At 38.3% G+C, this 72,089-nt stretch overlaps 2 protein-coding genes across 2 annotated transcripts in view; both read right to left on the bottom strand.

Moving 5' to 3' along the window:
• The window catches only part of GFRAL (GDNF family receptor alpha like), a 25,393-nt gene extending 10,342 nt beyond the window's left edge, over positions 1 to 15,051 (bottom strand). The window contains exons 1-6 of the mRNA XM_062488549.1: positions 15,030 to 15,051; positions 11,690 to 11,824; positions 4,682 to 4,834; positions 2,821 to 3,258; positions 2,050 to 2,106; positions 1,090 to 1,414 (exon numbers count right to left, since the gene is read on the bottom strand). Of these exons, the coding sequence (XP_062344533.1) occupies positions 1,090 to 1,414; positions 2,050 to 2,106; positions 2,821 to 3,258; positions 4,682 to 4,834; positions 11,690 to 11,824; positions 15,030 to 15,051 (1,130 nt within the window). The remainder of the gene's footprint in view (positions 1 to 1,089; positions 1,415 to 2,049; positions 2,107 to 2,820; positions 3,259 to 4,681; positions 4,835 to 11,689; positions 11,825 to 15,029) is intronic.
• Positions 15,052 to 20,398: 5,347 nt separating this feature from the next.
• On the bottom strand, positions 20,399 to 52,663 carry HCRTR2 (hypocretin receptor 2). The gene is given in 10 exon segments (XM_062488548.1): positions 20,399 to 20,592; positions 21,826 to 22,026; positions 23,115 to 23,236; positions 24,638 to 24,858; positions 29,518 to 29,633; positions 36,824 to 37,067; positions 38,499 to 38,677; positions 52,115 to 52,302; positions 52,511 to 52,623; positions 52,625 to 52,663. Coding segments are annotated over 10 exon segments (1,617 nt in total).
• Positions 52,664 to 72,089: the final 19,426 nt, after the last annotated feature.

The raw sequence follows: 72,089 nt of genomic DNA, 5'->3' as shown, positions 1-72,089 counted from the left end.
CTGTTGCAATACTGGCTAGAAAATTTTTGTAAATATCTTCATTGCACAAGAAAAAGTTTCAAAGCAGATGCCACCTCTGTTCTAATGGAATTATTTGCATTCACCTCCTGATTTATGGATGTGACTAGCCATAATTCACAGACTAATTTTGCTAACTACATGCACTTATTGTCAGTGAAAGGAAACATTAATGTTCCCAAAATGATGGGGAATTCAGCTGTTATGACATTACATGTCTATACATGTACAGATACACATTTATAGCCCTTTGGCTGCTCTCACTGATATCAATATGAATAATCTGCACAAAACCAAAACCATCTCTTGGCCTCCTGGTTTATTGACTGAAAGTTAATTTGAGCACAACTTTGAGGTAAAATTAAACTTTAATCCACGAGGTGACTACACTGAAGAACAAAGTGGGTGAATTGACTGTCCTTAAAAGGGGACAATTAAGTTGAACTACAAATATGGGTAATTCTGCTGCATGTTTTAAAAATATAAAATGAAACTGTGAAAAGGCATTCTCCTTCATGAGCTTGGTGGTCTGTGCATTTTCAGGCCAGATTTTTGAAAGCTTTTTGCAACTATCCTTGAGATGAAGAGAGTAAGACCAAAGTTTTTTGAACAGGCCAAATTGGTTGCGTGGCTGTTGGGTACAAAGGGTCAGACTCTGCCCTAAAAAGGTAATTACTTTTACCAAATAAACTTTGTCTGGTCTGCTGCACAACTTGGGTAAATTACTGGAGGGCAAAGGTCCAGACAGACAGGTGTTATCTGAAGAAAGTGGTAATGAAAATTGCAATAGCATAGCTTGTCCAGCAGAAATGGTGTTAAGTGTCATGATACAGGCAGAAGAAAAGGCCACATTAGATTACAAACCTTTCTGAAAATCAATCATTTCAGTTTACTTGTGGGATTACTTCTGGAATTACCACAGTTGACACAAATATCTGTAAAGATGTCAAACACAGCAGATGCAGTGCAGAAAATAATTTTGTTATAGCTGAGATATATAGAGTTTAATAAAAATTGTTTTACCAAATCATTATTCAAAAGCACCTTAGTGGGCAAAATACTTCTACTCACCTGCACAATTCATTCTCTTCACACGCGTGGATTACATTCAGACACGATGGGGGTGGAACTGCAGTAACTGCACAGGACTTGCCATGGAGAAGTTCTTTGGCTCTGTGGCAGGATTCATCATGCTGGATACAGTCACAAAATATCATCATTTGGGCAACTTCAAAAGGCATGTTTTGATAGAAGAACCTTATGGCTGCTTGACATCCTTCCACATTGCACTTATTTACTGAGCAAACTTTAAGGTACAGGGACAACTGTTTGTTACACACTTCATCTTCAACACACTCCCTGTTCACATCCAAACAGCTTCTGTTTGTTGTGTACGCTAAAAAGAATAACAGTTTTTAAAATAAAATCTCAAGAAAATTTTTCTCAAGTGATGACTGGCAGGTAACTTGTCTACAGCATTCCCAGTAAATCAAGCTTGATTCCCAAAACTGTGATCCAGCTCTTGCAGCATCACTTCTTTTAAGCCTATTGGGTAACTTCATACTTCTTTCTTGCACTGCTTGGCCCTCACAAGCAGCACTTCTGAAACTGCTGAAATCTCCTGTGTGCAGTCTTATCCTAGGCTATTTAATAAGTAATGAAGAAGAGAATATAAATGGCATTTTTGTACAGGCAACATCAGTTTAGGTATTTCTGGACTGTGAAATAAACCTGCCAAAAATATCTAGAATATTCTAGACCCCAAAATGCTTGTGGGATAAAATTTGCTTTTGTAAATTTGACAGAATTATGATTGTTACCTGATTTACATTTACATTACTTGATTGTTGCCTGTTACATTTTTGGGTTTTTCTTTACCCAGTACCTTAACTGAAAATATGTTGGATCTATTAACTCTCTGCTCACCCATTTGAATTAAAAGTATTAATTTTAATCTGAAGGTACATTGTACACTGTCTAAAAACAGAGCTAAATTTATTTATTAGGATTCATAAGCAAATTCAGACTTACCTTGCTTGGAAAGAGCAGATAAACCCCATTGTAATTTTGTTTCCATATTAATATTGTCTAGAAGAAAAAGATACAGGTACAGGCATAAATTGCAAATGACATCTTATAATAACATCTTACCCTTTTAACTTTAAAGTATTGGCTGTCTTGCTGGCATAGTGCCAGGAATAGAAATAAGCAAGAATAAAACAAATTAGTTGGACCAAATAGAACCCACAAACAAATTCTAAACCCGCTATTACATATATTCATAAATTTTGGGGTCCAAGCACAGTTTATCAAAGGCTGCTGCTAACATTTTTTTACATAAGTATAGATCCTGTGAACTCAAAAAAGAGTTTTTTAGAGCTTCTCAGTGCATTATAAAGTCAGATTTCTAGTGAATAAATAAAAGCCAGAGGCCTTAATGTGTTTATCAGTGGAACACTTTTCAAGTTCAACTAACTGCTTGCTGTGACCTAAAGTCAAGGCTGGCAGACAATTCTTGCTATTAGAAAACTATTTTTATTGGTCTTATACTGTTTCTATTTGTTGTGAAAAACTAAAACCAACTGATTTAGATCAGCTTGTATCAAATTAACACATTGAAGGACACCGTATTTGCACCCAGGCTATAATTTTCTATCAGATTGTGAATTTATTTATAAATAAACCTTCTAAAATGATCTTGTTTTCAATGTCAAATTGCAAATGGGCAAAAAAACCCTTTTCATAGACAGTGCACACTACTGTTAGGTATGAAATCATTTGGACTGCTGGAATAGCACTAACCTGTGTTAGTGACCAGATTTTTCTCACCATCAACATCAACATTATAGTCATCATCATTGCCATCATTTTCACCAGCTCCTGAGGCTTGGCTCTCCAGAGAGTATTTTAAACAAGGGTTGTTAAATATTTCCTTCCAGATTTTAATGCACCTTGTCCGAAGTGGCTCTGAGCACGTGCACTTTCCCAGGACTGTTTTCCTCAGCTCTTTCCAGGCTGACAAACACTTTGCAGGCACGGGGAGGCTGCAGGTGTGTGCAGTTGCCTGGCACACCTGCTGGAAGCTCCTGAAGGCGGCGGAGCAGCGAGGCTCCTGTTGGCAGCGCCGCTTCGCCACGCTGCAGTCGATCTCCAGGTCCCCTGAGTGCCTTTGCTCTTCGGGGTTTCTGTGCTGCCAAATACTCAGTTCAGTGTCTGACCTTGAGAAAGACTCCAAATAGTCTGCAGAAATAGGTACAAACAGAGCTGTAAATCAAATGGCACAAAACCTCAGGAAAACGGTACTTGTCTTCACTCATTAGAATGAGTGAAACAGCCCTAGTTTAATTCTGAGCCGTGCATAAACACATAAAAATTTCAGAATCTTACAAACTAATGAATCTTCCTCATGTTTACTGTGTGCTGTCAGCTCAGTCCACTCAAACAGCTGCAAAAGAGTAGTAAAAAATCCTCACTAAAATTACTGCATAAAGACTTTAACTTCACATAATTTTAACCACCTACAGTTTGGACATATCATGGATTACCATCTCAAGCAAATGGATAATTTTTAAAGAGAGAATGATCATTCCAGAAGATGATTAATTCATTACCTAAAATAATAATTTAAGTTAGAGAGGGAGAATTACTCCTGAAAGTGCCTAGGAACACCATATGCTATCCTTTGTAGGTAAATTCAATGCTACTGTAAGTCCATCCAAACTTATTTCTCTAGTGGTGAGAAATGTAATCTCAGCAGGCAAAAAAATGCAACATTAAGTCATTTTGGTAGAAGCAAAAGCAACTGTTCCAATGACATCAACATCAGGTTTCAGATATCCATCCTTCTCTTTTGGGGCAAGGAGTTTGGGGCAGATCAAGATGCTATTATTCCCTCTGCAATAAGGCCATATATTCCAGTATGATGAATGCTGTGTGATGCCAGTAGGTTGTGATGGATCAGTGCCAGGAATCACTTTCAAACTCACTTTGCAGACTCTCCTTCACTGGATGATTTTACCTCTCTTGTGTCAGCTTTGCTAATCATTATGCCAGGAGACTTTGGACCAGAAACTGCAATTTCTTCATGTACTAAGTATTCCAAATTACAGAGATAGGCTTTCTGCAGGGATAAGAGTTCTCAGAAAAATAAAAAATAAATTCAGGGGAGCTGGGCCCATTGATTACAACAGAATTTTTAAAATATCTACTCTATATATTATGTATGGCTTTATGAAGGTGGTGACTGTTTCACACATCCAGTAGCCTCTCCTAGATGCAGTGAAGGCTCTCCTGCATCCCCATTCACTCATCCTCCCATTCAGAACGTACTAGATGTGTCTCTCTATACACACAACCCAGATCCAGTGGCTCTCAAATTTCTATGGGCAATGAGTAGCCCTCAACACACATTGTGTATTCATTCTTGTTTCCCAGTGGATTCAACAGGAGTTTTAGAAGCCATTTGAATTTCTCACATGCATTTTATTTGTGGCGTTTCTTTCATATGCATGCTGGAGCATGAATATCACAGAAAAGACAAAACTAATTTTTGGGGGGCATTTATCAGACTTGAGAATATGCAAAAAGAGTCAAATCCACTTAAAATGGTAGTTACAAAATTATTTGGTTTGTTCTTCATAATTACAGCTTTATGTTTAGTTACCTCTATTAATGTTGCACCATTTCCCAAGCAAAGTTGTGATGCTACAGGTATCATCTGTAGTGCAGACACAGTTTTTAAATTCTGGGTATTCATCAGCCAGGACCCGGATTATTCTATTACATCCAACAGTGTCTTCTGCCTTGCATCTATTACCTATAACTCACCATTAAAATTATAATTTCATTAATGTTTATGAATGCTCAAGGGATATGGTCACATAAAACAATTCAATTGAAGAACAAAAATAATATGCTTTTCCAAGAGAAGACAGTTTATCATATTTTACAAATTTTAAATAACATTCAAAGTAATATAATAAAGACGTGGATACAATATTGAATTCTTTTATTTGATCTGATCCATTGCCAGAATACCTGCTCTCATTTAAAAAGCACATAAAACCTTAAACTCACACCTTTTATTTTAGGCAGGTAAGGCACAGAGACCAAACAAAAAAGATGCCCAGGAGTGGAAGTGGCGCAGCCTGAACGGAGAGACTTAGCTTGGTCCTGTGTAGTAGAAATGAGGTGCCTGGTACAGGGACAGGAACACACAGTGCAGGCTTGAGGCCATGTGATGGAGTGAGAGACAGGACACAGAGGGCAGACCCAGCCCCATGATAATGGTGATGAGATCCCCAGGCTGAGGAGATGCCAGCTCTGGGTCAGATTCCCTCTCTCATGTGAGGATGGTGCAAGCCTACAAATGACATTTGGATAGTCTCTTGAACTGCTACTCTACAGAACAACTTCACTGCCCAAGTTTGAGAATGACAACAAATTTAAAGGAGCCCAAGAACAGCTTGAATTTTATAATTAAAATGAAGGAGAAGTTAACATAAACAATAAATGTGCAGAAACCTTAGTTTGCTGTTTCAAGTCAGTTTGTATGTGCACTTGGACTCAATGATAAAGACACTCACACGGGATGTCAGGTCATATTTTCCATGTATGTGTAGTAAAAATAAAGAGCATGCACTAGGTTGTGGCACAAAGGTAAATCAATCAACCGTCTGCTTTATGAGCAAAAAGCTTTTCAAAATTATTATTATTATTATTATTACTATTAATAATAATAATAATAATAATAATAATAATAATAATAATATTTTAGTGGGATCAAGTGCCTCCTCAGCAAATTTTCTGATGACACCAAGCTGTGTGGTGCAGTTGGCATGCTGGAGCGAAGGTATGCCCCTGACAGATTGGAGAAGTGGGCCAATGCAAAACTTATGATGCTCAATGAAGCAAAGTGCAAGGTCCTGCACCTGGGTCATGACAGTCCCAGACAGACCTGCAGGTTGGGCAGAGAAGGGATTGAGAGCAGCCCTGCAGAATAAGATTTGGGTGTGAAGGTTGAGGAAAAATCCATCATGAGCTGACAGTGAATGTTCCCTCAAAGCCAAGTGTGCCCTGGACTGCATCAAAAGCAGCATGGCCAGCAGGGTGAGGGAGGTGATTCTACACCTCTACTCTACTCTCATGAGACCTCACCTGGAGTGTTGCTTCCAGCTCTCATGTCCTCAGCATAAGAAGGCCATGGAACTGGAGAAGCAAGTCCAGACAAGGGCCAGGAAGTTGATAACAGGACTGGAGCTTTTCCTCTACAAGCACAGGCTGAGAAAATAGGGGCTGCTCAGCCTAGAGAAGAGAAGGTTGTGTGGAGACCCCACAACAACCTTCAGGTATCTGAAGGGGCCTAAGGGAAGCTGGAGAGGGACTTTTTGTCAGGAACTGTAGTGACAGAACAAGGAATAATAGGTACAAACTGAAAGAAGAGAAATTTAGGTTAGATTTCAGGAAGACATTTTTTACTGTGACAATGATGAGACACTGGAAGAGGTTGCCCAGGGAGGCTGTAAATGCCCCATCCCTGGCAATGTTCAAAGCCAAGTTGATAAGGACTTGAGCAGCCTGGTCTAGTGGGAGGTGTCCATGCCCATGGCAGGGGGTTGAGACTAGATGATCCCTAAGGTTCCTTCCAACCCTTAACATTCTATGATTCTGTGATTTATTATTGCTTAAGAAAGTTACATGTGAAGCAGTTTAATTTAATTTAGATAAATTTTATTTTGTGAAAGCCATGATCTACCTTGTCAAAACAGGTATGTGCTGGTCCCCAAACCAGCACATTTCCTCTCTTTACCTCATAGATATTGAATGTTTCACAATATGTAAGAGAAGCCGTCTGTGGCCCACAGGATCCAGCCAGGTCACAGGGCAGAATGAGGATTGGTTTTAGTTTACTGAGCACACAGGCTGATGTCTGCCCTGTGAATGGTGCTGTCCAGTTCCTGCCTTGCTGCTTCCCCACAGGGGTGGAGCAGTAAAAGACTCTGCACTCGGTAAAACTGCAAAGTGAGAACCAGCACCATGGCCAAGCTTTGATGTGACCAGAGTTTTAAAATCAACTTATATGTTGTTGACACTAATAGCAGTGGAAGGAAAAGGAAGCAAAGCTCTGAAAGAGGAAACAGTGTATTTTGCCTGTGCCTGAAATAATGAGAATCAGCCATTCCAGACTTCACATACCTGTGTAGTCTCCTTTTCTCAGTCTTTGCATTGCCCTTTCTCCAGTTGCTGACAAAGGAGTGTTTGGAGGGTATACCAAATAATACTCTACTAGAGGGGAATGTCACACACCAGCAAGAACTAAGGGTCCCAGTCTCTGCTCCCACTCCTCTTGCTTCAGCAGAGAAGGAAGTGATGGTGGCTGTATCTCTCCAACCTTATCTTCAACTTTTCTTCTGCTTTTTCAGAAGTAGATCATGACCCCTGACCCTTAGCCCTCACAGTTCCAGAAATCAAGGAACTCAGGAGATTTATCAAAGGTCGAAGACATAGGATACTCCCTGACCATAAAAATAGGATGGAAAGGATGTGGTGACATGGCCCATGAAGACAAGTGTGGGGATATTCTACTCTATATTTATGAACTAAGTAAGGGATAATAAAAGAATTTCAGGAAAACATATTCCATTAAAAAAATAGCAATAAAGATCAGGAGGGGCTGGTGGAAAAATTAGCTTACTCACAAAATTTATGACTGTCTTTTTCAAGGTTCAGAGGTGAAGTATGAGTAGACCTAGAATAAACCCCCATACCCCAGTATATCTTGTGCAGCACCCCAGCCTCACTTAGCTCACCTGCGTTCATGACACTGACAAGTCGTGGCCAGGAGTCAGGGGCTGTGTTCAGTGGCCCCCTGTGCTGTGAGCTCACTGTGCTGAGCCAGCACATCATGGCCAGGGCTAGGGGAGAGGTTGTGGGGCTACAAACATGCAAAGGGCATAGACAGAACCAGGAAGCACATTGGATTTATGGGTCTCCCTTGCATGACTTCTTGAAAACTGTGTAGAAATAACCTATTATCAGTATTGCTTTGTTTGTATATGGTATTGATTCAGCTGTGACCAACAGCGGAAAATATTTTATTACTGGGTTTCAATTATTGTTGCTTTACCAGAGATTAGTTCTAGGTAATATATTTTATCTTATACATATGCTTCTAAGGCATTTACAAAAAAATTGCTCTCTCAACCTAATGCTTGGCAGCTATTATTCATAATTTGATTTATTTATAGGTACATAATTCATGTACACAGGACCACAGATAGAAGCATGACAGAGTAGAAGCTGACACTCCCAGAGTGATTATCTCTGCTTTTGCTTAATCAGCTCTTCAGTCATCTCAGTGGGAATTGAATTTAAAGACTACAGGGGAAGGTCTGAGGTTTTCCTCTCTAGCACTGGTGAGACCACAGTTTGGATAGATCTCCAGAGATCTTTCCAACCTAAACGAGTCTGTTATTCTAAGAAAAGTAAAGTCATCCAAATCTAATTCAAAATGTGATTTCTTAAAATTTAAGTGATCTGCGTTTCTTTTTTATTTTGAAAACTTTTACTGTTTCTCATTCAGAAAAATTAAGAAAATTTATACTTACACTTAAATCAGAGTTCAGAAATGTCTTTTTTTTTTAATAAGACTGAAATAACAGAAGGAAAATAAACAAATAACCAATCCCACAAACAAACCATAAAAGCCCAAACCTTAAAGTCTTAATTCTGCAGCGATGAAATTATTTTGATTTTTTTTCAAAATGAAAAATCTTATTTTAAATATTTTATTTTATTTTTATTATACTTATTTTTATAATAAATAAATAAATATAACATTTCCTTTTTTTCTATCCTGACCTGGAAGCTGATTCCTAGACATTTTCATACTCTGTTCTTTCTTTCCACCATATTTTGGCCACACAGTTGAAAGAATGCTTGGACTCTGAAGTCTATAAACTGAGACTCTGGAAATGCTGCTGGAGTACTGGGGAAGCAGTGATGGAAAATTTGACCGGAAAATGAGTGACTTAGGCAGTAGTCTGGAGAGCGGTCCCAGACTTGCACTGAAGAGCAAAAGATGGAAGTCTTGATAATGTACACATTTAACTTTGAGGTTACAGTCTGATGGACTCAGTTATTGAACTTGTACACCAAAGGAGTTTAATTATAATTAAACATAAAGAAGCATAAAGAAGCTAACAAAACAAATATTTACCCCATTGTCTATTGCCTCCAACTAACACTTTTGTACTCAAAGGACATTTTCCATTCCTACAGCTCATCCATGAAGTTTCTAGACTTGCACATGACAGACACTATAATGTTATTCTTACTAATGATGCTGCTGGTAGGTTTTCTATCACAGTTTCTGTGGTCTGTCTGAGAGGCACCATCAGCTGTCTGACTGGATTTACATGCTCTGGGATCACAGTACCTAATAAGCACATTTAGTATAATTTGTCCTAGACCCGACACAATATTTGAGTGCTCTGCAATGCTGGAGAGTCCTTGCCAAAAGCTATTATCCTAAGGAAACATACAGATGCAAATCCAAACAAGCAATCACAAGAATAATTATTTCTGGAAGGTTTCTCTGGCCCAGTTGCAAATAGCATTAATATCAGTGAATATGTACATAGGACAATAAGAGAGAGAAATGTAATATTACTGGACAATATCATACATCCAAAGGGGGGGCACAGAAGTAATCATGCTGGTCCACTTCATCTGGCTGCAGGGGATGAAGATTAACAGGCTACAGCACAAATATATCTTTGTGGCAAGTAGTCCTGTGCTAATGTGTTCATGAATGATGTAAGAAAAGAAAATTCAGCTAGTTCTGTTTTGGATCTAGAGATCTCATCTTTAGGTCACTTGAGCCAGAAAGTACTGCATGTTCCATTTTTTTTTTTCTAAACAGTAACCATATCTTTTAAAACTGTTTCATATCACATAAAATATTTAACAGATCAATAGAACATGGGCTGAAGTCCAGCTGCTTTGGGGACTGTTGTAACTGTTATATTATCATGCATTTTTCATTTATTTCATCTGTTCTTAAAAGTGTTCAGCCATTCTATGCAAAGCAGATAAGTATCTGAGAAAGGACACACTAAGAAAGACCACTCGGAGAATTTTCTACTAATTATTTTAAGTATTGTCTTGTGACTTGGGACACTTGGGACATCAAATACATGCAATAGATCATTCATTCATTCATTCATTCAGGTAGCTCACGTCACAGGTGAATGCTTTAACAATGGCTTATTGACCATGAAGCCAAGCAATTTCTACTGCCTGGCCTCCCCCACAGGTCAGACTGGGTCCTGATATCAAGATAGAGGAAGATTCACATTGTCAACTCTGCTGCAGCTGAGGCTCTGAACAGATCATGGCATCACGACATGGCTTGTTCTGCTCAAATAATGTCATTATAAGAAGGGAGATTTCCTCAGAGATGTAGATACTTCTGATTCACCACCACACAATGCCCCATGAAAGGTGAACTCAATCAGAAAACAGTCCCTGGCCCTTAGCATTTGTTAGTGATGATGTAGTGACAGATCACTTGACACTTATCAATCAACAAAGGTGTTGTTACTAGCTTGGTCTAATGACACTACCAGATTATAGTGCCACTCTTCTCCCTTCCATATTCACAGCAATCCACCTGGAAAGTGGATTCTCAGCATTTAACAGCAAGGTCTTTGAAGGATTTAAGGAAAGAGCTGGTGAAAGACACCCAAAATTTGTTCAAGAAGACAATAAGCCTTCAGAGATAGGAACATTTTCATTTGAACAACTGCAGAAAGTAGGATGTATTTCAGGTCAAACTTATAATACCTAGTCTTTCCCTACTTAAATCATAGATTATTTGGAAGTGAAGCACCAACTATTGGAAATGCAAGAAACATAGAAAGAGACTAATTGTTTGCCTTCATTTACATGAAAACATGTTTAACAATTCAAGGAGGCCTAGTCATGTCATAATCTGCACTTTATAATACTACCACGCCCGTAAGTGAATCACAGTGACCTGTTGGTACTTTTCACTGAATAAATACAGTGTGCCCCCCTACAATACAATTTTCTTTGAGGCATTCCTTCTTTTATTTGTTTCTTATTCTATTACAGTAATTAAAAATTACTCTAAGCAACTACTACATTGTTTTGGGCATTGTGTGAGATTATAGAACCACAGAATGGTTTAGATTGGAAGAGACCTTTAACCCCTCTGCCACTGGCACGGAAATCTTTCACTAGACCCATCCAACCTTGCTTTGAACACTGCCAGGGAGGGGGCAGATCAACTCCTCCAAATGGTATCAAACAAAGTTGGAACTTCTTTTCCAGTTGCATGCAGACTTTACTCAACAGGATCCCACAAGAGTTGAATTTCTGCTGAATTCAGACTTCCTGAGTTGGTTCAGGCTCTGACTTTGTTCATAGTGCAGAAATTTCATTTATCACTTTCTTGAAGAGACAGTGTGACTGTTATTAAAGTTGCACTGGACATGGTAAAGGATTTCAGAAGCTGACTGTCTTTAGCCATGATTTTTCTCTTTGAAATCTCACCGACTTAATTTAGTTACCACAGCAAAATTGTAATAAACTACTATGCAAACTCAGAGCAATTAAAAATTGAGCTTTGTACAGCATACAGAATTACCTGAAATATTGCAGGCATCTTCAACTACATTCCAGACACTCTCACATCCATTTCCAGCATTAATACATTGCTCCCTCAAGTGCAGACAGTCACTAGTCTGGACAGTAGATATACATGTGAAGTAAATGAACAACACTGTAAAAACAGAATATAATGGCTATTTAATGCAGTACATATGATACTGACCCTTTTCCTTTACACATAAATTTTAAAAATATAATTTACTACAGTTTTCTATAGATTCAAATTTGTTATCAAATTAATTTTTAGCAGAAAAAAGCTTTTCCTCAGTTTTTAAATTGGAAAATTAAATTTAAGTGTTCAAAGTTTCAATGTGGCAAATTTTGTATTGGTTTTACTCCAGCATTATAACAGCAACCATAGCTGTATATGACATCAGTGCGCAGATATATAGAAATTGCTGCAGTTCTGAGATCCATAATAAATTACAGAAAGGAAGACAGTAAAAAATCCAGAGGAAACAGCATTTTATTCACATGAAATCTCACCAAGCTAGTCTGTTTAGGAATTCCTTTTAATAGAGTGTGTGAAAGGGATTTGACAACTACACAATTCTCGGATAATAAACATGATTTTATCTTATAAATACAGTACTCTTCACCCTCTTTATTTTTACTTCACAGAAGCATCATTTCTAGAAAGCAACCCCCACATTTATGTCTTTATCTGTTTTCCTAAGGGCATTGAGCCTGTTAATTACATTAAAAAGTTCTGGAGGTTTCAAGTTAAAGAAATTTAAAGCAGCATTGCCTGCGATTTATCAGTAGAAAATTAAATTGCCTTGTTAAGAAAGGATAAATCAGCTGGAGTTTAGCTCTTTTATTAACATTCCCATGACAAGACAACCTCTAATTTGTAACCATGTATCTTTATTTTCTATAAAATTAAGTTTCAGTCACTGCTTTCAGGCATTATCAAACTACCTGCTAAAAACCTGATGTTTTTTAGTTGTTGAAGGACACAAAATCTTTCTGACAAAATACTGTTTTCTCTCCCTCATGTTCAGGTAAATTCATATGGAATTTGAGTGGTTTCCAGCACTGTTTAATCCCTTAAACATCATGTGCAAAAGGCATGAAATATTGCTTCAGGATTTGTCCAGACCCTGTCTAAAGAAATTAAATTTTCCCAATGATGCACTTTAGAATAAGAAATTATACATCAAATATCCCTCTCGATAACCTTAAAGAGCCACTACTGTTTGGAGGTGATGCCATCCCTCCTGCAAATTATTTACCAGTGATATAATAATGCTGCTGGAGGGAACACATCTTGGATGCATGTCGATAAATATGAAGCAACATTTAATACTTCATAATTGACAGATGCAACAGCAACTAGTGTGCCTATGAGACAAAGAAGATGCCACATGTGCTTATTATAGCTGGTGCTAATCCTTCCTCAGTTGTGCATATGAACCTGGCAGCTCTCAGGTCTATGCAGGGCTGGGGGTGATTTCAGTGAGTTCCAGCCTGAAACACTCCTAGGCTGTGTCTGCTCATCAGCCTTGAAGACACATTGATAGAAACAGCTCCTACCTCTTGACATTGAGGAATGTGCAGCTGGCCCTGCCCATAGGGACAATTTTGGCTTATTATGACAACAGTTTAATTCTAGGACTGTCTCCAAAAAGTCTTTCTTAATGTGAAATCACTCACTATTTATTCAGATGACAGAGAAAAAAAAGTTCTCAAATACCTTACAGGTGAAAATGACTGCATATATAAAACAATACAAAATTACATACCCACAAATTTATTTAGAAAATGTATTTTGCTGGATGACCATTCATCTATTTTGTAGGTTCTGACACAACAGAAGATTTACTCATCTCACTAGGATTCACAGCACAAAGTCTCTGTACTCTCTTCCTCAAGTTGAGACAGTTTTCAGTGGCTGAGACAGTCAGAAACAGGACTGATTGCACAGATTTCCTGCTACTTTTTAGGGAGTATATCACACTACAGCTCATTTTGAACCTACCTGGAAACTGGCCATGAAATAGGAGGCGATGCTTTTGCAAAAGAAAGAGGTGAGTAGCATAATCTATGATTGAAGGCACTTCAGCCTAAGAAGCCTTGTTTAGGTCTAATGACACATTATGGATGGGTCTTTGTTTCCTCAGCAGTACAGAGGGGGTACATTGCCAGAAGCCTACATGAAACAAACTGTCCCACATGATTTTAGAATCCAGGGCACTGCAGCTTATGCAGTTCCTTAAACTGACAGTTATTACTTTATTTGCTCACTTAACTTATTTATTCTAGCGTTTGGAAGTTCTGCATAGGAGAGTTCAGGGCATCTAGGAGTTAGTTTGTAGCTAAAACTTTTAAAGGGATCCATATTGACAAGAAGATACACATTTAAATTTCTACAGATGTCTGTATTTTATTCAAAGACCTATTGATTCACTGGGTAGGTGTAAATTTCTCTGTTCTCTGTAGAATTTGGTGTCTATAGTCAAAAGGAGGGGGGAAATGAACAATTTAGCACCTTCATTTTGCAGACTGGGAACTGAGGAATGGAGGAATTAAATTTCCCAATTCTGTAGTCCTAAAAAAGGTAAATAAGTAATAATGTTTACTGGGAAACCAAAGACTGGGAATACAATGGTAAGAGCAGTGAGATAACAAACTATGTAGGCAAAATGACAAACTGAATATACTTTGGATATAGTTGAAAAATAATAAAGGATAACATTATTCTAACAAAACCTGGGACAGAACTGCCTACGGAATACTTTTAGTACAGAAATATAAGTTTAGAGTAGTGGGGTATTAAAGAGAGAAGCAGCATGCATACAGCATGTAATGAGTAGAAAGCAAGAATAACAAAAATTAAAACACGCTTATCTCATCCTATTCTCCTGTACCAAATCTTTCCGTAGCAGCTTTGTTGATTTTCCCTTTTTCTCCTCTCAAACCCAAAGGGAAGTGTCAGCAGCAGCCCTGTGCATAGCGCTGGCAGCACCCAGCGCTCCCCAGCCAGCAAACAAGTGGCTGCTCGTCCCAGCCGGGATGTCCCCGCTATTTCCATCCTTCCCTCCGCTCCCATCCTTCCCACCTCCCTACTCCAGCCCTTCCCTAGCCCTGCCCCAGCCCTGCCCCAGCCCTGCCCCAGCCCTGCCCCAGCCCTGCCCCAGCCCTGCCGGGCTCCCCGAGCCGTGGGGCCGAGCCGCCGCTGCCAACCCCCGGTGCCCCGCGCCCCGCCTGGAGACCCGCAGGAGAAGGAGCCCTGGGGAGGGAGGGAGGGGGGAACGGAGGTACAAAGGTGGGCGAGGTGAGGGTCCGGAGCTGCCCGAGCATCCCCCCGCACTTACCGGGGCCGAGGAGCGCGGCCATGGCGGCCGCAGGTGCCGGAGCGGCGCCGCCCCTTCAGCACCGCACCGGGGACAGCGCCCGCCGGCCCCGCCCGCCGCTCCGGGCGGCTCTGCCTCTGTCCCTACCTCTGTCCCTGCCTCTGTCCCTGTCCCTGCCTCTGTCCCTGTCCCTGCCTCTGTCCCTACCTCTGTCCCTGCCTCTGTCCCTGTCCCTGCCTCTGTCCCTGCCTCTGTCCCTGTCCCTGCCTCTGTCCCAGTCCCTGCCTCTGTCCCTGCCTCTGTCCCTGTCCCTGCCTCTGTCCCTGTCCCTACCTCTGTCCCTGCCTCTGTCCCTGTCCCTGCCTCTGCCTCTGCCCCTGCCTCTGTCTCTGCCTCTGTCCTTTGCCTCTGTCCCTGTCCCTGCCTCTGTCCCTACCTCTGTCCCTGTCCCTGCCTCTGTCCCTGCCTCTGCCTCTGCCCTCTGCCTCTGTCCCTGTCCCTGCCTCTGTCCCTGTCCCTGCCTCTGTCCCTGCCTCTGTCCCTGTCCCTGCCTCTGTCCCTGTCTCTGCCTCTGTCCCTGCCTCTGCCTCTGCCCTCTGCCTCTGTCCCTGTCCCTGCCTCTGTCCCTGTCCCTGCCTCTGCCCTCTGCCCAGCCCTGTGGACAGGGGCAGTGAATGAAGCCTCTCACCCCCGGGGGCAGCCTTTGCTGTCGCTGTCACACCCTCTGCTTACATTTCTTCTCTTGCCACAGTTTCTGAGGCGGACTGCGTCCGGATGAGTTCTTCAGCATCTTCCACGGGATTTGGCGCTCCCTCTGCACTGAGTTCTCGTTTCATCTCCAGAGAAACTAACAGAGCAGGTCTTCGGCTGCTGCCTAGAAACTCTTTGGAAAATGCCTGTTGCTATGTCCTATCACCTTCTGTAAGCACTTTTCAACCCATTTCAGAAGTGAATTTGTTTGTTTTCATCTCAGATGTGGAATACAATCTTGGCCAGTTAAGGAGAGAGACCTATGGAATATGTTGGACGGCAGACCAGGGGAACAAATAATTCATCTGTTATCTAGACCCAGACCAGATTATGAGTGTAACCTCAGGTGTTCCACTAAAATACCTCAAAAAAGTTTGCCACACAAAAGTCAGCAGCTGACTTGGTACTTAACAATGAAGCAGCCAACCATAAAGGATGCAATCATACACCTGCTGGCTTCAGTGTGTGCTCTTTACTTCTGCAGTGGAAGGAGGAAGAAGCAACAGATCCCTACTGATTTCTCCATGCTACTCATGAATCTTGTTTTCACAAATAGCCTATCCCATACAGAACATTTTAAAATGTATTTAGTCCTTAAATGCCTAAACAAAAAGATGTCGTAAAACTTCCATCTTAGCTATCAGAGAGATAGATATAGTGGTTGAAATCCTATCCCTACTGACAAAGCAAAACTTGACCCAAAGTCCAGATTTCAATTATTTTTCTTAGCTCAGGAAAGATCAATCTTGCATGTAATTTCTCATATTTTTAAACACAGATTTTTTTAGCTTAGCTTTTTAAACTGCATTATTTTGTAAGCTCTTAATGACAAAATTATTTAAATATTTGTTTGTGGGTTTTTTAAACTGTTCAATAATTAATATATTACTTCACCCAATATATACAACAGCCAAAGAAAAACCTATCTGTCAAGTAGAAAGTACAGCCTCAGAGATTAATATAATTTTAGATGTTAGACAAATTCTGGGTCAGAAAGCTAAAATTGCCTTTACCTTAAACCACTGTAATATGCAGCAGTAGGTTATGATACGTCATAGAGTAAGGGCTGAGTTAAATTAATGCTTGGTGTATTCTCCATCCAGGCATCCATATAAAGCAATCTCCAGGTTAATAACACATATTGGTTTCGATAATAGCAGAGAATTAGATGGTTCTCTCTATGCAGTCCACAAGAAAAGGAAAAACATTGTGTTTTTGGAGGTGGAGACAGGGAGATATCATCTTGCATTCATTGTGACTGCAAGGCACAAGCTTATCACCGCAGTGACAACAGTTAAGGAGAAACAGGTCAGGATATCAAACCTCCAATTCTGTGAAATATGTTGAGAGACAAAGCATCTGAATGATGGTGGCACAATAACTTACATCTGCAGGAACAAATATGCTGTGATTTAAACCCCATGTTTAATGCTGCTGTGGACAAGAAGAACTAATGCCTTGAGAACTCAGTGTCTCCATTTCTCTCCATTTCAATAGTGGAAATATTAGAATAGCAAAGCAGCTAGGGGTTACAAAACCCAACTAAGGCTCAGCTTTCAAATAACTTTCAGTATTTATATGCTGCATAAGAAATGTTCATTCATTAAACCCTCTCTTCTCACAGCTATTTCTATCTCCATTGCTGGCTATTGCTCACTATTGGGTTTATTTCTCCCAGTGATTATTTTAATTTACAAAGTAATTTCTTGAATTTTGTGAAACTAAAGAAATAAAAACATAGGAATATTTTAATAAAAATTTATTTTTGAATGAATGATATCTTCATAAAAAGAACCAAATATTTATCTTGATAACTGTATTTCACCAATATTTAGCTTCATAACCATAATCTCTGGCAAAAAATAGTTAACTCTCTCTAGGTATCCTTAGAATTTCAAATTTAATGTAACATCTGATTATATAATTTGTGTCTGAAAGATATGCTGTTTACTCAATAGAAATTGTCCAGAGAAAACCCAGAATCATTTGCTAATGAATGTCTCATATTTTATTTATCTTCTCCACATAAAATGTACTGCTAAGTTAAAGCTGTGGTTAAAAGAAATTCCTAGAAATGTTGGAACATTTTGATTCTGGACATCTATGTGAAAATAAGAAAAGATAAAAAAGAGAACAATTTCTCTTACAAAGACAAAATTAAGGCCAGAACCTCCTTTTCTAACATGGCACAGAACACCTCCAGGCTCCTAAAGCTGCCATTGACCTTTAGTGATGCTCTTGCCTCAGAACTAACTTAGCTAACTCAATTTATGCCCCTGGCATTAAGGTAGCAACAATAAGAATACAAATTGTGTCAGCAGGTGGTATTCATCCCCTCTTTATAAAGATGCTAATTAGGATTTTTCCATGAGCATCCCTAACACCAATACATTAGTTCTTTGTTTGCTGGCTCAGGCTAGGAGCACTGTACCCTTTTTCCTCTCTGTTCATCTCACAGGGATCTGGGCAACACACCTGACAAGGCATAACAATTTTGCTGGCCTTCTACAGTGACCCATGATCTTCTATGTTTGAAAAGTATACATACTACCCTCTTATGCTCTTCAGGTTTTCTTAAATAACCATTGCTTTCTACATTCTTTCCCTTTCTTCAAGAAAAAGCTAAAAATACTTTTTCTGAAATAAAAATTTAGCTTTACCAAATTTGGGCATAGTAGACATTTTTCTACCGTGGGCTGAGATATTTTATGTCTCAAATAAATGATAATTATTTTGCAGCTGGGTTGCTACACTAGATTTTAATTTTTTGACTATTTATTTGCTACACTAGCTAAAAAAGAAAAAAAAGCAGCTTAGAGAACTTCTTAAAATTCTGTTTTCCCATATCTGTACTGTTTTAAATTTCAGCAGTTGTCAATTCAATAATTTCAAATTATATGGAAAAAATTATATTTGTTCAGCACTCTTTAACAATTCTGCCTTTTTAATGGTTGAAGAGCAAAAATAGCCTTCTCATGGTAAAGGAATTGGAATAGCTATGAAATCAAATCCTGCTGTGCTTCCCACAGTTATTTGGGTTTTGTTTTCTTAGAAGACACAAGGCAAAATAATTTCTTGATATAACATTGACATTATAGCCATACTTAAAAAATAAGCTTACACATAGGAATATTGAAATTCCTATTATTTTATTTGATATTTGAACATTCTGTCCATTTAGGTATTTTTCTTTACTATTCTTTAATCAAAAAAAGAGTAGTCTTTTTCTCTTTAAATAGAAAACTTTAATATACAAATGAATGCAAATCTCTTTCTCTCTCTTAACATCAATATAAACTAGGAGGAATTGCAACAATGTCATGTCAAACAGCTGTTGGGGAAGGCTAAAGCATAAAGTGATTGAGCACTTCATAAAACTATAGTTGCCATGACAGATAGTACATTGCATGACATTAGGTCCAAGGAAAACTTAGAAAAAATATTTACAAAAGGTAATCAAATAACACCTGGTTGATGAATAACTCTCTTCATAAAAACATTTGAATACACAAGACTGTCTTCTTTCTATACCAAATCTTTTTTAATGAAAAAAAGTCCTCCCTCTCACCTTACCCTTTATTTTTAAAAATCTGGACTGAAACACAAGTATAGTGCCACAGGGAAATTGTATCTCAGGTTCTGATAATTAGCCTTTCTCTAACCAATAGACCACATTCTTCTAGAAGACTAAGTCTCCAGTGATGTACCATCTTCATCCTTTAAGGAGCAAAATGCAATACATAGTAGGAAGCTCCAGGCCAGAGAGATTATCCCAAAAATATAGATTTGTAAATTGATTGTATCTTTAGTATTAAATGGCAGATGAGAGAGAAGTCATGAAAACAAAACACAACTAATGTTTCCTATGTTAAAAATTTTCAGAGATCTTCTGGAGCAACACTTGTATGTTATGTACTAAAACAAGCTACAAAAGTTAAAATGTCCTGTCATTCAGCGGTGCTGACACTTGTTATTCCTATTGGCCTGAGTAGGAAATTTGAGCCTATAGCACCTTTGAGCATCACATAGGTTTTATTTAAATGATTACTTTTTAGGCACTCAAATCAGAAAAAAAAAAAAAAGGCTGTTAGAGTGTAATCTTATGAGAATGTCTGACTTTCAGCACTTTGGATTCACACTTTAGAAGCATATCTGTACTTAGAAATGTGGACTCTCCCCAAGTCAATCTGAAGTGAAAATTCCATAATAAACATATAATTTACTACAAGTGGATTTGCAGAAAAAGAAGTGCAAAGTAATGCCAGAATATCACTAGTGCATAAGTAAGCATTCCTTGTGCATGAGTCAATCATTTTATTGAAAGAGGATATAAATAAATGATGTTTGAGCCTTTCAAATACTTAGATTTCTTTATATGATACCTTTTAGAATATTTCACAGCATCTAAAATATATAAAAATAAATATCTACAACATTTACAAAGTATGATACAATCCAATCTTTAAAAAGAATTGTAAAGACATGTTCTTTAGCTCATACTGAGGTAAGTAGGTTTCTGTAAGACTGAGAAGAAAGAGGATAGGCAGTTATTTTGAAGGAATCCCTTTGTCCAGTTGTAGTCTATACCACAGTTTAAAGCATGTGACAGTCTCTGGCAGTTGTAGTGTGTTGATCCAAAGTCATCCTTGCTGTAACTCCATTGAAGTAAGTTTAGTTATGCTAGGGACACATTTATCCCACTCTGCATTCTCTGTTTTAACAGTGTCTTCTGCAGAAACCCTCATGGCTTCATCTATATTTGAAGTCATGTTCATCCCAGGTATGTGGAGATGCAGTTCTGCTGACTTCAATGGGCAGAGCATAGCTGGGATATCTGTAGATAAAATAAAGATTTTTAGATCATTTCACTGCTTGTGTCAGGGGGCTGGCTAACTCACTTTCTGATTCTCTCTCTCAAAAGACTATGCATGTGATAATCTATTAATAAAATGGTATTCCAGAAAATGTTTCAAATTGCATTTGAAAATTTTAAGTGAAAGATTATTGACTGAAGATGAAGGGCATTTCTGATGCAAAAATCTTGGTTTTTTTTTTTAACTTTTTAACACTTTCATGTGCTTTACTACTTAATTAATATGCACTGTTTAGTCAATTGCCCTGTGCTTCCTTATCCAGATGCCTCTCTGACTAGCAGAGCACCACAGCTTCCTGTTTACAAGTCAGTCATGGAATCATTGATAGTTTGGGTTTGAAGAGACATTTAAAGACCATCTAATCTAACTCCCCTGCCACGAGCAGAGAATAGAGAGAAGAGAAAGATGATAAATGAGAAACAAAGGATAAAACATAATTTGTAGACACACTGTCATATGGGTTTCATATTTGTAACTTTGCTTGTGCCACACATAAAGGAATGGCAGTACTACAGAATACAGGAGAAAACCCCATTCCTTCTGCATTAAGTGAAAAGTGGCTTCCCAGCTGATCCTGAACATATGCAATAGCCTACCTAAAATGAAAAAGAATGGATCATTTTGGAAAATAAATTAATATGGATTTCCTATTTGATCAGCCTAACTCACATCAGAATGCATGCTAAGCAGATAATTTGAAATAGTTAAGGACATTATGGTAGTTCAATCTCTACGTCCAATTTTGGCTAAAATATTTGTTATAAAATATACCACAACTTCAGATAATTAGATCAGAGTAGAATACAGCTATTTATAAACACTATCCAATGACAGGGAAAATAATTTTCATACTTTCAGGTATTTGTTCTTTATTTACTTAGGAGTCTAAAAGTAGTTATCCAAAGAAAATATTTGTATAAAATATGACTGCTTTATTCCCTCCCTATTTGCAACATGACTTTTTAAATAAATGTGATGAAATTTTCCTTCCTCATTATATGATCAAAGTTATGGCATATTCTTTAAAAATGTTTATTTTAATTTTCTTTTCTTACAGTCAGTTCTTAATTTTAAACACCCTTCTCTCTTTGTGCTCAGATCCCAATACTGATGGATGCACAATTAGAATTTACTTCTATGGGATCAAAAGGCATAGGGACCAGTATACTAACAGGGGGTAACAGATGCAGTACCATTTGATGGAATTGTGTTTATGTTGGTCAATACAACGTGTTCTGAAAGTTTTGAAACGTTATCAAAATTGCTGATCTGGGTGGTCAAGGATTTCCGACTCTCTGTACTGGCACGACCTCTGGTGAACCGTTCGTCATGGTGGCTGCGAATGCCAAAGATGCAACAGGAAAATGCTGCTTTAAATTCTTCTCTAAATTTCCCTGTCAACCACAAAAATGACTCATGAAAAAATTGTACTATAAACCGCATTTCATCAAACTTTATAGATTCGGATATAAAGGAGTTATCTAAAGCAAAATTAATGTGAACCACCCAGATGGTCTTCTAATGCAGAGGTAGAAAATCACAGTTTAATCATCTTGGAGAAAGACAGAAAAAAGACAACCTTTCTAAGAAGACATGCGAGATGTGATGTGAAGACTGAGTTATAATTGGCTAGACAGAACGGACAAACTAGAATGATTAATGAAACCACCTCATAGATAGTCTGCTGATTAATTACATATGTAACAAAAAAAATTGAGCACATACAGCTCAGCCTTGAATGACTGAATCCTTACTTGATATATGAAATGAGACAGCATGGTTAATTTGTGTTTTATAATTAGATTTGAAAGAAGAAATAGTGTTTGACAGTCTCATGCTTTTGGGGCTCAGAGGAAATTGTTCAGATAATTTTAATACTACACACCACAAAAAATTACAGCAGACTAATATGTAGTGAGGATCAATAGAATTTTGCCTCCCTGTATTTAGCTGCAATACTACCAGTTCAGTTCCTGATTCTGCTCTCCGAGCCAAATCACACATATACAAACTAAGACAAATCTATGCTAGTAAGTAAACAACATCCTAGCTGGTTCTTTGAAGTTGGCACAGTCTGGTCTTGCAAGTACTGTTGAAGATTCACAGCCTCCAAATCCCAATGCTTGAATATAACATGTCAGCTGGGGACAGCCCCTGGACTGTGCTCCCTGCCAGAGGGCATCCAGAGAGTGTTTAGAGGAATGGTAATTGCTTCAGGTCAAAGTCATGCCAGGAACTTCTCTACCACATGAATGTCATGGACAGTCACACTCTAGCACTTGGACTCAGGCCCTGGCACACTCTGGGTTACTTATTGGTAGACAGCCTGAAGGTACTGGGATGCTTCAGGCAACTTCTTCTAGGAAGAGATCTAGCACCCACTGAATGAACTGAGCTGAAACTACAAGTCCATTAATTTTTTCTATGGCTCATTATATTAAAATTATACATTAAACTTGAATTCTAGGTAACTGTAACTTACCACTGAGGAAGTTATAAATAATAGGATTGGCTGCACTGTTTGCATATACAAGCCAGTGTGAGAATGTGAACCAGGCATATACAGTTTCTCTGTCATCAGCATGATTAAACATCCCCAAAACCCTACAGAAAGAGAAAAGCAAACCTGAAAGATGGCAAAATCAGCATTCATTTAAAAATATTTCACAACTCCTAGCCTAATTTTATCTCTGATGACCTATTTGCAGAAACACAGAAAGGCTGATTCAGCAGTGTTCTATTACTTGAGAGAATGAAATCCTCTCCCCAGCCCTCAGGCTCCTGTCTTGGTGGTTTAGCACAAATGAGACTTTACTATGGTGAAGATGCACAACTTTTCTGACAAGTAACTAAAGTCTATGGTGTCAGATAAGCCAAGAAAAGACAGGAAAAGTTGCTTTTGGTGTACCCATATCATGGAGCTTCCTGGCTCCCCAATACACTCTCTAGGCCACTCTCCAAATATCTCTGTAATTGAAAAGGCATTGAACTAGCCCCAAACCTGAGGCTGTCATAGCAGCTTGTGTCCTGCAGGGAAATCTGCATTGCCCAGACTATTTACATATTACTTCTGCCATTGAAATGAAAATCTAACTCTGGGTCTACTCTACCATTGTTGTTGAGGCAGCCTGTGTATTTCCTCTGTTTCAGGTTGTAGGTGGCCTGAACCATCTTCTGGAAATAGTTTTCTCTATATATTTTCTAGGAAGGGACTTGGGAATGAAAAGTATTTAAATTAGGCCTCAGGAAAGGGCCAGAATTGAGTGGGATGTATTTAAACCTTGAAGAAATCCTTTAAAAACTAAATGTTCAGATAACACTCCAGTTAAAAAAAGCACCAATAACATGCTCCTTATCTTTTAGGATATTCAGATATTCTGCTACATGCCATAAGTTATTGGTATTCCAGAGTGCCCATGAGGTGTAACTTTACCAAAGCCACTGTACAGAAGTACAGTAAGGTTGTACAAAAACCAAGAGTGTACAGAATTACATATGAAATGTGCAGAGAGAAAAAGAAAAAAAAAGTTGAAATTCAGCTTCATAGGACCAACCGAAGGGGTAGCCTAAGGCCTCAAACTGTACATGGGTAGCTTGGGTTTAAAATCAGCATTTCACAGCCAAGCCACAACACTGCACTCTGCTGCTAACCTTCAGCTGCTGCTTTAGGTGACTGCATGTCCAAGGGGCATTTACAGCAAACAAACTGTAATCCCATGTAAATGATGAGGTTTAATGAGGATAGGTTAGATCATTTTCATGAGGAAGATCTTGTTAATAAGAGTTCCACAGTCTGGCCTCTAGTTTAAGTACTATGGATAGGTTGAATATATAAAATATATAATATTTTCTTGCAATTGTATGCTTATTTTTCACTTCTTTATCACACAACAAATAAACTAATTCTTCAAAAGTATCTGTCAGAATAAAAGGAATCTTGTAACAGAGGATTGTTTTTAGACAGAAAGCTTTAACCAAGTGTTTGTATTTTGGGATAAACTTTACCTTTTCAAGACATTGAGGATGCTAATTGGTAGATAGCAAAGTGCAAAAACCAGAAGGACAACCATTAGCATACGTGCCGTTTTCCTTCTTGCACGAATCTGTTTTATTTCAGCTGCCACAGCACTAATCTTTGACTTTGTTGATTGTCCCAACCCTCGGGGTTGTGCTGAGGGCTGCTGAGGCTTCCATTTCTTCTGAACAACAGAAGAAGTTCCTGGGATCTAAGGCAGACAAAACAAGGGGCATTTTTAAAATCTATTTTTTTTCCGCAGATACAAGAAAAATAGACCCCTTGACATACACTATGTAAGCTGACAGAGATAAAAAGGAATTTTTAATTAAATGAAGTGACTTAGCTGCAGGAAACAGGCTGAATTTCAGACACAGTAGAGGGACTGCATAAAAAATTATGCTTTATACACAGATATCAACTGATGTCCTGAAGAGCAAATTCACTTAAAAGTAAATTTTCTTTATCTTCCACATACTTTACCTTGTTTGTGTCTTCAGACTATCAAAATGACCAACCCTATTGCTGCAACTATATTGCTATAAAATTCTACATTGAATGTTTTGTTGTATAGCAGAGTGTTTTTTCCCATTAATATGCTGCTAATATAAGATACTGAGAAGTTTTTCAGTACTGGAAAACAAGGATTTAAAGTCTGCATAGCTTTAAGAGCCATAAAACTTCTATACATGCAACCTAGATGACAGTGAAGTAGCTAAAGAAATAATCACAGCTGAAGTGTGGATCTCTCTGCAAAGTTCTTCAAAACTGAGAGAAATAATGGAAAAATATCAAGAAACAAGAAGTATTATATTGGTTAAAGACATGTTGCAATGAGTATATATAGGACCATGCTATTAAAAAAAACAAAGGTTTTTGTTTTCTGTGCCCTCACATAAGACAAGCCAAGAAAACAATTTTGCTTCAGTTCTTCTAAATTACTTCCTGCCTGCAGCAAAATGTGAAAGACTGCAGATGTCAAGGGCTTTCTCAGAGAACTCAATTGCAATTACATTTATAGTATTTTCAATGTCATAAAGTGCAAAAACCTTTTGGCTAGAAATACAGTTTTATTTATATGTGGTACAATTGTGTATAGGGTGACTAATCTCATGTGAAATATTTCAATTCCAAAATTATCTGGAAAGGTCACAATGCCTATTGTAACTTTTTCTTTTTTTAATAGGGCGTATCCAGACAATCTGACCAAAAAAATGATGAAATTTAAAAACATTTATTTAAGAAATGTAAAAGTAAGCTAAAAAGCATGCACATTCAGAATTTTTCTAGAAAACTTACTATGTTGGGGTTTTGGTCAGGTTTTGTGGGGTTTTTGGTTTTGGTCTATTTACTTACTTGTTGGTGGGGGTGGGTGGGGCCTTGTGTGTGAATATCTTCCTTGCACAGACAAGCCCTTAGTTCAGTATTTGTGAGCATCACCAAACATGATTAATACCTACTGGAATATTTTGGCAAAGTTGCCATGTAATGGACAGGAAATCTATGAAGCAAAATTTGGGATAAGCTATTACTTTTAGTTTTTACTAATGCATCCATGGATTTGAAATAACTCAGCCCCTTGCACTTCATCTGTGGGTTCCCACGCACACATCTGAAATCAGAACTTACCAGCTTCACAATTGCATGTCTGTCCTATTGCAAGGGATTTTCCCTACTTGCAGAGAAGTGATAGAATGAGAGGAAATGGTCTCAAGTTAAGCCAGGGGCGGTTTAGACAGGATAGAAGGAAAATTTTCTTCATAGAAAGGGCTGCCAAGCCTTGGAACAAGCTGCCCAGGCAAGTGGTTGAGCCACCACTCCTGGAGATATTTAAAAGATAAGTAGATGTGGCACTTAGAGACATGGTTTAGTGGTGGACTTGGCAGTGCTAGGTCTCTGGTTGGATTCAATGACCTTAAGGGCCTTTGTCAAGACAAATGTTTCTATGCACATACAAGTATACACAAGTGTACACATGGAAGCATAATGAATATATTTGCTTGTCAGTAGTGAGTCAGTCACAGAGATAATTTTTAAGCATTTGTAATTCCAATGTTTTAGAAAAGCCTATTAGCTGTGAATAAACAAATGCTAAAATTTAGTGTTACTTTCTTAAGCACCTTTTGTCTATCCCCTCAGATAGTTATCAAGGGATTTATAACCAAAGAAAATCTCTCCAACGTAGTATCAACTTGCAAAGATTGAAAGGGTATATTTCAACTACCAAAAAGAAAATGGATAAAGTTCCTAATTATTAATACAAATGGGCTTTAGCGTCAATGCATTTGGACATCAAAAAATTGAAGCATACTTGGAATTTGATATTACAAATTGTGTATCAACACTGTCATCATAAGTCCATTCAGTTCTACTTGTTCAGAAGCAGTCTTTAATCTACTTAAAATTCACACAAGGACATAGACTTCTAAATCACTACTTCCTTGCTAATAATTTTAAAAAATACTCAAAATTTCCATTATTTCTTGCATAATTGTTCTTGTCCTTTTAAAGCTGAATCATTAATTCAAAGATCTGCTTGATTTATACAATCAGAAATTTTAAGAGCTATTACACAAAGTATGGTAACAATAATTTGTAAATCAATCTTCTATTTTTCATCTGAATATTTGCATGCACAGCACATTACATTTTAAAAAAAGAATGTTTCGAAAAAATGTAGGGCATAGAAAGCATCTACTGTTTCTTGTGTTTTTTCTATCACGTACATCTAAAAAGCTTATTGTACCTTGCAATAAGATCACGACATTTAACTGAATTTCTGGTAAAGAGCGTGATTTTTTAAATTGAAACTGTTACCAAAGAATACATTTACAGCACTGCATTCATTTGTGCTACATGACTGATTACAGCACACCTGCTGCACTTAGAAAAGTGCCTGATGCCTGCAGCCAAGTCATAGTTGATAATAGATGTGCCGTGGTTTTAATTTCACTTAGTGCAGCCTCTAATACATAGTGCTATCATCTATGCCAGGCAGAGAGGCAGCTGCAATTTGGCACCACTGATAGCACTAAGCCTGTGCAGAATTTCTCTTAAGCCTGTGCAGAATTTCTCTTTTTGCCACTGAAAAATAAAGGATCATCCTAACCTGGTCAGCATGCAAAACGAATAGGGAGAAGAAACATTGTGAAGAACAAATAGACCCAGCTAAAACAACTGGGGAGTGGAGACGGGGGGAACCCGAATAAAAAGGACTTGCTTTCAGTCATTCAACTTCTGCTCTACATCTGAGCCAGCAATTTCAACTACTTGTAGGTTAAGAACAAGTGCTTTGCACTAACTTAGTTAATGAAGAGCTTGAGAGGGTAGGCAGATTGTAAAGAAGATAAAGAAGAGAAGGTTGAGAAGGATTATGGTGATAAAGTCATTGGGTGATACAGAACACATTCAGGAAGGCAGAGCATATTACAAATATGTTTAGACTGAACTTAATAACAAAACTAAGCAAGACAACCTTTGTTCTGGAGAAGAGTCCCCTCAAACTGCAAAGGTGAAATTTTATCTACAAGCTATCTTGTTATTTAATCTTATCAACCTAAGAAATTAAAAGCAGAAATAATAATTTAAAGCTGATGAGCATGATAAACAGCAATTCTGGTTTAACCTAATCTGATCAGAAGTGACAATAATTGCTGTTATTATTTATGGGCGATAACGAAAAGCCTTTAAGTGTATTTAGTATTTCCTGCATATGAGTTACTTGCGAGAGACATATTCTTTCAGTGTAACATTTGGTTTTTTAAATTTTTTCGTAAGTATATTTAGAAATCTAAAGTCTATTTGTGATTTCTCTGATGAATCAATTTGAACTCATGGGTTTGACTCAATGACCTTGGAGGTCTCTTCCAACCCAGTCATTCTGTGTGTATGAACTGCATGAAAAATGCTCCTGATGGGGCAGGTATTATCCTCTGCCCAGGAAAATTGCATGGTATCACATCCTGGTGAGAGAGAAGTGATTCATGCCCATATGTTGATGGAAATGAGAGGGAATATCTTGTATTATTTCTTCAACAGGATGAGTTTATTGTCCTTTACAGAATGACAGAGCAGCTGGTGGTGGACTACAGCTATAGATAAATCCTGGACAAAGCAGAAGACAGCAGAGAGCATCATAGACTAGTGCATGACAAATTACAGTCCACACAAACAAATTAATTTTAAAGATTCCTGAAAAAAAAACTACATCTTTTTTGCCACTTAAATTCAAATGTTCTTTGTCTGTTTTTCTCCTTGGTGGGTTTGTTTTGTTTAGTATTCTTGCTTTCTTTCCTATATTTTTTAATTGAAACTTGAAAAAAACAGATGTTCACATTAGAAATTGTGTCAATTATTTGTTATCAATTCACATCAAATGTTATTGATAACAGCCAGCTTCACTTCAGGCAATTCCAGTCTCCCAGTACTGACAGTTGGACCTTCTAGTTTACATATCATTCAGAGTGGACCTGCCATCAACCTGAGTAAGAAAAATAAAAATAAAACTAACTAAATGAGAAGGTCAATCAAACTTTGACTGCTACAGGAGATTTTAGCAGTATAAATAAGGTCACCCAAGGTATTTTGGTAAGCATTTCAGATACAGTGAGGGAGATCTTTCTTCTGCCTAAAATCCATTTTTCTGTTGCCTTTTGCTTTCTTTCTGCCCTTCACAGACACGAAAAAGCAGTTTTCTTTCTGACTGCCTTTATTTTTCAACACATCTCAATGCCTACCCAAGGTGGCTGCATATCTGCCTGGATGTAAAAATCAAAGTCCTAAGTGACGACATGGAGTTTATAAAGAAAGAGGTTGTACATGGGAATCTGCACAAAGTTGCAAGAGCAAGTAAACAGAGACAGTGACTTACCTGGCGACACCACAGCTTTCGGAATATTTGCAAATAGGCCAACACCATAAGACACAGTGGTGCCATGTATGTCACCAGAAAAAAGCACATGTGATACATTTTGGGGTAAACCTCAGCTGGAAAGAGAATTCAAAGAGGAAAATTGCATTTAAATGTACATAAATTTCAAAATCTTCTCAAGAAAGTTTATTCATATATAAGCATAATAAGAAGATGTACCAAATGATATTATGGTCAAGATTGCTTTTTTAAGCACTTCTAGATACATTCTATTAGAAACATGCTTTTTATCTCAAGCATCTCCTATATCACAGTACTGATTTCTTATCATATTATTACTTTACGCATGGAGCCTTAAGAAATTTTACTTTTTGTTAAAACAATGATGGATTAATTTCCTTATCTAAGAATGAAATGTTATCTAGAAGTGAAAATTTTTCTTATCTAAAAATAGGTAAGTAATAATCCTCATCCTTCACATATTGAAAAGTTGTGTAACTGTCTTTAGTTTTAATTCTGCAAAGGTTACTATCCCTGAGTAAATTGCACAATTCCTCACCTACCAAGGCTGCAACTGCAAACCACAGCACTCAGGACACTGATGGGAGGAGAGACACATTTCATAAATCACTCTTTGGTGGCAGAATATATGTGATTAAGACTAAGTAATTAATTATTATGATTAAATGTTAAAAATAGAATCAATACATTCAAGTACTTTAAACCTAGGAAACCTCCAAGATGGTTTTTGACTCAGCTTTAACAATAATGGGTTTGATACTGTTGTGTTCTAGTTTCCCATATATCTCTTTTCAAAGGACAACTTATGACTGCTATTTGCTTAGAGAAAACATCTTAAAAGTGCTGTGAGTGTATTGAATTTTAAGAATGCTGCATCTTAAGCTCCAACAATAATTATAGCAGAATATTCTCTTTTGTAATGTTAAACGTCGTTTGCTATTACTGATTATTGGTATTAATTACAACTTAACATCTATGGATGGTCTCAGAAAAGGAATGAAGTTTTGAAGAGTAACAACACATAGCATGAAGAGAAGAGAAAGAATAGAAATAGAAGAGAAACTGCATGAACCATTAAACTGCAAGGTAATCCTAAGCTTTGCATCTCAGATAGAGAAAAGAAGGAAAGTTTATGATAATTTCCAGAATTTCCAAATGTTTCAGGATGATAAGATCTGCAAGTGAAATTCTGTATTGATGAGTGTTTTAATTAAAAAAAAAAAATGAAGAAAAAAAGGAGAGAAAAAAAGAAAAAAAAAGTTGCATGAGATCAAAACTTTGGTGCAAAACTATTTTTTGCCTGTTAAAATGACTGATACTATCGACCCTATCAAAGAAGAGCATGCCAGGAGAATCTCAGACAAAGATGTACAAAGACTTGCCCCATTACTCTCACAGCAGGAAGGAGAACACTGTCATGTAAATTCCAGGCTCACTCTCAGATGCAGACTCAGTAACTCACACTTGTCATTGGACCTGAAAGTGCCAGCTAGTTCACCAGTCAGAAAACCTTCAGTATCAAGGAGATGGAAAGCTGCTATATCAAAATGAAGTCAAGGTTCATTCCCAGCAAAGGCAACAGAATTGCTGCCATTTGATAGTTTTCATGGATCAGGGTTTGAAAAATTCAGATGAGTAGTATTTGACTTCTTACTTGCTCTAAGATCCTGTGGCAAAAAAGCTTATCAACTCCTAAAAAGCAGCTGCAGCTACTAGCTCTTATCAATGTCCCTGTGGGAGCCAGACCATTTGGGAAGGATTTTTTTATAATTGGCATTAACTTGAGATTACATGTTGATTGACGATCTCAAACTTGCTTTTGCATTCCAGAAAATGCAGCCTCACAAGCAGTCCTGCTAGCCAGGGAAGTATTGACATGCATACTTCACAGGTGGAGAGATGAAGGAGAAACTGGAGTAACATGACTTACTGGGATCACAGGAGGTCAGAATTGAAAGTACATTCTTTCTGCTCAGGAGGAGGTGCCACCTGCCTCATCAATGCTCTGCCGGCAGCCGGGCCCCTTTCAGGTAGAAGGACGGTACATATTTAAAAGGCCATCTGGAGTTTATGACTTCCAATTTAGCATTCCAAGTAAAGCAAAACATTAAATGAGCCTAGCTATCTACAAAGAACTGAGGACCAGGTTGGAGGAAGATCCTAACACTTGCCTTTGAAGTTTAGCCACCTGGAAAGTGCCAGCTGCTAAACATCAAAGGAAACCTGTCCCTCCTCCACCCAGGGCAAAGCCCTTTGCAGAACTTTTCCCTAAGAAGCATGACTCTGTTTAGCTTCTCAAGCCAAAGAAAAGCTTTAAAGCTGTTTGATAATCACAGCAGCGAGAAGGAGGAGGACTGGATAAGGATACTATTCATTTATCAAATAAGTGAGTTCCAGGCTTCTTGAATGCAAACATCAATCAGTCTGTGGTCCTGCCTGACTCGGATGGCTGAAACTCCTGCTGCCAAACAGAAAAGGGGAAAAATTCCTTGCCTTCTATGGTCATGTATGGACTTGAGGACAGGGGGAGATTGTTAGCTGGGGTAACCACCTCTTTAAGAATAAAACAATGACTTTCATGTCTCTGGCTGTTTTTCTATTGAAAAAAAAAAGAGAATAATACATAAAGCTAACAGGTGGCCACAGGGGTTGGACTGGGTTCAGATCAGCATTCTTACTCTGCTTCATTCATACACTCTAGTTACCTCACCCGATAAAGGATCAGTATGTTAAGACAAGCTTTCATCTGTCTACTGCAGGGGTTATTAAATACATTTTAAAATTTTCTAAAGCTTCCCTCTCCACATGGTCTTCCAGTCCCAGCCTGAAATTGGTAGATTGAAACTACAGGTTGTGGATTTTTGTCAAAATTTTACTATATTTGTGTAAATACAAATACATATATGTATGTGTATGCACATACATATGTAATCAGACTGAAATAAACAGACTCAAAAAGTTTTGATATGTCTAGCAAATGGAATAGTCCCTTTAGCCACAGTGCTTAACAAAATTGGTACTCCTGACAGCTTCCTTAAGAACAGGGAAAATAGGACTATCAAGTTTTTTGAGCATCAGTAGAGTTCTTGGGTTCTCTACTCTCAGAAAGATACCTATGAGGTTTTGGAGCTGCCAACATCAAGAAGCAATGCAACTAAAAGTGTACATCTTTAAAATAAAGTTTGATAATTAGGAATGTTAGGAAATGGGTTCCCATAGCACAAAAAAAAAAATCAACCATATAATGCAGTGCTTCCAAAACTAAGTTCCTATGTCACAGTACTTATGGTTAGCTAATACTAAATTACATCCCGAAACCAAATGTATGGTGCTTGAGTTATCAACTTATAATAACACTCATCTTAATTTTAATATTAGAAATATTCTGACTTCCTTCTACATTGAAATATTCCACGAGTTTTTCATTAAATTCTGAACATTTTGATAAACAGGATTCACAAATCTTCTTGGAGTACTGCAATTTCCAGCTATTTGTTTTCCAGAATTAAGACAATGTGGTTTTGTACTATTGTATGAATAGTCTAAGAGGGAATGGAACACAAAGTCTTCCCTTTGTTTCCATTCAACCACACAGTTTTGGGAAAGGATTATCTCCATATTCTTTTTATCATTTGCAAAGGGCTTGGCTAATGCACTTTGGCCAACACTCTCTTCTTGAACAGCTCTAAGTACTTAGCTGACTTGGACCCATGGTGAACTCCTTTTAATATGCATTTCTTTTATTTTGGCACTTTATCATCAAATTCAGCACAGCAATTACAGACTTTTATAGAACTGTGGCCAACTCTGCCTCCTTAAGTGAGCCTGCATAGGTCACATGTTGAATCCTTCTGCATTCCCAAATAAAATATTGTTATTAGACAGTACTCAAGATGAAAAACCCTCAGCCTAGAATTGGCAATGAATTTTACATTCAGGAATGCCAGAAGCAATTATAAAGAAATTGAGCCCTATTTTAGACTGAACTATTGCTCCATGTGCAGGCACTGGCAGCTTTCCAACAGCATGCTCAAATCTTATTAGTCAGGGTGGCGACTATTTGTTCACCATTAAGGAGCCCAAATGTCACAGCACTCCTCAGACCTTCCCTCCAGACACTCATCAGACTTTATAGTCTCCAGCAGCTGGTCCTATGTAGGGTACAGTGTCTCCTGCTTTGGCATCTCTGACATCTTCCTGGACATGGCTTCCAGTTATCCTTCCATCGCACCTCATGTTCCAATGGCCCTGGGGACCTAGTATTACAACAGACTTCCAAAACACTTTGGGAAGTGTTATTAAACATCCTCTTTTTGCAGTCCCGACCTTTAGCATTCACAGTTTAACATCCTCAGAACATATGGTTTACATGATACTCTGCAAAGATTTTAACAGATGTGCTGTAATTTTAGACAGCATTAATTGTATGCAGTTCTAAACAAAGCAATAAACACCCAAATACAACCCCTTCCTCCAAACTGACTCTCCTATAGGACCTTCTTAGGGTCTCTTGAGTGTGTGCAACATCTACATCTCCACTTTCTCTTTGCAAATATAGGTTATTTGTAGCAGCATGAATTTCCTTCTCCTTCAACATCCTGCTAGTTAGCTCTTTCTTTGACACTCTATATTAGAATAGTCAAAAAAGGCAAAACAAAATCCAACAAAAATGTAACTATTTCCTTTAAAAATATTAGCCTTTGATTTCTTCTTCCAGCCTTAAGGCTCACAACTCTTTTCAAACCACATCCTTGTTACCCATTTATTTTGTTCTTATTTTGGGGTCCTTTGTGATTTCAAACCATATTTTTCAGTAGAAAAACTGCATATGCTGTGCTTTGATCTAACTCAGAGTCCTTAGACATTTTCAATAGAATGGAAATTATTTTTTAATGACACTCTATTCTCTATATTCTGAAAAGTATGTGTATATATATTATATTTATATATATTCCTCATTGATAAAATATGGTTAACTCTACTTTTGCTAAGCAATTCAATGATTTTGAGAAATCTGCTTCTTGCAATTTAATGCATATGAAGATTCTTCTTTTAAGTTACTATGATAAGCTATTATTAGAATATGGTGACTTTTTCAAAGGATATTTGCAATACACCAGCAGAATAACTAGCAATGATGTTGCATTGCCATTAGAAGAATTATTCATTAAAAAGGCAGCAATAGGGTTGTTATCTTTCAGTGGAGTGAAAAGCTTCCCATTTCAGAAAACTTTTTAGTATAAAATTATTATTTTCATGCTCAATATAAATAATTTAAAATTTTTGGAGTGCTTTCACTCCCTTTCTGAAGTTAGACACAAAATAATTTATTCTATACATGAGTACTTGCCTTTATTATAATCCCCTCTGTCCAAGCACCCACCTGAAGGCTCACATCAGAACCTGAGGACCGGTACATTCAAATTTACACAAATACACTCCATAGGAGTAGAGTCTTGCAAGCACATGGGAGTTTGGGTTGGTTGTTTCTTCTTGGCTTGTTTATTCTTTTTTGTATAGTGGGTGCTTCACCTCAGGCTGCAACTACTCCAGCATAACTGAACAAGAGACACTTGAAAATAGTTCTAAGCCTACTACAGACTCTGTAGTTCAAATGCAACACTTTCCCATTGAGAATCAAAAAGTGGCTAATAAGGATCTGGAAATTCTGAGATTACATTCCCTGATGAAATGCTCTCTTGACTTCCTAATTAATTAACCACATCATTTTCTAGGCTGAGATTAAAAGAATCTGTGCTGCAGAGCTAACCCTGAGGTGATGAAGGAATGAATAACTGGTTCTGCGCCAAAATGAGTGCACAAAAATTGTACCTGGAATGAATGCTGTGAAAGAAAATAGTCATATGACTATTGCAGTATCCTGCAGTGGAAGGGACACAAAATTTTTCACAGATGAAGAAAGAACACTAAAAGTAAAGAGCAGATTTGTCCTCTCCAATGAAACACCAAGAACAATACTCACAACTTTTAACAGAGGCTGCCTCTCAGCTACAAACTTAGAGCACACCGTTGTCAGCAATGAGTACCAGTGAGTTAGTGGCCACCTCTGCCCCCTTGCCTTGTCCCAGAGGACTAACTGGGATGGAGACAAAGAACAGGGAATGCAATACCAGTGTCCTGTCATTAATCCTCTGGTGGCTCTGTGAAAGCCATTGGTAAAGAAGGAACTTCCAGAACAGCACATAGAAGACCCCTCAGCAGTTCAGGCTGTTTAAGCTAATTTATCATGATAATTAAGTACAGGTGGTCCAGTTGTATTTTATCATAATTGTTCACAGGACTAGAACCTTCTTCTGTAGAGACAGCTCTGGGAGAATATCTGCTTGTGTTTTAGCCGGACTCAAGGCTATTAAACAGGAACCTTTTAGTTACATGTTTTGGCAAACTTGGCTTTATTCTCATGTGTGTGAATAATGGTATTACTGATGGCCATTCTATCCCGTGTCAGAGTCACAGCATGTAACTCATGCACTCTGTTAGCACTGGAGATCTGCCAAGGCCCACCGGAGTTGAGCCCTCACCATTCGGGTGGGTGGCTCACAACACTTGCTGTGAACAAAGACACAACAGAAGTAGTTACTCCCTGGCAATCCTTACTGTTTCTTACAGCTCCATTCCAGTAGATAACATGTTAGATTCAAAGTTCATCTGGAAGGACAGGGTTACACTTCCTGTATAGACTAATTTGTAACTGATTACTTTCACAAAGCTATTTAAATTATTTTGTCCATGATAAATTTCAAATTTTAGATAAACTCACTACCCTATATTGATGACATCTGTGTGAATTCTACAATGACATGTAAATTGCCTAGAACTCTCAGGAGATACCAATAAACACTTGTCAAATGCCAACAATTAGCAAAATATCAGGTAAACAGAAAATCTGTTCTTGCACAGTTACTTCTTAAGGCTAAATACTGAAGTCTTTGTAAACCTGCAATGTCCATCAGTCATGGAATTATATAAGCATAAGCATTGAAGGGTGGGAACATTTCTATCCTCTGTGAAGCATTAACACGGTCAAGACACTAGTCAGCCTCATTCATTTAAACTTCATTTAAAATGTACTTTAAGCCTTAACAGCACAAAAGATTCACAGAAATTTCACAGAATTTGAAAAATGATAGTTCCAGGAAAGCTTATATAATCAAGGACATTTTGTGTTGTGTTTATACAACCTGACTTCATATTAACATCTCCTGATATTTTGATTACTTTGTAGCGGCACAAACTCAGTATGTATGGTCAATGACAGACTCACCTCCCCAGTGCTCATCACACACTGTGAACAAGGTGGTTTTATTGGCTAATCCTGGGAACACACTGCTGCACTCCATAACAATAGCCTGAGGAATCATTATGATGCAGGACACAATCCAGATAATTATAATGCTGTTCCTGGCTCGCTTGGCTGTGCTTTTAAACATCAAAGGGTGACAAATTGCATACCATCGATCCAAAGCAATGCAGCTGAGTGTTAGGACAGACACAGAGACTGAAACTGTCTAAAGAAAAAGGAATATTACATAAATGTAAATGTAAGGCTTTTTCCCAGAGTTTCCCAAAAATTATTTATCATACTTTCCCCCCAGAGTTTTAAAAATTACTTATACTTTGAACATGGTTAGTTCTTTATCTGCAATTGTTAAATAGACTCCCAGAAAGACAGACTTCTTTTAAAATCACTTATTCCAGAATTACAACCGATATCCTCATATGCTGTACTCCTGCTAGAATCCACAAGACAATTCACACATTAAGATGCTAACTAAACTGATTAGGCATTGCAAAATCAAATTTTGAAATAGAAAATTTAATGAACTGAGAATTTGCAAAACTTAATCTGAAAAAGCTTTTAAAACATTAGACAGTGAATTTTAATTTTTTTCTTTGTAAAAAAATTTGTTTGTTGGTTTCTATGTTATATTAGCATACCAGAGTCATCATTTTGCTTTTTTATTTTTATGAGAACAATGAAACTCAGGATCTCATTAAAAAGTCCTTTACAACTTAAGGCAGACTAAGACATTTTACTTCTTTTTCAATAAAGGAAATAACCTATCACTTCAGTTTTAGTCTTTCAATCTGTATGCTAATGATCACTCTTCAGATTTTTTTTCACTAGAATGGAGGTTTTGAAAAACAAAATTGTGATTTTGATTGTATCAAGTAGAGCTCATAGCTTCCAGAGAATTTTGCCTTTGACAACGTGGCTCTTTGGCCATAGAGGTATCTTCTGAAAATATAAATTGTGCTGGAGGCACAGAGCTGATGATCTGCATATAATCTGAGTACTGTTTAATTCTTCTGAATTTTAATGACTACAAAGCCAAGTACTTGTCATTACAGTTTTCCCAGTTAGTTCATCCATACTCCTATTCTTAGAAAAGATATTTGTCAATCATTTTGATGCAAATGATTTCAAAACTAGTTAAGTCCACGGGTAAATGACTAGAAGCAATTATTGCTTAAGGCAGACAACCTGATCAACTCCCAGTGAATCTGGATACCTTGAAACAAAATCAGTAAGCACAAAAAAAGCCCATACTGCCTTCAGAAGTTGGATTCTCTGTTCTGGACACTTGTGCAGCTTTTCAGATCCACACAGAGAGAATATTAATGATTTTATTTCTATTTACAGATATTTTTATTGCTTTACATCCCTTCTGAATCATTAATAAAGGTCACAAAAAGTGAAGAGCATCAGAAAAATGTCCCAAAAATGTATTGCCAAAGTCCAGCAATCAGATGGATGAAAACCAGTCTTTATTATGCACAATCACATTCAAGAGGAACAGTCTTTTATGCCTCAGCATGTACTCTGAGATACCTACTCAGTGTCAGACTTTCATTGGATTAGAAGTATTAGGAAGATGTTATTGTTATATCCAGTTTTCATAACAGGGGTAATGTGTACACAAACAGAAAAATCATACCTGTAAGTAGGGAATCACTTTGCAGAGGGTCTGCCCAAAGAACCACGTTTCGGTGATGTCCACAACTAAAGTTGCTGGAAGACAAGTAATCGTGACCAGAATGTCAGCCAGAGAAAGATTCACAATGAAATAGTTGGTAACGGTCCTCATGTGATGATTCTTCCACACTGCAAGGCAAACTGAATTTGGAAAGACAAGTTAGCAAGATGGAAATTACTTAGGAAATGCTTTAAGAGGAAAACATTTGTCTTTGTGGAATTAAGGAAATTTTTGTGTCCTTTGTTTAATACAGAATATCTGAATATGCAATTCAGTGCAAGAACCAGGTGTTTTTTTTTAGAGTGGATAAAAGAGTATACATGGAGAGAGATTCTTGATACACAAAAATAGCTTTCCACAGACTGCAGCGTGGGAAATAATCCAATATACAAAGCATCTTACTTCTCTGCTACTTAATCTTCACTAACTGCTCCTACAACTTCCATCATTTCTCTTTCAAGCCATTGGATCTGGTCTACAGCAATACACATATACACCTGTAAAAGTTTATCTGTTTCCTTATGATAGCATGATGCTTAAATCAACACAGAATCTACAACACAGAATCTTGTAAACGGTATAAATATAATGTTATAAAATATTTTGCTGGATTTAATATATCTATTGCATCTGCAGAGAGTCTGTAACAATTTTCTGGGTAACTGTGATATGAATTAAGTTAATAAAAATTATTTTTGCTGTATTAATTTTTGATTATGATCAAAAGCAGCATGTAGAAGGCACTTTATAAGATGTGCCTTTAAAGCTTGTTTTGTATATTTTATGTCTCTCTTTTTCAAACTGAAAAACTTCTAGAAATTAGGCAAATCAGTCCTTAAAATCATTACACTAAATTCATAAGCTGCTAAATTAAAAATGCCATAATTAAGTCTGAGAAAGTAGCAGAAATGTAATGTTAAAAATAATTTTTGAAGTCAAACCCCGAGTGACTGGAGCAATCAAAAGTTTTTGAATTATTCAGATTTTTAAATTCATTCAGCCCAAGGTCTTTAAGAACTGATGCACAAAATTTTCCAGAAACACCACAGTACTTCTTGTAAGACAAGAATACAATTCATTGTACATCAAAGGGTCTTCCCTGCAAACAATTATTCATCCATCATGCACATCTAGGTGAGTCTCCTAATCTGTCAGGATACAGCACAATGCTTAATTTAGATATATTAAACAGATCAGAGAATATTTTAAAAAATTGAGCTGAAAAGGTCCTCAAGAAGTTGCCCAAAGCTTAAATGGAATCTGACAAGAGTTAAGCCACTCTCTTACAGTCATTAAACTAGCTAAAACAGCTGGAAAAAAAACCATACAGACTTTAAGGCACATAAGCTCTTGAGATCAGATGCTTCTTTAGATCCTAAGAAGGATGATGTGCCTGAAAGCTGCTGTCTATCTTTCAGCTGTATCAGTTGATCTAATAAAATATATTACTTCATTCCACAAATCTTGTCTTATGTCTTTAGAGCAACAGAACTACAGCAGGACTACAACTAAGCAACTGTCGGCAAGTTTACATTTGAAAATGTGTTATATTTGAAGATACCACACATCTCTTAAGTGTGTTGCACTGTTTAATTATCTACCCTACCAAAAAAAAAAAAAATCTTCTCATGTCTCATCTATTATTATTTTGCTGCTACTTGTATAACTTTTTTCCTGCACATAGGCAGGAATGAGGAAGATTTTTTTTTTCCTGCAGCAATGCTTCACACATGTAAGGATTTTTGTTCCATATTTCCTCAAAACTTCAGAGCTTGTTATCTTTTACTCTCAGTCATTTCTAGATCTTCTGCAAACATCCTTGCTGCTGCTCTCTGGACACTTTCAGACTGAACTGAACCCTTCTGGTGAGAGTCCAGTGACCAAAACTGGCAGAACACTCTTTCAAGATCTTATAACAGCAGTGGCAGGAGATGAGATTGCAGTACTTCTTCATGAGGGCTATGCTTAGACACTTAGACTAGGACACAAAGGGAGAGGATAGGTGGCCTTCAGCTTCTCTAAGACCAGGTGATTTTATTAACTGTCTTCTTAAGATATAGGGTTCCAAGGTTCATCTAAAACTTCTGTTGTGATTCCACATATGTTCATCATGTATTTTAATGTGTTGCAGAGATAGCTTTGGATTCTGTAGCTTATATAAATTTAATTTTTGCTATACATGCATCATATTTTCATAAATGGAAATTAAAACCTCTTTACAAAGATCTTCACTGCTCTTGCACTGGTTTTGAAGAGGATGAAGTATACATTTCTTCTATTATTTTCTTCCTGAATACAGAATTTCAGGGTTTCTTAGTTTTGGCCTCAGATATCTAAAAGGCAAGACTTATAAATTAAAGGCTTAAAGGAAACATCATATTAATTGTATTTTCTTCCCATTTGGAAGATTTAACCTACCTACCAAAGTAATTGTTTCTACAGCAATGCATGATAATTACAACATAACTCATCAGAGCTTTATCACTGTCGCTCGTGCATGGGGTTACCACAGTTATAGTCTGATAGTGCAGAGGCAGCACTTAACAGAGAAGTAATACACTGCTGCCCCTCTGGAATATTGTCTGCAGTTGGAAGTGCAATGCTGTGGGGAAAAATATTGAAAAAACACAGAGCTTTTGATAATTTAATACTTATATCTAAACATTTGAAGATTTGGACATGTACTTATGGCTAATTCTTTATCTTAGGTGCAATTCATATTGAGAGTATAGTCCTGTCTTTTACCTGGGCAAAATTTGATATTAATGTGGCAATGTTTTTGTGTACTTCTTATTTATTTTAGCAACAGTTAGAAATTGAATACATAAAAAGTTGTTCAAAAGTTCAGAATTTGGCTACTTTTTTCTTATATTATGGTCGCAACAGTCCCGTGTTCTACCCAATTCAGACAAGTGTATCATTTACAGCCATGGATGTCAGTGCCTAAAGCTGACCGGGCCTATTCCCATTCCTGTGCTGGTCCATGCAAAAAAGACCTGAACATAAACATTATTTCTGGTAAAACAAAGCCATTAAATTGACAAATATGAGGTCAATCTCACTGGCAGCCAGCTGTATCAGAAATCAATTCATAGCATTCTGCACGTTGAGTTCAAAGCTGTCTATTGGTATGAGCAAATGAAACCTTGTGATACCCCAGAGATGTAAGAATTACTACCATTTTAATCTCTGACACAGAGAAAGTGAAGTGCAGAACAGAAGTTGTTAAAGGCTGTACAATAAATCAGACACAGAATGAGAAACTTGGACTCCTAATTCCCTGCCGTGTACTAAACCTTCCAGATCACACTGGCTTAACACAGATGGAATGTAGATGAACTTCAGTATTTGCTGTTCCTCAAAGTAATATAAAAGAGTGTGCCTCTTTCTACTCTTGGTGTAGCAGTGTTCAGGAAAGCCAAGGTACAGAAACTACCCCTGAACTTCATTGAATTCTAATCCATGGGAGTAGGCACCTGGAAGGTGAAAAAGCCCAATATATTGCAAGCATAGAAATGCAAGATAATTTGTTAGTTTATATTTGTCTGCTTATGCTTGTGTATTTCCCCTTTTGACCTCTTCTCCTCAGCGTAAAACATTTCCCACTGTTTTTATGGCACATAGTACAAGAACACGTAGTTGGCTTTAAGTTTACATAATTATTTAAATGCCACCATTTTAATTAAATATCCTAGAAAACCATTCCATTAATATATTAAAAAAAATTAAAAAGAGAGATTGTGAAGAAAAGCCTCTGAAGTATTTTAAAAACAAGTCAGCTTTCTCTGCCCTCATTGCCCTCTGCTGTTTGCAGTACTGTTTTCAACCTGCCACAAGTATTGGTTATGCTTTCTTTCAGTGCAAGGCTAAAAAACTGTGAGGATCTGCTACGAGTTATTTGAATAGGACAGAATGACAAAAAGTCCTAAATTACATAGTTCAATACATTCCTTCCAGGCTCACTCTTTCTGAGTTTACTAGAGTCCAAGGTTACTCAGTAGTTTTGGATAATAGCTTCATTGACAGTGTTCTAGCAGCTCATCAAGAAAGACTCTCTAGCCTGTGCTCAAAACCTGCTATTTTATAGGCGTGAAAAATAGTTTGACTATGCCACTGAAGATTGTGCAGCTAATTAAGTGTCAGAACAAAAGAACTTTATATACTCTCTACTTGCACTCCTTTTATTACACATTTTCATCCCAGGCAGTTTTACAGAGAGGCACTCAGCTCACACACACTCAACTAACATGTTAGGGAAAGAAAGATCCATGGAGTGGAAATGCCATCTGCCTACCCAAACAGAAATAGCAGAGAGCTGTGAATTTCTACTTATGTTGAAGAAGAGAGGATAATAAAGGTAGTAAAGATTCTCAATTGGAGTGTATTTTACCCAAAAGTACTCAAAATCATAGAATAGGAGATGAGGCCAGCAGCAGCCTTCCTAAAAACTTGTGAGATACCACAGTGTTAACAGGATGCCTGCTTAGCTGGAGCACAGAAGAGTGGCCCAAACTAAGTACTTTAGACCTCCATTTAAAAATCTGTGAAACAGTAAAAATAATTTAATAAAACCTCAATTTAACATTATGTGCAAAGCTTTTATGCAGCCTTTGATGTTCCTAGCTATAAACGGGACTGAGAAGTGGGGGAAGTGGTGTTAACACAGACACTGGGGAAAAGAAGATTAGAATAATGAAAGAAAAAAAGAAGAGAAATTTAAAAAAGCAGTTCTGAAAGATGCTTCTGCTGTGCATGATTTTCCCTACTGCTAGTGCTCTAATGGAACCTAATTACCTGTCCAATATACTGTATTATTTTCCATATTATTGCCTTTATTTTACAAAACTGGTCAGAGCTATTCCTGCAAGTGCAAACAGGCAGGCCAGGTTTCACAAGGAGCAGCAGTTTGACTGTCCCAGATCCTTCATCTCACCGGGGGCACTTCCCTTTTCTTTTTCCAGACTTCAGCAGAGCTTTGAGCGAAGCTTTTGCTGTTCCCACCTCTTCCACACAGTGTCAGTGAAGGCTCGGAAACCAGCTGAAGTCGCCAGACTGAAAGCATTTGGAAAAATTTGTGGAGGCTCTCCGTAAGTCAGGACAGCTTTGTGATAACAAAGCTGATTTCTGGACCCATCCTCCAAACACTGACGATTTCCTGTTCCCCAAAAGTCTCACAGTAAAGTCCCAACAAGGACAAAATAACAAAAGGTTAAAATCAAAATTTAAGACGGATCGCTGTTAGAAATCCATCAAGAAAGTTTCACCTCATATTCCTGAAGAAACAAAAGCCTTCTCTAATATGACAATATAGTGAGATTGGTATTTCTCACGTACAAATTTAGTCTCTGTGGTTTAGTGTCCTGGGGCATTTTAATTAGAGGCTGTAATGGTGTTTAATCAATTAGCACAGCTCATTGTATCTCAAGCTGAATATGAAAACAATACAAAGGCTCCATCTGGTATAAAGTGCAGCTGCTTGCCTCCTGGAACATTTATTCTGTCTTGAGCATATTAAACACTGTGCTGCAATCCTTCCACTGGTGGACTCCTGGGTCCGCTGTCAATGTGTTTCCTACATGTCAACCCTAAATCATTTCCTTTACACTCCAGAAGTCTTGCCAACCTCTTATTCAATGGGTCACCTTTCAGTACAACATCCTGGCTAAAACAGAAATGTAATTTCCATAACCAGCAATACATGACATTTTCATATATGAAGGAATGACTTTATCACTTATCTAATTGTTGATAAATAATAAATCCCAGATGGAAGTAAACAAAGAATCATCATTTTTCATACTAAACTACAATGATTTTATTTTGCTTTGGTAATTCAGTCTCATAACTGTTTGACTGAAATATCACAATATAGTCATCCAGAAGTTATTTGGAACTGATGCTGTGATTTCTAAGATCTGGTAATCAGCATCTCCAAATGCATTAGGCAGGAAGCTCCTAAAAACTTTACTCTTTCACACTATTTTACAACCAGTGACAAAAAAATGTGATAAATAGTTTTGAATTATACATTATTTATTCTCCATCTCCTTACCCACCTGGCCCTCACAATTATATGGTTCGCCATATGGAATTCTTCCTCTTGTTCTCTTTTGGTGATAATACCTGCTGCAAATCAAGATCTGAGTGGTGGGGTGTCAAGGAACACAATCACAGAAGATTGAAAGGATAATATCTAAGCAGATGTGCTACCAATAGAAATTCTGGAGTGCTAGAACCCCTGTGAAAACACTGAATGTATACTGCTGGAAGGAAAAGTGCTGTCATTAAAACTATCTTCATTATGAATGACTCCTGATTAAGGATTCTTCTGCTTTGACTTAGAAGTCTAAAAATTAGATGCCCAAGACTAAGCTTACTTTATTTAAGGAAGGCTCCTTGTGAGTCTTTCAATAATTTCATTGATGATCTTGATCAAGGGGAAAGAAGCACTTCAAATTGCTGAGGATATTTAATTAGGGGTTTTTGAAACTGCAATGAGAACAAAAGATCTAAACCAAAGAAATATCTTCTGTGAATAGGGAGAAATCTAATCCTTAGGCTGTCCATCTCTCACCTACTATTAAGTTCTAAACTCATATATTACTTCATTTTTACATAACTAATCTTATCTGAAAGAAATGAGACCAACATGAGACCAACATGAGACCTGGCTTACATTGAAAAGTAATAGAAAGAATGACACAAACAAAATACACTGCTTTATACAATGTTTATTATAAAGGAAATACTGAAAAAAACCCAAACCTGTATCTGGCAATAATGCCGGGCAGATAAGAACTGTCCTTGAATATGTGATGTGATAGCTGAAAACATGGCCAATACTCCAATCAAAGGAATTGCATGGCCTACCAGTGAGGTGACAGCCCCTCATCAACAGGAAACACCAAATGTGTTCAAACACGTGTGAAGAAACTCTTAGAAACACGACAAAAGGAGCAGGTGGCTGGGTCAGGCTCCCTTGTATAAACAAGTGTGTATGTGTAGGTTCCATCATACAGGAAAAATAACAAAACTCTAAAAAAAATGCAGCACACATGAAATCCCAAAGTATTTTGTTGAATAACAGTTTCACTGGAATGTACTAATGGGGAACTGTCACCCAGAAAGGACAGTGAGGATCTACATAAATAAAACAGGTGACAGCAGCTAGTTTGCTTGCAGCAATGTGTTTTCTGAGGTTTTCTACCTACCACGTGTTTTATTGTACCAAAGGTTTTAAACAGACTTAAGAGTTGTGGGTTACTCATGTGCCCCAGCATACTTCTACATCTTAAGTACTGGCTTATTAAGGAACTAGAGAAGAAAACAAAAACTGAATTCTGTGTACTGGGAGCTTATGTCTATGGATCATAACTGGGAGTAATAGCACAACCATCTAATTGGCACTGGATTAATTTCCTAAAATGGCCACATTACATAATCTTAGGCAATTAACAGTCTAATGGAAATGGGAGTTATTAGCAGAAGATCAGCTATGCTATAAAAACAGACTGCCCAAAATGTCTGGTTTGGTCTGCTCTGGAGTAAGTGAAAGGTTCCATCACAGAGATTTCCTAAGCTAACTGTATTGATTCAGACAGATTGGTTTAAAATATCCCCTCCCACCTCCCAAATCATTACCAGTATTAACTGGCAAACCCAGTCATCTCTGCAGAGCTGGCTATACTGATTGATTACATGTTTAATAATAATAATAATAATAATAATAATAATAATAATAATAATAGATTTTATTACCAAAAAAACCTACAAAATCTTTATCCACACTTCCTATTACAGGCAGAAAAGTCATAAATTTAGATGTCATACTGTATATGACACTATGATAAAAAGATTTCACACTTCACTGATTCAATTTAAAGCTGCATGACATTAAAATTGTGTGTTTCACAGCTGAAATTATGTGCAACTTTGAAAAAATATGCTTCAAAAAGCATCTATCAGTCACTGCAACATGAGTTGCACTAGGAAAAAACCTTTCCATGTCCACACCTTTTTCTAAAGGAGATGTAAGACTCAGTGCCTTTTCTGCAGGATATACAAAGAAAATACCATCCACTATGCTAGTGGCATATTCCAGCAAATATCTTGCATATTATACAACCTCTGAATCTGTATCATGGATCCTCATTGTCGATATAATATTCCACAAACTGGCTAAAATTCTTGCAGTACTACTGTGCAGAGAACCAAGAAACAGAGCACAGTTCTGTCAGAGCTGAGTGCACCCCCAGGCTCTGCAACCTCTGCCCCCTGCCCAGGAGCTAGCTGGCCATGCTGGAGGCCAGCCCTGATATGAGGCAGCATGTAAACTGAGACCAGGCTTCTGGGAACACAGGTTTTGGAGTTTTGGAGTACTCTTTTGAGAGTCAGCCTTTTGCCCCAGAGCTGCATTTAAACTCAGGCTCTCACACTAAGCTCAGGCAAAGACCAGGTTGCAAGTATGCTTTTGTCTTCCTGAATTTGATTGTAAAACTCATCCACTGACTTGATTTTCTGGCTAAACCTCAGACCTGTTTCATCACTATAGATTCATCGCTGGGAGGTGACTGAAACCTGGTAAATATTTTCACACCTACCAAGCTCTCAGGCACTGTGAGACTGTGCTGGTGAGTACACTGCCCTGTCAGTCTTGCTGCTGCCCTCAGCTCCCGGCACCCCTTCCCCTGGGGAACAGTCCATCATAGCTCTTCTCTGATACATTCCACTTGTGAGACAGGCAGGAAGTCAGCTGCTTATGTCCAAGAAAACAACGAAGGTTTCACCTGACATGCAACACAAAAAATAAACTATGCTTTATAAATAAAAAAAAAAGATCCCAAACCCTTCAATATTTTTTGTTTTGAAAGACAGTGAGTAATCCCTATATTATGCAAACAGCAATGTACTTCAGTTGATACTTGAACTCTTACATAAATTGAGCTCATACTTTATCTTAGGTAGAAAAAAATATATACATATTGTCTCATTTCCTATGTGCTCCCTTCTTAACAATCATAAAGCCATTCTAGTTATTATTTATCCAACAGATAAAGGTGACTGTCATGCTGATATTACAAAGTCCTTTCAGTGCCAGATTCCCCAAGTAACCTGAAAAAAATGAAATGTAATAATTTATTTATTAAATGCAATTAAATGAAATATGCCTCACCTACAGCAATGAAACAGGATTCATGAAGATCATTTAAGAGAATACATGACTCATCCAATTCTACCAACATAGGCATGTATGCCCAGACCTCAGTATTCACTGGATATCTTTAAAATTATAATAAAGAAGCATTTGAGAGAGTTGCCTATTCATAGGCATTGAGCAGGACTCCGGTATTAGAGCCATACACAGATTTTTTCTGCTCTAGCCCTAGAAAAATCAAATGGAGACTGTTGAACTTTATGAGTCAGACTGTGAACTCTTTGAAGAAAGGAGCATAGTTGGGTTCTTACAGATCTCAGCAAAACTAGCAGTTACTGTAAAACAGATAATAAATAATACATCTATCCAGAGAAGGGTAAGTCTCTCACAATTTTGTTCTGAGTTGAAATGAAAAGCAAGTATCACGAAACAGCATGAGTAAAGAAAGTTTCTGAGAGTTCTCACCGATGTACTGCATGGTCTCTTACCCTTGGAAGCAGCAGTGTTGATGACTTTCAAGCTGGGCAGTGGCAGCCTGTATGTGCTAAAGATTTCAGCTCCTGCCAGCTCTGGGGAGACCTGCCAAGAGGCCCAGCAGCCCAGCTGGTGGGTTGCCAGAAGGTTGCTTGTTTTGCCTTCAGTCTTTGAACAAACCAAGTCATCTCTGCTGTACACTTTCATTTTGATGAATGCATATTCCCTGAGAGAAACCATTTCATTAGAAAAACTCTGACCCACGTGAAAGAATAAATTCAGCAAGGGTCATTTGCATTCTTCATATGGACACACAGCTAAATACATGTAGTTGTATTTCCATCCCTTGTAGTCTTACTCCACTTATTAACTACTGCAACTGATCAGCATGGAATGGAATCAGAAACCAGAGACCTCCAGACATCCTAAAAATACCTTTTGTTCTTTAATTATCTAGTTTCCTATTTTTAAGCATTGTTTTTAATGACATGTTTTCAAATAAAGAAGAAAAAGGTCTTTACAGTCAACATGCATTCTACATTAAGAAGTCCTATGTTTTGTACTAGATGTGCAAAGATATTGCAAGAGTTTCATTGCTCTGCAGTTGTAAAGAAAATTTTTGGTCTTATTTGCAAAACAGAAAGTCCTTACCCTCCACACTTGTTCTGCTTCTAGTGATAAATAGAGACCAAGTGAAAAAGAAAATAGGGTAGATCATCATACTGATATTGCCATCTAGATTTCAGATTCCCTGAGTGCTCATGCAAATGTCATAAAATCATCTGTCATTAAAATGTGTGTCTTAACCTTGACTTACACTTAAGTACCTGGTGAGCAGCCAACCCAAGCATATAAGGGGATCATTGACATGAAGCACTTTGTGTGCAATACTGAAACCTGCATTCAAATACAAACTTGCTAATGTTTTTCACTTTAGCTGGTCTGTGCAGCAGATCGGACAGTCTGTGTTAACTCTCCTAATTAAATTGAAAGCTATATAGCAATGCAGACCTTGTTTAAATGCTATTATTAGTGGAATTCCTGCTGTGTATCTCACTCAAGCACCCAACAGATGTCAATCAAAGTTTGAGCTTCTGATTTTATCCTTGGCTGGTAATTAGCTGTCAGAATGCTTCAATCCAGTTTATTACTAACATCTAAGGGATGAGCTGTGCCTTCCACTTGCACAGATACAATTTCTGAGACACTCCTTATCCCATGTGAGTGCACAAACCAAAACAAGAAGTAGAAATGCAATTTTCAGCACCACATACAGAAAGGGAGGGTTTTTCACAGTTGCTTAAGTGCTATTTGAATAGGGCACGTTAAAAATAGAATCAAAGCATTGACTCCCCATGCCACAAGTTCTGCAAAACTGGGCAAACACAAGCAAAGGAGCACAATGCATCATTAAGGATTATACTATAAAGCATTAAAAATGATATTATAAAGCCCTAGTAGCCACTAAAACTCTCTTTAGAAGCACTCCTGCTCTTCTTTGAGAAGGTCCATGACTAAATTCCAGATTAACCTTGAATACGGATTTTTCAAGCAGCAGAAATCAGCTTCTCAGAGACATCAACATCAACGTGTGCTGTTGTAGAACACCAACTGTTCTACATCAAATTTCACTGGTCATAAAAAAGTCCCTGAAAAATGTCTTTGTAAAGATCATACCCATTTCTCTCCTCAGAATCACATGAGCCTGCAATCAGTGCAGTGTGAGCTTTCTTGAATAAAGATGAGAAAGTATTCAGCTACCAAGCACCTGCAGACACCACAAACAATTCACCCATAAACAGAACCAGCAATATAGATCAAACAGCTTGAGGAGGATGGTAGAATCATTTACATTGGAAAAGACCTTTAAGATCATTTAGTCCAGCTGTAAAGCTGAATTATCTATTATAGGACTTAATGTGATTTAGAGGAGTGGATAGAAAGGTGTTCAGGTACTTCTCTGTCCATTTTAAGACAGCGATTTTCCACCATGTACTACAACTTAGAAAGATTTCAGAGGACAAAAAGTGGACATTCCATCCAGTAAAAGAAATGGGGAGGGGGGGGGGGGGGGTCAGCCAGATGCCAGTTTCCATCCCAAGCAAAGAGTTAATATACACAAATGAGAGGAAAGAACAGCTGCACGTCTGCACTGGTATCATCTCTATTTATGAGTGCACAGAGAGAAAAGCTTTTCTCCTCGTGGCTTCAGAGGGAAAAAGAGTAAACAGGGCAAAAGCTCCTCTAGCTGAAGATTTGACCTTGAATCTTTACAGCCTGTCTACAGTATCGGTGGAGGATAATAGGTAAGCACAGGTGGTTCTCCTAAAATAGTCTTTGCTCAAAATCAGACAGAAGGACAGCTTTTACCCTAGTTTAAAATAAAGCCTCTTTCCAGGGCTATCATCTTTAGACTGTCGATCAAGCTGGCAGCCGAGCAATGGACTAAGCAAACGTGCACACAGGCACTTAGCACAACGCTACAGAATTACTAAAAAAGAAAGCATCATCAGTCCGTTGAAATTTTAAAAAATGCCTTTTAAAATACTGCTTTTGGCTTCAGTCTCATTTGCATCTCACTTCTGAAAGCCTATAGAGTTTGCAGTGACAGCTCTGACACGCACAATTCCTCCAGAAAAACATGAATGAAAGACCCGTATGGCGGGGCGGGGCCCAGCGCGCTCCGTTCGGAGCATATCACACGGATGGACACCGGGAATGCCAATGGCCGTCACCGCAGCCCTGGGGGTCCTCCTGGCGGAGCCGGTTCCCGGCGGCCACACCGCCTTCATTCATAAACGCAGAACTGCAGAGGAGCAGCGCCTGCTCCGCTCCCAGGGACACCCACAGCCCAGGACGGGGACATGGCCACCTCGGGAAAGGGACACGGCCGCCCCGGGAAAGGGACACGGCCGCCCCGGGAAAGGGACACGGCCGCCCCGGGCGGGTGCGTGCACAGGCGTGGCCGCGCTCCCCTGCACCAGCACAGGCGCCTGTTCCGACAGCCCAGCGAGAGTCGGGGGCGGCAGCGGGCTCGGGGGAGTGAAAAGGAGCGATGGGGGGAGCGGCGGGGGCAGCGATGGGGGCAGCGGCGGGGGGAGCGGCGGGGGGAGCGGCGGGGGCAGCGGCGGGGGCAGCGGCGGGCTGCTGACGGCCAGACCCCTCTGCCGCTCCCACACACCGCTCCCGCCCGCCGCCCCAGCCCACCCGTGCCTCCGTGCCTCCCTCCCTCCCTTCCTTCACTGGCTTCAGCTGTCCGCCACACTCCAGCGCCCCTACCGCTCTCTTCGAGGCGGCCACCGAGCAGCCTCGGTGCCCCTGCCGCCTCCTTCAAGGATGAATGGAAGCGGGAGGAGGCGGGCTCCAGGAGAGGCCCCGCCCCGCCTCGCTCCCTCAATGAGCGCCCGGGAGAGGCCGCCTCGCCCCCGCCCCACGGCCCCGCTCCGCTCCCGCCTCGGCCCGTGGAAGGAACCGTTCGTTCCTCTCGTTCCGCATCTGAGGGCACAGCGCCGGTTCCCGCCTCGGGCCGGGCGCCGTCCCCGGTCCCCGCGCCCTTGTCTCTGTCCTGGAGAATCACTCCGAGCTCGATATCCCCAGCGCCGGGCTGAGAGGAGCCGCCGCCGTGCCGGGAGGGTTCAGCACCTCGGCCCGGGGGACAGGGGCGGGAGCCGGCCGGCGGCCGCGGCTTTCCACCGCCGGGCCGCCCCGGTGCGCTCCGTGCCCCGCTCCCCGTGCCCGGCGCCGGAGGCGAGCGGCGCCGCCGCAGCCCTCGCCCGCCTAGGGGGAGCGGTTTTTACGGCCCCTTCCGCGCAGCCCGAACTTTCCCCCTCGGCTGGAGACTGCCGCCTTTCCAGAGGGGTGTGCCAAACCCACCCCGGTTTCCAGCCACCCTCCGTGCAAAACCCCTCTCGGGAAGGGAGAACGGGAAGTTTTGGGGAGCTCGACTCACCCAAGACGTTCCCGACGAGAGCCACAATGAAGACGACGATGTAGCCGGCGATCAGCGCCCATTCATATTCCTTGGGATGCAAATACTCCTTCCAGAGATATCGCAGGAACTCCTCATCATCGTAGTCGGAGGAAGGGGTTAAAAGAGCCTCCCGCGTTTCATTTAGTTCCGACCCACTCGTCCAATTCCTGTACGGAGGGGAACCATCCTCCGGTTGAATCCCGGACATCCCTAGTGGGTGTTCCGGAGGCAGGGGAAAAAAAAAAAAACAACCACCAAGAAACCCAAACCCAGACCCTCTCAGAGCATCCGAGCTTTCTCCCGCCGGTCCATCGAGGCTTGTGGTTGCCAGTGCGAAAAGCGGGGTGTGGGGAGAAAAATGACGCGGGAACTTACGGGAACCAATGCGGGAACAGGCTGGGGATCCGCGTCGGTCCCCAACCCGCCCTGACGAGCCTTTTCCCCGACCGGGCAAGGGTTGAAGCCTCCCCGCGGAGGCTGCACCCTCCCTGCACCGTCGTGGAAAAGGCTGGTCCGGGTAGGTTGCATGCCTCAGGTGCCAGAGTGCGCCCGCCCCCGCTGGAAAAGTCACGTCCGTTTCAGACGGTGTTGATTTTTGTCCCCCAAATCATGTACGCGCACCCTCACACACCCCCGCATCTCTGTATGTCTCCCCCCCTCTCCCTCCTCCCGTTTCAGCTCATCCCCAGCTCCTCATCTCTCCCCCCAGCCCTACTTCCAGCTTGCCCATCCCTCTTCTGACTCTGCTTCACCTCGGTATCTCACCCTCTCTTGCACAAGCACTTCCCTTTAGACCTTTCTGAATTAGATTCCAGTTATATTCAAGATATTTGTAAATTAAAGGCTGTGGAAAGCTGCGGTGGGAGGAAGTGCAGGGTTAAAGGAGCCATTAGAAAACAGTGGCTAATGAGGCTGTCTCGTTTCTGTGTGCTTTGAAAGTTAGGCTAAAACGGGAGCCCTGTGGGTTTCCCAGCACTGGTGGAAAAATCCCTAAGTGAGCTGAGCAGATAAATATGAGGTTTCACTGGATTTGAAGATTGTGAGACCTCCCTGCAGCTTGAGTTTAGCGTGCATTCACTGCGCTGAGATTGTTTCAAACATCCAGCTTAGGATCTCCATACAGCAACTACTCCTCAGCTATTCTGAAATGGGCTCAGCTGGCAGAAAGCAGTTCAAGAGAACCCACAAGTGCTAGTTAAACAGCATGATAGGTTTCCTGGCTTCTGGTCATTACTTGAAATATTTTCATACTTTGCCAAGTGTACAATCTCTGAAGGAGAAGGGATAGGTCTGGACTTGTCCCTCCATGAGTGATAAAATCTCCTCTTATTCAGGCAATCTGTTCACTTCATATCTGAATAATTTAATGAGTCTGATAAAAGCTTCATTTCTCTTGTGACTAGCTCAGCCAAGCATTTTAGTGCAGGGTCTGCACCTCCATAGAAATGGAAGAAGTATTATGATGCGACTCTACTTCAGCACAAGCATAATGGAGAGGCAGATATTCATTCATTAACACTATGCATAGAGTGCTTAGCTCTACACTGTACTTTAGGCTACCAAATGTTTTTTATCGGTGTGCAGCCTTCTTTACTGCCTGCGAAGTAGCATACCTACACCTGGAATACCTCCTCCTATTTCTATAGACCTTCTTGCTTTGCTTTAGTTTCTTGTAAAACAAAGAAAAAAATTCCTACTCCACAGGGAACTTGAGTGAACCTTTTAGTCTAAATATGTTATAGAGTGAAATATACTCAGATATACACATAGGATCAACATTTGTCCTACATAAATTAGAAGGGTAGAGTTTGAAAACACCATAAACAAAGATTAGATACTCTGCAGTTAACAAAACACCCAAGGTTATATTTGTTGAGGTATGAATACTGAGAAGTGATTTAAACTCTCCTGACAATGTGGGAATGCAGGATTATTTGGTACATAAAAAGAGACCTATTCAAGGAGCTTGTCATGGTCTTTGCTGGAGGTGAAGAGATTTAGAGAATGACCATTTGGTAATCAATAACAGAAAATCACACTCATGATCCAGCTTGTTTCCTCTGCTAAAATGTTTGTAATTCCACTACTTGCTTCCAAGTTGCCAAAAATCAAGTAATGTCTTTTTTGATGTAGAATTTCTTCCTCCATCATCAGTAGTAACCCCACCTGCAGTGCTGCATGCAGCTCTGAGGTCCCCAGCACAGGAAGGACGTCGACCTTGTGGAGCTAGTCTAGAGGAGGGCCATGAAGGTGATCAGAGAGATGAAGCACGTCTCCTATCAGGAAAGGTTAAAAGAATTGGGATTGTTCAGGCTGGAAAAAAGACGACTTAGGGGTGACTTAATTGTAGCTTCCCAGTACCTATGAGAAAGATGAAGAGGGACATTTTACAAAAGTAGGCAGTGATAAGACAAGGTGGGGAATGGATTTAACTTGAAAGTAGGTTTATACTAGACATTAGGAAGAAGTTGCTTACTGTGGGTGTGGTGAGAAACCAAAACAAACTCCCAGAGAAGTTGGGGATATCCCATCCCTGGACATCTTCAAGGCCAGGTTAGATGGAGCTTTGAGGAACATTGTCTGCTGGAAGGTTCCTTGCCTGTAGTAGAGGGGTTGGGACTAGATGATCTTTAAGGTCCATTCCATTCCAACCATTCTGTGATTCCTATGAATAGTAGGGAATGGAATTAAAAAGGCATAAATATTTGGAAACACGAATTTTTGAAAAACTTGTCATAAGACTCACTCTTTTTTTCAACAAAATTACAAATTTGGTTGATAAATACATAAATAATAGATTATGCAGATTAATTAGCTGCCTAAATTTGGTATTCCTAGCGAATAGGAAGACATTTCCTTTGATAGATACCACACATTCTGATTAGGGAGCAGGCTAGTAAAAAAATCAATGTGGCCACATTATAAAGATTAAAAATGGGTTAGCTAACAGATCCCAGAATGAAAAAATAGACAAAAAACCATTGTTGAGCCTATGCATTCCCATTGTCAGTTCTTGGCTCTGTTATTTCTTCAATGACCTTGAAGAAGCTGGCAGGTGACCCAAAGATCAGGTGTAATCAACTAAACACACATGCTCATCACGAATCTGTAGCCAGAAAGCTTCATTTCACCCTTGGTGGTATAAATGAGTATACCTGTGAAAACAGATTAAGTTTTAAAGTATGAGTGAAACTTAGTGAAAATATCCACCATGTACAAAACTCTGCTACGGAGGAAATGGTTTACAAATTGAGCCATTTTTGCCATGCATTTTAAAATCAAGATCAAATGTCTTTCTAAAAGATAAGTGCTAGATGAGAATTAATTCAGAAAAATCACATGGCGTGTAGTGCAAGAGGTCAGACTGGATGATTGTGGTTGTCCCCCTCTGGCTTTCTAATTTGTGAAAGTGTGTTAGCTAAATCAATTCCCCTGATGAATTTTGGTTCTGATTTATCTTTTCTTTTAATTATACTATCTTCAGCAAGCTTCGTGCAACAGTTTAAATCTGCTCCTTTCATATGGAAGTGTATAGCAAATGTTCAAAATTATGTAATTCTTATTTTAACGTTTTTTTGGGGTTTTTTTCCCAGTTCAAAGCCTGCTTAACATGTGGTTTTACAAACTTCTGTAACCAAAAATATACTGGTCACACAGCACTTAAAAGATGCTTAAATTCAAGGGTATCTCTATTAACCTTCTTATCTCAGGAGAGTACTGTCTGGTACTTTATTTAGCTAAAAGGTTCACATATATTGATATCTCTTCTAATCCATAACTTTCCATCACTAGTCCAAAAATACTGAAATTACATTACCAGCCCTAGAAGATATGTCTTGTGGCTTTCAATATCACTTATTATATGATATTAGACCGTGTGAATATAAATCAAACAGAATTTTGTGCTTTATTGCATCTGATAGCTCACAGGAACTGACATTCATAGAGAATAAACAAACCTTACTTCAGCATCCAAGTTTATCACTTTGTCAAACACATTTCCCCCTCCATAACAATAACTTTATTGCAGACCTACATTTTTATTAATGACACAAATAGGCAGCATTTTTTTTTCTTCTGTCAGAGACTAGCCCTTTAATTTAAAAATCTATTTGATTCAGAGTATTAGTTCCACAGTAGCCAAATACCATATTAAATTAGGAGCCCTTTTCTCAGGTCAGAATTAATTCTGAATTTTTTGCAACTTGGTTTTAAGAGGCAGCTCAGCTGGGGAGTTTCTGTTCTGCCTTTGTTGAATATTTTAGCAGGTGATTTTGTTGTAAGCAAAGCACATGAACACAAGCACTTAAGAGAAACAGACTGCTGTGCTGGCAGTAGAGACACTTGTGTGAATGTCTTCCTTCCTTCCTTCCTTCCTTCCTTCCTTCCTTCCTTCCTTCCTTCCTTCCTTCCTTCCTTCCTTCCTTCCTTCCTTCCTTCCTTCCTTCCTTCCTTCCTTCCTTCCTTCCTTCCTTCCTTCCTTCCTTCCTTCCTTCCTTCCTTCCCTCCTTTCCTCCTTCCCTCCTTCCCTCCTCTGTTCCCATGTGACAACTTTTTTCTGTTCCTTTGTCTCTCTCATGAAATATGCTCCTGAGAGTAGAAAACTACCAGCCTTAATGTTTATTTACTTGAGTCATCCTGGCCAGTCAAATTCCAGATTTTGCCCATGAAGATCCTCTGGTATCTTTCCTCCTATAAAGGTATTTCAAGGTGGAAGTGCTGCTCCCTGGCAGCAGTACTAAGTCATTTCTGTGAAGCAGATGCACTATTATCAACTAAGTAGTGAAGACGACAAATAAGCAAGTAGAAACAAGCTATGAGCAAGAAAGGAAGACTGAAAGAAAAAGCGAGGTTAGAAACCTATATAGCCAATAATTTCATTGGAGAGAAAAGAATAGTGGCCATCAGGCAGTGAGGTGAAAAGGACCACATACTTTAATGTATTTTTTTTTTTGTGAACAGAATGAATTAATCAGTTACCCTTATAAGTAAACTTAATGATGTTCCACCACACAATGCATTTGTGTGATGTTTCCTTTAGGTCTGTTCTTGTCTTAGAATCAGCTCAGTGATGTATTGTAGGTTAAAGATTCAAAACCAAATTTAACATAAGAGCAGCTCAAACCAGCTGCTAAATTTTTTGAACTGGGGATATGAGAAGCATCCACCAATTACCTTTGTTTAGGCATCCTCAAACCTTTTTCTCTTTGAATGTAGAAAGCAGGATCCTGTTAAGCAGGATCTTGTTTTAAACAGTGCAAAAACTTGCAAAGGTATTATTACCCAAATATGAGCAACACTCTATTGACTTATTAGCTGACTAGAACCATTAAAATAAGTCAAAGCTAAGATAATTTGCTCTGTTTCTGGTAGTGATCAGATAAGAAAAATTATCTGTTGGTTAGCTCATGCCATCTTCATTATTAATATCCATCAATGCCGAACATATTTGAAGTGAAAAAATTCTGATTCTAGTCTCATTCACTCTACTGTAAATTAGAAGTATCTTCATTCATGTCAGCAGAGTTATGCTGCTGTAATACAAATTAGAATAATAGAATGCATAGTTGCTCAAATTCAGACAAGCTGAAAGCAATATGAGAATCTGATTCTCTATATAAACTCTGCTGTCCAGCTGGGAACAGAATTGCCTAACATCACTCCTGTATGTTAAAGATATAATTTCCAAGAGTGTGCAATGCATATATATAAAAAGTACACTGCTGCACCATGCTTTTCTTGCTCTGTGTGCTTATTAACAGCCAAGTACTAAAAGAGATTTTAAAACTTCTTTTTGAAAAAAAAATGGTTTTGATATATGAAAATGAATGAGTACCATCTGCAGTATTTTCTCCTCCACCAAGTCTACAAATATTTAAAAGCAAACACATTTAATGATCAGGGCACAAATCCAAACATAGATAAAACAAATTACAAGACACCTTTCCTGAAAATGTCTCTCATCTGTATAAGGAAGCTGAAAAAGGAATGTCTGTTTTACTCTTTTTTTTTCTTCTTTGTTAAGACATGCCCAATGATAATTTCAGTCAGCAAGTTTAAATATGTAAAAAAAACCCTCTTCTTAACTTCATAAATACATGTGAGCACTGAAAGTCATTTTTGTAGAAGCTAAGACAAATTTCTTACAAGTCCATCAAAGCTGTTAAATTAAGCAGGTTGAATGCCACATTGCAGTCAAGAGCTCTGAAGCCAGAGAAAATATAACTTGAAATAGAACCTTTTTCTTAAAATTATTTTACCTGGAATCTTCTTCTGACCCATTTAGAAATAGCAGAGGATCTGTGGTGTGATCTGAGACAAGTTAGATGTTTTCATATTAAGTATTTTAAGGAACAAAAAGTAAGAGGAACACAGCTTTTAAAAATAAGTAATTTGGTTATTTTAAAGGAAATAAAGGCCTTTCAAATGAATAAATGAATTCAGCACAAAAAATGCATGATTTATTACAAGGTTTTCATGTGATTAGAGCATTGCATCTGCCCTTGGAAAATGGAGCAAGGAACAGTCTCTATTTCGCAGAATGTACATTTTAAGCAGATGAGATAGATTAGGAATGGGAAGTGAACAGTGACAAAGATGGCTTTAAGGGACTCATCACTTTCAGTATTATCAAAGCTAAATGACACCAGCATGTATTACAGGCCTGTGACCTGTATTTTTTCTATTTGGGTTCACTGGCCTCCCGACAGAAGACCAGAATATAAGAACTACATCTTGCTATTGCTTTCATCAAACTGCTTCTTACTTTGTTCTCTAACCCCTCCTGTTGCATAAGGGCAATGAACCCTCCAGTCATGGTTACATCTCTGGCAGTGGTCAGGTATAGATGAGTAGAGAACATAAGGGTAAGGCAAGTTTGCAATTATACTTCCCAACTTTCTATCTTTGAGCAAGCTGCAAGTTAGCAGCTTCCTGAGGCAAATCATTATGTATGGCTAACAGATAGATCTTAACATGTTTTTCCCAACAATTTTGCTTAATTGTTTGCTGAGCCTATCTGAACCTCTGGCTTCCACTGAAACCAGAAGCAATGATTTCCACAATTTGTTACAGCGCTCCTCCTTTGCTACCTTTAAAAGTGTTCTTAAATAATTTTATTTTATTTGGTTTGTTGCTCATATGGTGCAAAAATGGAATATTTCCCTTTCCAGTGTTTACATGCCATTTGTGACACACTTTTCTTCAATCAAGTCCTCCTTGCTTGAAACTATCTCCATTTCAGCAATATTTTTTTTTTTTGCTAATTAATGTTGCACAACAGAAACTTTGTTACTTTTTATACTCATACCCTGAACTCTTATATGTTTAAATAAGGTCCAGTCACTTGTTTGAATTTTGTTTGGTTTGTCCTATACACTATGCTTCATTTGAGTATGGCATTCTGTAACTTCACTACCAGATGAACCATCTCAAATGGCACACTTTTGCCACATTGCTGTCAGATAGTAAGCTTGAAAACTTAACTATTTTTATTGTAAGTTTCATCAGTAGATTTTTTTTTGCTTGGATAGGCTGCATCCCTAATATCAGTTTGATATTTTATTAAAGTTTCCCCCATTCTTAACAAAATTACTCTGCTCTTTATGCCATTTCTCAGACATACTGACAGTGTTCTCTGTCTAGCCCTGTTCGTGGTACTGAGAACATTTCTCAGGTCATCTTTACTCAAAGACTTTCTATAATCTGTTGTCTGTTGCTACTATATGACCTCTTGAGATTTCCATTTCTAAGTTAAGTTTTCAGAGAACAAAAGAGAAGTATTTTGTCACAAGGAAAATTCACAAAACATCAAAAGCATTTGTTTCTATGTCATTGTTCACCCCTTGCTATTTTGTCTCTTAAGGTGTGACTTCATATTCTGTTTAGGTATTTTTATTTACACATAGCATTTAAAGACTTTAATGCTGCCTTGATAGTTTATTCCATCCCTGCCTTCTTTTTCCTAGCTTAATAAAATATTTCAGTTAGATAACAGGGAATAACTTAATTTCCTCCTATTTTCAATGAACTGTTGCAGGAATATTTTTTTCATTCATTTAATGAGCTTGTAGGTGGCTATACATTACTTTGGACTGCAACATGCAGAACTTTGCAATAATTTCCCTTATTGTTACAAGGTTTCTTGCGATAGAAAACCATGTTTTGTGCGTCAGAAATTGAAGTCATAATGTCATTAAATTTCAAAAGAAAAATATAGAATTTCTTATACATTTTTTCATAGAATCATAGAATTGTTAAGGTTTGAAGAGACCTCCAAGATAATCAAACCCAACCATTAACCCAGTGCTGCCAAATCCACCACTACACCATGTCCCAAGCACCACATCTACATGTTTCTTGAGCACTTCCAGGGATGGTGATTCTACCACTTACCTGGCTGCCTGATCCAGTGCTTCTCACACTTTCAATGAAGAAATTTTTCCTAATATCAAATTGAAACATCCCCTGGCACAGCTTGAGGCCCTTTCCTCTTGTTCTATCATTTGTTTCCTGGGAGAAGAAACCAACCCCCACCAGTCTATGAGGTCCTTTCAGTTAGTTGTAAAGAGCAGTAACATCCCTCATGAATCTCCTTTTGTCTGGACTAAACAACCCCAGGTCCCTCAACATCTCCTCACTAGTCTTGTTCTCCAAGATCTTTCAGGGCCAAAGAGCACTGTGTTGCAGTGTATTTTAAATGTATATTTACTAGGGATATTGTTAGACAGAAGTCTGAAACTCAACACCAAATCAGCGTGAAGAACTTGATTGTTCAAGCTATAATATATGTTGGGTCAAAAAAATAAATAAAGTAAGTTGCCTGTGCTACATAATGACTAAAACTAGAACCTTTAGTGGTCTTTTCCAGCTCCCGAAATATTGGTCATTGCTTTCTCTTTTCATCTCTTACTGTCAGTTGTGTGTTTCAGTAAGTCTTACCTTGACTGGCTGTGTATTAAAGAACATTATTACCCAGTGTCCTATTAGACAGTGGCTGGCTCAGTTTTTTACTCTGTTAAACACTGTAATCCAACAATTCAACTTGAAAAAAAATAAGAAAATAAAATGCCCCAAAATGTCAAAAAGAAAAGGAAATGTTAAAATTTCTAGATACAGATCAATATTATACTGCAGAAATTAGCATAGCCTGAATATCAGATGAGCCTTTTAGTGAATTAAACCCATATTTTTTCATCTCAGTCAAGTCACCTTGCATTTTAGAGGTCAAATCTAGCTTCAGTTCTCATGTCTGAGAATACCAGTACTTGTTATTATGGGCAGATTTTTCTCTTCCCTTTGCCACTTGACAGTATTTGAGCCTCAGATAATTATAGGTCTGCCTCTCCTACTGTAAAGATGTGTGTATGATTTGCAGGCAGAGCCTATTATCTATGGAGGGGTGAAGGAAGAAGTCACTTAGGGACCATCTTTGCTACTGATAAAGGCAATTGTGGAAGAATCACAGCTGTGACTAAGCCTATGCAGACTTCTCCATCTATTGTGCACATTGGGGCTGGCAGGGGCCTGAATGGGCTCAGATGTGTGACAATACACACATCACTGTTGATTTGGGCCATCAGATAGAAACCCATCAGCACAGGAACTTTACTTGCTTTTCCTTGTATTTATAAGCAAGCTGCCAGCTCAAAGTCATATTATTAAAAGAGCTATTACAGTGTCTCACAATACTGCTACACATTGAGGCACCAACACTGAAAGACTTTTCCTGTGAAGTTGAAAATGTGAGGCAGTGCTTAATATGCTTTGAGTGATGAGTATGAACCAGGAGATTGTAGCAGCCCTGCGCCTTTAAGTTTCTTTCAGGAAGGCTTCGGGGGTGAGGATGTCTCAGTCTCTGCAATTCTTGCAGTTATTGTGAAGATAAATAATCCACTTCTGTGGGATCCAAGACTGTGAACAAGACTGAGTACGTGATACTTTTCATTTTTTCCTCTTCTAAAATATAATTATATTGGCTGCACATTTTTCATTTACTGATATAGAACAGGTTGTAAACAAGGCATCCTTCTCTCAGTTTAATTTCAGATGGACCAGATTAAGATATTCAACTAAAGATCTAAATATCTCATGGCAAAGCATGAGCAGAGCTTGGAAAAGTACCATTTGAAAAAGCACTCTTCTGGCTACCTCAAAATTTTAAGTGTAAAGACCATTTTTCATGAAGTACAGCTGAACTCTTAGCATTTTCAACTTTATGAGGATTCTGTATGTTTATACACATCATGTTCTGTTGCTTGCAACCATGTATAGAAAATTATAATTTGACCTCATCTTCTAGTTACTCATCTACAAACTGAGTTCACAGAATTTCCTTACTGTGAATGTCTGTAAAAACATTAATTTTAGGTACTGTAAGTGAAGAGGGTGAAGGATGGCAAGTTTAACACCTAAATTTATACGAGTTACATAAATTCTGATACTGGTGCACTGAAAATATCCAGACTGAGTCCACTAAGTCCAAACTAAATGTCAGAACATGAGAAATCTGTCCCTTCTTTTAGTTGTTTTGTTTCCTTTCTGTAAATTTGCTTAGTCATTAAATTTGTGTAAAACCCCCACAAATTATTCTGGCTTCAATATATCTACTCACATCTACAATTACCTAAACAGAGTTGATTTATAACCTGTGTAAGTAGTTATGTATTTTTTTTACAGGACTTACAAACTGCTCCTTCATTTTCCGTTGTTCTTCCCAGAGAAAAAGACTGAGCTGGAACATGAGATGGAAAATCTACACTGAAAAACAAGCTGTTGTAACTGCACCCCAAATTATTTGTTATTTTGTTGTTAAAGTTTACTGAAGGTCTCTAATTAATATGTATATACAGTAAGAAAGGACGATTAGGGGAAAAGTACAAGAGTAGGGTATAATTACATGGATCAGTGTTGTCCCATCAGTAATGCTGTTGGAAGTGCTAGTGAATTTATCACTCGAAGAGCACATTGCAGGTCTTGAAGATCTTTGTAAAAAAGTGGTAAGAATAATAAACACCATGAGAACTTCTTTACAAAATTAGAATGTTTTACCATAGGAAAGAAATCAGAAAGAATTTCAGTACGAGTGTCAAAAATAAACAGCAGCATGAAAGCAAACTGTGTGTTTCTGCTGTAACTCATGGCACAAGAAGGAATCACCAAATAAAAATAGTAGTGGGAAATAAAGGATAGATCCAACAGCTCTTCTTCCAACATGGTAAAAATAGACTATAAAATTAATTAAAGTAAAAATTTTAACTACCTTTTAGAAGGTCTCATAATCAATATATACAACAAGAATATCCAGGCTTGTCACTGCTAATTATAATTAAGGTTTGGCTTAGCTTTCCTGTGTGAGAAATCAGGTGAGATTTCTGAAATTTCCTGTGGAAATCCCATTGCCCATAAATTACACCACTATGGAATCCACTAATAATGTAATAATATGCACCTTAAAGTTAGCTAAATTTCTTTTCTCCACAAATCCAGCTTACTGTAAGTAAGTCAATTATACCCAGATAAACTATACAGCTCCTGTTGTCACAAAATCACAGTAAACATGGATGATTACAGTTGAACTGAGGGTTTTTCAAGTTACATTATTATCTTCAAAACAACTTAAGAAAACTATATTCCATCTTGAATATAAGATATCAACATCTGTGAATAAATAAGAAAACAGACTTCACTTTCAGCTAAAGATGAAAAAGTGTGCACATCAGAATGATCCCAAAGGACTGTTGATTTTTTAATATATTTTTAATATAATTGTAGCTCTGTAGACTATTATAGTATAACTATATAGTTTCTTAAGCTAACTCCAGTACTTTCCCTACCTGTTAGACAAAGACATCCCTGGAATTCTATTCTAATCTTGCTTCTTCAGTGAACCAAGGCTGTTTCACTTTCCCATTTATTTAGACATAAACAGTGTAGGGCTAGAAGAAATGGGAAGGCTTCAGTAGGGGGCTGAACCAAGAGGGGAATTACCTCATTAACTGTACTTCTAACTGGGGATTCTTGCCAATTATGCTAATTTGCTAAACTTACAAAGGTGCTGAAGCCCTGTATAACGTGTGCATTTCAGCATCTTAATCTTGTTTGACTCTTGATTTTAGGTGCTATCAGGCAACAAAAACATAAAAATTTCAACTCATATATGCAGATTAACCCTCCAGATTTGTATCTGTGTGGTAGGTAAGATAACCTCACAGAACTGTAATAATAATATATTCTTAAAGTCTGTACTTGGATCTTACTCAGCTCTCCTATAGAGAATATGAGAGGCTAGCGTAAGTTATCTGGAAGCTATCCTAAATTGCTCTTCAGTAATTCAAGATATTTGCACAGAAAAAAATTTTGTCCTCTTAGACCCCTTGACAGAGTTTAATATTGTAGGCTGAGAACATGCTGGATAGAAAGAAAAAGGGCTCACACTGCCTCCTGTACATCAATCCATCTCCTAGGAAACTAGTATTTATTTCATTACCCAGAAACTGTTCCCTCCCTCTGCTAGAGACAGCATAGTCAGATAATATTTGTCCACTCTGTGGAAAGGAATACAGTTAAGAGGCAATATGCTTTACCTAGAAGCCAAATGCTTCCTTTTGTTATCAATGCCATTGCAAGCAGCATTTTGTTGGGTCGTACTTTACTGCTGTAATACTAAACTGTATTATCTTGTGACTTCCAATACCTCTTCTTTCAGTCTGTAGTAGAAGATGGACATTTCCTATATCATGATTATTAGTTTTCTTTAAATATTGTCATTCCCCATGCCTTAAGAAAAACAGCATCTTTGCTGGTCTACAAGATGCCACATTTTTTTGTTGTTACATACTAAATTGTTATTCTACCACTCTCCTACTGAACAGTTTTTGAACCTAAATTTTAGATTTTTTTCTGTGAATACTGCTTTGCTGGAAAGTCATTCACACCCAGTTTAAAAATAAATAAAAAAGCTTATTTGCATTTCAGCAAAAATAACAAACTTGAATGTTGAGGACGTTTCACTTTTTATCAGAATGTATATAATTTTTTAAAATACAGTTATCTCTGCTGACTTCTGTTTGTATTTTTATTTTAAAGCAAATATTTTTAAACAGTAATAAACAAATCAAATGGAAGTTATTAAAGATTACCAAAGTACTCAAAACTGTAGTACTCAAATAATCTCATTTTCATTTTAGAATTAATGGTTTGAATGGATCTGGAAAATATATCGCACACACAGGGATGTACCACAGATCAAAGGTTGTTCACCTCTGCTCCACATGTTCTGCTAAATAGTTGTTAACCAGCTTGAGAAAAGTTCTGCTACTTAGAGTAGAAGTTGACTTCAGGTGAGCAAAGCATTTACAGCCTGCTTGTCTTTGTTCTTGCTCCAGTAGTTCCTATGGATGTGTTTAACTAGTAAATGCAGCAATGATTGCATCTAGAATTTATTTAAACGAGGCCAGGGGCTGTTCTCTGGTCCTGAGTGAGTGGGTCACACTCACATCAACACTACTTTGCTCTCATCTTTGGGTCTTTTGATGGCCTCCCTACTGGTACTGGCTGTGTCTACACAGTAAACTCACCCAAACCTTTGCAGTGCCTGAGTATGGTTTGGAGGTTAAACTAGGGCAGGAACCATTTCCAACATACAGTTTTCAGGACACCACACCTTTTCCAAGAGAAGAGTTTATCTCTGCTGACATAAGCCATGATAGGTTCCTGGCTTTTGTATTGTGTATTTTTCCCTGGATCTTCTTTCTTATACTTCTTGAAGATGGGTGAAACACTGTTTACTTTTACAGTCAGCAGAAATTTTCCTTGATTGTAGTGATTTTCTAAAGATCATAGAGAAATTAAATTTTCCAGTCAATGCCAATGAAATTAGCTGGTTCCTTTAGCATCGCTGGATTCATCTCATCCCAAATAATTGAATTTGTTTAAGACTTCCTTAGCTGTATCTTCATCTGGTGCAAATAGTGTCCTTTTCACACCCTCTCCAATGAGATGCAAAAGACCTGAGAGCAGACCTTGCCAGAAAAGACTATGAGAAAAATGTCATTGAATACTTTTGCTATTTCTGTGTTCTTTGCCATTAGATGAGCACACTGACCAGCAAACCCACATTTTACTTAGTTTTTCTTTTGCTGTACATTAAGAAACTCTTATTTTCATTCATGGAGTCCACCAGTTTCAGCTCCAGCTAATATCTGACTTGGCTAACTCCAGCCCTAGATGTTTAGGCAATATCTCTATAGTTCCCAAAGTAGCTCATCTCAGTTTTCACTTTCTTTGTATTTCCTTCATTTGGCTCAACACAGTGGTAAATCTGCTTTCAGAACTGGACATGATAAAAATATTCACAGTCACCTGATGTGAAAAGCTCAACCTCTACTTCTACTTCAAATGTGCCTGTAATTTTTTTTGAGGAGTTTTAAGTTAGGTCAGGAATCATCCATTTTTCAGAGCTAGCATAAAACATTAACAAATAATCCACTACATAGAATCACAGAATCATCAGAACTGCATTTCAGTCCTTATTTTTCATCTGTGTACAGCTGGTACTGCCAGGTGACCCAGCAGCACTCAGATCTTGTGTTGATAATGGTTGAGCCATGGCCTACAAGGACCTCAGAAGTAAGCAGGGAGCTGCTGGTTGCCTCTCCTGTCGATTGCAGCTGCAGGTCCTGCCATCCATATGACAGGTTGCTATGTCAATATTTATTTCCTGCTGGAATACACACTGTTTACTTACTTAGGATGGATTTTACTTGGAGGAGAAGTGCCTTTGATGTTTTCTGTGACAAGTACTGTATGCATTGTGTTTGGACTGAGTTTTCAGCCAAATGAAATTAGGCAGTGCGGGTAATAAATCATAGCCCTTGAAAATTAGAACAAACTTCCTTGTTCTTATTCCAAAATGCAGCACTTAAAAGAAAACCACAGTAGCCTAGAAAACTTAAAGAAGCAGAATTAAAAGAAAACTAGTCACCTCTGAGGAAGTTATTATGTGAACAGACACAAAAGAAAAATGTGGGAGGGCAAAGAGGAAAATAGAGATGTGCAGACCTATCTAATGACCCAGAGTCACTCACACTGTTGGAAACAAGAGTCACATCTCCCATTTTCAAACCTTGTATTTTATACACCAGACCTTTGCATCTCAGAACTTCAGGACTGTGACCAGTGTGACAATGTGGCACATTAAAAAAAAAAAAAAAAAAGAGGCATTCACAAGCCTGAGCATTTCAATATATTCTTTACTTCCAAGAGTGCATTCTTTCCTTGAAGCAGTGGATCACAGCAGAGCTATGGCTGTGTGTACTGTGTTATTTCAGCTGCTAATCAAAGCCTCCATTCCCTGTACTGGATACCTGTTGAGGGCTACACATGGGAGGCTTCTGGAAAGGCTTGAACAGATGCTGCTCTTAATCAGCATCTATCAAGTTTTCTCCTGAGCTCAGTTTGGCTCCTCGGAACATAGAGGAGTCACTTAGCTATGTCTAGGTCAGGTGCTCACACGGGTGATGTTTAAATGTAAGACATCATAAGTGCTGGTACAGAAAACCACTGTGCTTCAAGGCAGGCAGCCAAGTACCATCGCCAACAGCTCACAGCCCTTTGTGGGAGCTTCCATCTGAGTAAACAAGTGGTATTTATCATGAAAGCGAGGCTATGCCTATACTAATAAATTAGTATTCCAGACACAATTCTCCAGAAATTGCATTGATACTACTTAACTATTTTACTCTTCAAATCAGGACACTATATCCAAACTGTAGCTCAATTCACTAATAGAAGACCAGGTATAGTCTGAATGTGTAAGGCTTCTGCCAGTTAGAGGTCCCTGGAAGTTTGATGTAATTCTGAATGAAACACAAATAATCATTTGTGTTTGCAGAAAGGTGTGTGGTGCAGCATCAAATTAATATTTCCATTGATGCATGAGCATGACTAGACAGATCAACTATTATAACTCAAGGATTTCTGTTACAAAGTAGTTCAGCAATGTTCTTAGAGCAAGAGATAGCTTTGGGCCATTTTAAATTCTTCCACTTGCTCATAGCCTAAAGGCTTGTTCAATACCAGAAACTAGAATTGCAGGAATGTATCAATGAGTCTCGTAAAGCATAAGGAATTGCCATTTATAAATATGTTTCTTTAAAAATCAGGAAACATTCTCAATATTTTGACTTAAAGCCAATTGTTTTTGGTTCCTATCCAAGCATTCTGGTAATTTTTCTTCAGTGACGCAAGAGATTGCACAAAGTTCCTAGGGAGCTACTTGAAAAAAGTTATTTAGTCAGTAGCTTCAACTATTAGGAAGGAGTTCAATAATCTGTGCTATAATCCATGTATTTCTCACATTTATATTGCTCCCAGGAAACAAAGGACTGTTATCAAATTCTTTGAAGGATTATAATTTCTTACAAAGATGTGAGCTAAGTAAACCAGCCATGGGAGGTCTCACCTTATCAAGTACTGGCAAAGATGGGGATGGTGCTGATTCCAGTAATGTATTTCCTTTTGTGATATAAAACTTCTGGTGACAAAATTGATAGGAAATGCCTTAAAGGGAAAAAAAACCCTTCAGCAAAATCCCCAATAATTCTTCACTTCTAGAAAGGCATCAGAGTTCAGAGTCACATCTTCAACATAAAACAGATAGCTCTAGGCATAGAAGGGTGTACATACTACATTTAGCACACTAAGATTTCTTTCCCCTCCCTCACCCTCCCTTTAAGGATTAGCCAATAGCACCTTACAAAAATGAGCATACTTGCATGGGTGCAAGTAACAGGTTCATATTATCCGGAGTGAATAAGAAAATAAACCCCCTGATTTTCTTTTTATTGTATGAGCAATTATGTATAAAAGAGGCAACAGAGGACTAAAAACAAAAAGGGCAAGGAATCCAAAGTGATTATGTATTTGGCTGACAGCAAAAATTCACAGCCCACAGAGTTTCTTTGTTAGGCAATAGCACAGGAGGCAATAATGTCTCCTGGGTTATAGATGTTTGGATAGAGTACAGATGAGGATTGAAGAAAGTACCTTCAACTCATTGGAAGCTTACAACATGTTTCTATTTGAGAAGAGTTTGAAGGGTTTCCAGCATGCTGATGGCGGAGATATTTCAGACCCCATGTGACTCCATTTCATTAGAAAATAAAAGCTCTTCCATACATTAAGATAAGGGCTTAGAAGAGTAAACTGTCGGTTAAAAAATTAAAGAAAGGTCTTTCCTAAGCTCTGCATAACAAAAATGATTCATACAGTTATCTATGTTAATGTCTGAGTCCAGGTGCTGGACAATGTCCACAATTCAAAATGCTTAAAATTGTTCTGGAACTGGTTTTTACTAAATAATTCCTTTTCTAAAAAATTCTGGGAAATTGTTCAGCAGGTAACACAGGCAAAGAAATATTCCCAGTAGAGTCTATGAATAAAGGATATTCTTGTCCTGCACTGAGCTTAACTATACTAAGGCAGCCTAATCCTGTCAGTTTTCTTTGGGACTGGAAGATGAACCTGGACATTGTTACTTTGTTGACACAGATGCAACCTGACAAAATTTTGAACATATCGCCAACATATTTTTATTTTAAATCTTTCAATCTAGGAACTGGCCCTATTTTCCATTTGTATTGATACACAAAAAATTACCTTTTAAGATCCTCTGTGAATATGTAAGTAGGATGTGAAAACCATTGTTAAAATTGCTGATAGTTAAGATGCTTCTGTTGGAGGAAAAAAGATCTCCTTATCTCAAGGGATCCAACTTTATCACTAGGATAATGTCATTTAAGCATCATTAAAAACCACCCTTGTAATTCTCCTACCTTCAGCAGAATTATATTTCAAAAATAAGGTTTAAACTGTAGCACATTTGATAGTATGTGCTAAATAATTTGCTTTTTCCACTGACTGACAATCACATACTTTCACTGAATTATTTCCTAGACAACATAGTGAGAGTTCTGTGATTTCCATTATTCATTACTTTTTTGAGCTGATAGTAGACAGGAACTCCCACGGCTGTCTTCATTTTGAGAATAAACGAAAATTTAAAATGGGATTTTTCTTTGTCCTACACACAAAGCCTGTTTTTGCTCAGTACAAGAGGGAAAGGACCTTTCTTTTCATTTCTCTGGTCATCTTCTCAGTCAGTTTTGCACCCATACAGAGCAACCTTCTTTGAACCAGGTACATAACTGCTTTTCACCCCGTTTTTGCTTTTCACCCCTTTTTTCCTCATGGGTGTGCATTCTTCCAAGTCTTCAGGCCTCTTCTGTTGCACCCAGTTAGAGGGAAACATCTCACAAATTGTCCTGGCTCTGATATTTGGCTAAGTTTTTTATGAGGTGTCTTGTTAAATTTTATAGCTGTCAATCTTTAAAGAAGGCTGAACTAGACATATTTTGTTTAAACTGAGTTTGTTATTGTCTGTTGACCCATTCACATAAACCAGTAACATCTTTCAGTACAAGAAATATCTATACTGATCTCATTATTTCCTGTGATTATTAGTGCAAGAAAACCATTGAAAGTTTGATGATAGTTAAATTCAATTCTGCCTGCTGGAATTCCAACGTGGCAGTTCTCCTGGCATACCTGCTACTTGACCCAAACTTGAAAACTCCATCATTTTGTAGTTCCTATCCCTACAAATTACTAGCTCTGAACCAGCTTCACAAACTGTCAGCAGAAAAACCCTGGGAAACCTGTGTGACCCTGAAGGCCATGTAGGTACCTGCCGCTGGGAAAGTAAGAATAAGAACCTGAAGCATGCATGGGGAGTGGAAGAGTTCATTACCAAGAAAATCTCCTGATTTCTGTATGCCTGAAAAGTTCATAGCATTCTCTGCAATCAGGAGCTGAATGGCTCACTGCTTGCACAGTCACAAGTTTGGAAGGATTAACAGGAGCTCCTCTGGGCAAGTAGGTCAGCAAGTCCTTTGGCTCCACACTGAATGCAGGACACCTGCAGGAAGCATTCAAATTGTGGCAGAATTAGTTAAGCTATATGCCTCTAAAGATAAAACACAGATACCAGATTCTATTTAACAGAGAGTATCCTCTTGACATATGCTTTATCCATGGCGTGACAAAATAATTTAGGTGCTGAATGGAACATCCAAGTCAGGATTGTCATCCTCCTAGGGTCAGGGTGGAGAGAGAAAGCAAAGAAGAAAAATCTTTAGAGACCTGAAATCTTACAGATTTGTCTGGAAGCCTTCCCTGACCACAGAAGGAACTTGAAGAGCCTGTGTTTTGAGCTTTAGTGTCTTTGTCAATTGCTTAAAGACAGGAAAGAAGGTTTTACCCTAACATAAGGCTTGGATAGGTGCCAAGTAAGAATAAAGGCTCATTGTGTGCCTTCTATCTGGAACATTACGAACCATAATCATTAGACCTCAGCCTGAATTTGACATGTATAACTCATATCATTCTCAAAAATAAAGGTGGAACTTTCTAATGTTACCAAGCCAATTCTTACTAACATATTAAAACATGGAAGGTGATGTACCTCTGAATCTACTTCAGAAATATCTTGTTTTTCTATCCTGTGAAGAAAGCTGTATTCCCTTCAGTTTAATACACAGAAACCAATGCAAGACTTCCCTTTTTCTTCTGTTAATTCTTTGTTTAAAATATTTACCTTCTATATAAGCCTGTTTGTGAGAGTTGGATATTTGAGTTAAAGAGCTACTGAGTTAAAGAGTCACAAGCTGAAAATTAAATATAATTGAACACAAATTTAATCTTTGAAATCAGGTTTGATTTTATATTTTTAAACTAAGATTCTGAATTAATTACAGCAAATATCTTTTTCTCCTAACTTTTTCATTCTACTGCAATTCACATTTTTAATCTGGCCAATTACAGCTGATAAAATAGCATTAGACATTCTTTTTTACTGCAAGACTACTCTGCTTTTTAGATGTGGGAAGTCTGCTAT

The sequence above is a fragment of the Cinclus cinclus genome, chromosome 3 (assembly GCF_963662255.1).
Source record: "Cinclus cinclus chromosome 3, bCinCin1.1, whole genome shotgun sequence".
Lineage (NCBI taxonomy): Eukaryota > Metazoa > Chordata > Aves > Passeriformes > Cinclidae > Cinclus > Cinclus cinclus.
Note: the sequence above shows the minus strand (reverse complement) of the source record. Positions and strands in the feature narration are given on the sequence as shown.